General features: G+C 44.2%; 5 protein-coding genes and 2 pseudogenes across 5 annotated transcripts; 6 read left to right on the top strand and 1 right to left on the bottom strand.

Moving 5' to 3' along the window:
• Window positions 1-1,084: 1,084 nt before the first annotated feature.
• LOC132251689 (olfactory receptor 14A16-like) lies at window positions 1,085-1,546 on the top strand (the record flags this gene model as incomplete). Its single annotated transcript, XM_059731636.1, has 1 exon — window positions 1,085-1,546. A coding segment is annotated over one exon (462 nt), but the record flags the coding sequence as incomplete, so codon positions are not given.
• Window positions 1,547-8,116: 6,570 nt separating this feature from the next.
• LOC132251839 (olfactory receptor 14A16-like) lies at window positions 8,117-9,034 on the top strand (annotated as a pseudogene).
• Window positions 9,035-14,847: 5,813 nt separating this feature from the next.
• On the top strand, window positions 14,848-17,247 carry LOC132251841 (olfactory receptor 14A16-like; the record flags this gene model as incomplete). The annotated part of the gene is made up of 2 exons (XM_059731762.1): window positions 14,848-14,863; window positions 16,472-17,247. Coding segments are annotated over exons 1-2 (792 nt in total), but the record flags the coding sequence as incomplete, so codon positions are not given.
• Window positions 17,248-31,695: 14,448 nt separating this feature from the next.
• LOC132251842 (olfactory receptor 13G1-like) lies at window positions 31,696-32,696 on the top strand (annotated as a pseudogene).
• Window positions 32,697-38,006: 5,310 nt separating this feature from the next.
• LOC132251843 (olfactory receptor 6F1-like) lies at window positions 38,007-38,981 on the bottom strand. The gene has a single exon (XM_059731763.1). It carries the CDS (start codon window positions 38,979-38,981, stop codon window positions 38,007-38,009), a length of 975 nt encoding a protein of 324 aa, XP_059587746.1.
• Window positions 38,982-54,695: 15,714 nt separating this feature from the next.
• On the top strand, window positions 54,696-57,184 carry LOC132251690 (olfactory receptor 5A2-like). Its single transcript, XM_059731637.1, has one exon. The coding sequence runs from the start codon at window positions 54,713-54,715 to the stop codon at window positions 55,649-55,651; it is 939 nt and encodes a 312-aa protein (XP_059587620.1). The 5' UTR covers window positions 54,696-54,712; the 3' UTR covers window positions 55,652-57,184.
• Window positions 57,185-66,932: 9,748 nt separating this feature from the next.
• On the top strand, window positions 66,933-67,889 carry LOC106740366 (olfactory receptor 14A16-like). The gene has a single exon (XM_019478690.2). The coding sequence runs from the start codon at window positions 66,933-66,935 to the stop codon at window positions 67,887-67,889; it is 957 nt and encodes a 318-aa protein (XP_019334235.2).
• The last annotated feature ends 4,200 nt before the right edge of the window (window positions 67,890-72,089 follow it).

The following is a 72,089-nucleotide window of genomic DNA, read 5'->3' on the forward strand; positions in this document are numbered from 1 at the left end:
CAGAGGAGTTCTGAGAGATCAACTGGACAAGAGCAAGGATCTCTGCAGGGGAAGCCTGTTTATGACACAAGAGATAAGGAAACTTCCACAGAAACAATTTCAGTAAGTTTTCTGCATCAGTGAAGTGTCGTGTCTTAGGAAGATGCAGAGGACAATTAAAAACATGCAAGTTGGAAAACCTGGCTACAGAAATCATACCATTTTATGTATAATAGACTCAAAGGTACAAGAGTGAATGAAGAATATCCCCCTGTTTTTGCTATTAATTTAGATAAAGTTATATAGCTTGTTGGGAGTAGGGTGGAGGGTGGGGTGGGAATAGGACCTCTAAGGAAGTCAAATTTTATGTATCATTTATTTCACTTGTATTTGTTTCCAGTATACATTTTCTAGGTCAGATGGATAAATTACAGACTTTTTGATTAAAAAAAAAATAATCCTGAGTTGTGGCTGGGCTAACATTTTCTTCACTTTCTAAATGGAATATCAAAATATTTTATTTTATTTAGGATCTTGCCAGGGAAAAATAATTTACTAAAATCAAATTTTCCATGATTCAAAAAATGGAATATTTACATTCTTAGCATGAAATCTGTGGATGTTATTCATGGGAATATCACAGTCACTGAGTTGGTTACTCTCATACTTACCACTGCCCTTGTTCTACTATACCCAGGACTTGCACGGTGCCCTGGGAAGGAAGATGCCCAACTGCACCACTGTGACCGAGTTCCTCCTCCTGGGCTTCTCGGAGACTCGGGAGCTGCAGATCTTACACTTTGTCATCTTTCTGGCAGCGTACCTGGCAGCTCTGGTGGGGAACCTCCTTGTTATCACTGCTGTAACTACGGACCACCACCTCCACAGCCCCATGTACTACTTTTTGGCAAATTTGTCTGTCCTTGACCTTGGATCCATCTCTGTCATTGTCCCTAAATCCATGGCCAATTCTCTCTTAAACACCAGGACAATTTCCTATGCTGGGTGTGTGTCCCAGGTCTTTTACTTGTTTCTTTTTTGTACAGCTGGTTTTGCACTCCTAACTATCATGGCATATGACCGATACGTTGCCATCTGCAAGCCACTGCATTATGGGATAATAATTAACAGGAGAGCTTGCATCCAGATGGCTGCCAGTGCTTGGGCTGCTGGTGTCATTTATTCAGCACTGCACACTGGGAACACCTTTAGTCTCCCCTTCTGCCACTCAAATATCATCAACCAGTTCTTCTGTGAAGTGCCCCAGCTGCTCAAGCTCTCCTGCTCTGCCACATACCACAGAGAGCTGGCAGCCCTTGCCTTCAGTGTGTTTTTATTTCTAGGCTGTTTTGTTTTCATCGTTGTGTCATATGTTCAGATCTTCACCGCAGTGTGGATTATCCCCTCCGAGCAGGGCCGGCAGAAAGCCTTCTCTACCTGCGTTCCTCACCTTATCGTGGTCTCCCTGCTTCTTTCCACTGGCAGCATTGCCTACCTGAAGCCCATCCATGACTCCCCATCCCCTCTGGATCTCCTGGCAACTGTTCTGTATTGTGTGGTTCCTCCATTGATGAATCCGGTCATCTACAGCATGAGGAACAGGGAGATCCAAGCCACCCTGAGGAAGCTGCTCCACAGGCTGATCCTCTCCAAAAACAATAGGCCCATCTCTGTTTCATGACTTTCCTTTACTTAAGTTTCTTGTATAATTAACTCATGAAATCATTGTTTTTATACTATTTTGTGAAGCTTATTTACAAAAAATGAAGGTGGTGGGTTAATTCTGTAGCTTCATAAAGACAATGACACTTGACGTGAGTCATTTTGTGTTAAAAATTTTGAAGCGGGAAAGTAATGTTTCATGCATCAATTTTACGGTCTGTTCCACCTCAAAGAAATGTCACCAATTGCAAGATAAGGAATTGAAGATTTTGTCTACCATTTGGTTTAATTCATTATTTGGATATAGACAAATATTCAGGTTCTGGAAGGTGTGATGAACCGCAGACATTTTAGGGGAGAGGCACAGAATTCAGATGGATGTGGATAGACTGGGAAGCTGGGCTAGAAACAACAAGACGGAGTCCAAGGAAAGAAATGCAGTTGCTGCACCTAGGACAGAAAAATCAAAAGCACAGATACAAATTGGGTTATAAATGGCTGTGTGGTATGATTGTTGAAAAGGATCTGCAGGGTCTGGTGGATCACAGACTCCATATGAATCAGCAATTTGATGTAGCTACAGAAATATTAATGCAGTTTTGTGCTGCAACAACAGGAGTATTTGATGTTAAACATGGGAAGTGATAGGACCACTCGACATGGTGCTAGTTAGGCTTCACCTAAACTACTGTGTGAATTTCTGAGCTTTACATTTTAAAAGGAATATGAAGAAGTTAGAGAAGTTCAGAGATAGGTGACAAAAATGATAAATGGTTGGAAGACAAGCCATTTTAAGGAGAGATGGAGAGAAGTAGGCATATTAGCTTGTAGAAAAGGTAATTAAGAGGCAGATCACAGCAGTCTTGAAATACCTGAAAAACTGCTGTAAAGAATAGGGTGAACAATTGTTCTCCCTTGTTGAATAGGGAAGGACATCAAACTTCAGATGACAGTGAAGTAGATTTAGATTAAATTTCAGGGGGAAAAGCACCCTTGTTTCTAGAGCAGTGCGGATGTGGAATAGACTGCCCGGGGACGTTGTGGTTTCCTTCATTTCAGGTTTTCAAAAAGAGGATAGTCATTGCTCACGGATGACTTAGGAGTAACAGTCTTGTATTTGTGCAGGGGGTGGACCACATGATCCTTGAGGCACCTTCTAACCCTATGAGTTTATTATTATTATCATTGTAATTGCATCATGAATATACAGTGGATGAAAAAAGTCAACTGCAAGTGAATGGACACTGAGACAGTAGGGTTACTGTGAGTTTATTATGCAATCTCTTTTTATTTTCTTTTTCCTTTTGGAAGGTAGGCAGACAGATGGGTACTAGTCCTCCTAATAGTTCATGCATGTGTGAAGGGCTGGAACTCGAGTTGACATGACTACAGTTTTGTGAACTTGTCCGGTTATACTAACACAGCACTTTCCAAACAAGTTTTAAGGAAATTTCCTGATCAACTTTGCTACTGATCACAAAATACATTACTGGGTTTTGATCACAGTAAGGGAGGGATACCACATCATCAGGGAAAAAACTTTCAGGGCCATAGATATCTGTTCACCACTGCTCAAACAAGTTGTGGTTTTTAAGAAAATTCCCTAAAGAAAGTTAGGTGCTTACTTTAAAATTCTCAAACTCACTTGGCTGTTTCAAAATATTCATAAGATCCTAGGACTGGAAGGGAGAGTATTGCTTCCTCCAATGATATGTTCGGTCCTAATACAAGAACGCTGTTCTCTGGGTGCATCTATTCATGCAATTAGCACAGCCAAATGAACTCCAGCACAGTTCTTGCTGGAGTTTCTTGTTCCTGGGTTCAGAATTAGAGTAGATGGCATTAGATTAGCAATTTGCTCCCAGTCACCTTAGGCTGTGGGGGGGCCATGGAAGACAGGGGGTGAGATGGGAGACCTGTCCATGGCTCCTGTGTGGAGATCAGGATCTCAGTCCAGCTCAGTGGTGCTGGCCTAGGGTGATGCTTTGTGCCCGAGTGTGGGGAGCGCGGGGCGGGAGGGGCAGGCGGGTTGGGGTGGTAAGCACTGGTGGGACCGGGGAGAGGGGAGACATGAGGGGGAAGCAGAACCAGGCCTTTCCTGTAGCGTTTGTTAGAGAAGCCATCAGCATGCCTAGTTCGGAAATGAAGATCACATTTAATGAAGAGGATCGAAGGCCAGACCCATGGAGGGTGGGTCAGGGAGGGATCATGCCCTTGTCCTCCTAAATGAGGTCCCCCAACTGACTGGTGGGACTGAGCCTGGTTCCTCCTCTCCCCACTGCTGCACTGCTCAGTTTACAGGGGTATACATACACAGGGTGCCGCCCCAGCTTTTCCCAGCCCCGTTCAAGGTAAGGCTGATTTTGGTATCCCCCTGCAACAGGGATGTATGAGCTTCTGCTGCTTTCAGATCTGCTCAGAAGACAAGGGCTTTGCCCCAGCTCACAGTCCTCTAATTGTGTTTTCTGGCATGCAGTACAAGGTGCATATGTTTTCCATCTTCTTACCCACTTCCATGTTCTCCCTGCAGTCTCGGTGCTGCTTAACCCCAGTGTCAGGCACAGGGCATCACAAGGCCTGGGATCCCAAGATCCGTGCAACTGGGAGCTGTCCCCCACTTCAGGACAGTTCCCCCTGTCTCCAAAACTCAGGCCTGACCCTTTGGCCCCCTGCCAGCCCAGAGCTGGCACCGGGGAAGCCTGGAGCTCCCCCTGGCTGCTGCAGGGTAGGAACAGCCCTGCACTCAAGTGCTCCCACTGGGAGCAGATTTGTTCCTGATGCAGGTGCACATGTATACACATACACAGGTTCAGTTTAGCAGGTTGATAGTTTTTACCAGACAACACTGTTTTGCCACATTGTGCTGAGATGCTACTGCACAGGACTGTAACAGCTGCACAGCTTCCTGGGCTGCAAGCTCGGTGGGCGTGCCATGTTTGGTACTCTTTGCAGAAAAGCCAGAAAATGCTTGCACTGGGTCCTATGGCTTTTCCAAGCAGGAAAATACACTTTGCACCATGCATACTTTTCATTGGACCATTTGCAATGTAATCAGAGCCACTGCTGTGAGCTGAGGGCTCTAATTGTTGTGCTTGCACATTAAAGCATCCATAATGTGGGAAAGGAGGAGAGGAGGATCCAATTCCACCTTTGAGAGAAAGGGGAAGAGGCAAAGCCCCCAACGCCCTCACTGGAACGGGAACTGAGACTTGCTCTGGAAGCCAACATCAGGACAAGGAAGAGCATGTATAGCACCATCAGGAGCCAATCTCCTCACCAGGCGTGGAGCTGTGCAGCTTCTGGACACAGGTTGTCCCCAGGAGAAGAGGGAAAGGGAATGGCCAGCCTCAGCTGGTAGGCTGTTTGGGAGCTGCCAAGTCAGAACCCTGCAGGCATGGGTGACTGGTGCCACCTTAGTCGGGGGGGCACATGGCCCCTCAGCAACCAGTCTGTGACTGTGGGGGTGGAGGTCCCTTCATGGCCAGTTTCACCGATTGAGGTCGGTGGGCCCTACACAGCCAATCTTGTCGACTGGGAAGCAGCCACAGCACTCCTGGAAATGGTCGCAGCACTCCCAGAAGTGGGTTCAGAGCCTCATAAATAACAGGAGCTGTGTCCACAGCATCTAGTGGCAGATCCTAGCAATAAATGTGTTGCTATTTATTACAATGAGAGGAGAGGTTTAATTCTAAAAGGAAACTAGTTTTTTTTTTAATCAAAAAGATATGATCAGGTGAGTGTAATCAATGCAGGAGTCTGCAGTAAGGAAACAACCCCCTGTGTAAGAATTATTCACTTACAGTTACATTGCTAGATTGTATTCAAATGATTGGTTTTATTATTATCTATTAATAATATATATATGTATATATGCCTTCTTTTTCATTAATCTGTCTCTCTTCCTGTATATAGTTATATATATATAATAAACAAACCAATCCGTTCATTGAGTTTGGAGTAAATGCTTGGACCGTGAGGGTGAGGGCCACACCCCAGTCAGCAGATCTGCCTGAGGGAGGTCCCAGGGCTACTGGCACATAAAGGATCTGAAATCTGGCATATCGCCCGGCCTAGTGCACTGGCAAAGTTAACTGTAGTATTAGACTACTGCACAGTAGCATCACATAAAAGGTGTTTGCTGGTGCTACTGTGTAGTAACTCTGAGTACTGTGCATTTATTTAATGCGTAACTTATACACGCACTAAGTAGATATGCAGTAACCACAGTGCAGTAGTGTCTTGTGTAGATGCACCCACTGGGCCCTTTTTTTAATGCACAGTAACCTTGAGGTTAACCAAAACTTTCAAAAATAAAAAAAAAGGCCCTGCACTCACTGGTTGCTGCAGTGCCTGTTGCAGCCTCTGGAAGCTCATGGCAGAGCCCCCACACAGTGCAGCGTAGTGGTGGGCAGTGGGGATTTCCCCACTAGCTGGCAGGAGCCAGTGAGTGTGGGGTTTTTCCTTCTTTTTTATTTAAGGTGCCAGGATGCTGGGGCTGGGTTGGGAAGCCATTGATGGGGCTGGGACAGTGGGTGGGAGATTGTGTCTGTTCAGTTTGAAGATTCAGCCAATTTGGCAAAGGTCGAATCTCCAAATCAGATTTGGCTGAATTGATTTGGGACAGTGATTTGAATCACTGAATAGAATCACTGTCCCCAGAACTGGATGAATCCTAATCCAAAGTGAATACTAGCTGCTTCACACAGGCTTACTGCAGATGATACAAATCCTGGCCCAGAAATAGAAAACAATAGATAAAAGATGATTAAAATAAAGAATCAAAACATAACTTTTTTGCTTTAAAAGACATGAATCCAGGAAGGCTTGTTTCTGATTCTGTGCTTCAGAGGTAAGCTGGGCTCTAGGGAATAAGTCCCAGGAGTCCTAACAAGAGAGATGTGGATAAATCATCTTCCCTCAGCATCAGTCCTTCCAAGCCAGTGAAGTTCACCGTCTTCTGCAGAGAGAAACTGGTTTGGATCTACTTCTGTCAGGTCAGTCTTGATGTGGAGAGAAAGCTCCTACTAAGATATTTTGACTTGTGAAGATATGGTAGTGGCAGGGAAAAGGGAAATTAGATAGATCAGTAGAGGGAAAATAAACAAAGACTCCTGGCACTGGAGGATCAGATCACAAGCTGAGAAAAACTTCTCATTGCTGTAAGTTTATTATTCAATTTAACTGTGGGTGGTTGTTAAGAAGAGGGATGTATGTAGAAATTAGATAGATCAGTAGAGGGAGAAATTAGATAGATCAGCTTCGACAACCTGAGATTTTTCAATCAAAAGCTCCTGAAGGCTGCACATTTACACCGTTTAAAAAAATACATGCATTGTGAACAAGTATATGTTTAGCAAAAGACATTTTTATAAGAAACATCTTTCTAGGCTTCAATTCTAAACCCCATGGCAGAGATGCAGTTTTGCCCAGCAACACCTGAATTACAATCCCACCTCAGTCATTGGATCCAGATATTGTCATTTTTCCAGAAAAAAATGCCTGGAGAAGGGAGAAATCAGTAAGCCCCACAGTTGATCCCCCTGGAAATGATTTTTACATATCCGAGTGCCTCTCAAATTAGGGTCAGGGGAACCAACAAAGTGTGATGATCAAATGCATAGTGAGAAGCATTCCTTGCCCAAAAGAGTTTAAAGTTCTTGTACCCAAATGACAAAGATCAAAGACACAATGTGGACATAACAGGAGAATGGTATTGGTCTATCATGGCATAGAGATGACTGTCCAGATGGGGATGGGGACTGTATAAATGTGCTAATAATCATGTTATAGATTCATTTCAGACCAGGTGACACTTAGGATGCTGTCTATGTTTATGCTGTATATACCAGGGAAGAAGGAAGGGGGGGATGTGCTAGCATTTAATTAACCAGCATCTGATTGTAGTCACAAGTGCTGTGTGCACTGTACCTCACCTTGAAGTTTGCTGAGCTTCTTGCTTTTCCTGTTGCTGCTCTTAAAAATCAGATACAATATACCACACTCTGGTCTGCCAACTTGATGAAGGGAGATGGTTTCATAGTGAGATCTGAAATGAGGAGAATGAGAGCATGAAATAATTAAAAGGCAAGCCCTCTGAAATATTGCATAACCAATATTCTTATTATAAACATTGTTTTCTTGTGAAATATTATCTTTTGGGTGATTTAAATACACACACACACACACACACACACACACATATATACACACACATATATACATACGCTACCGCTCCCCACCCCCACCACAAACAGATAAGGACTTACGTGGAATTTCTTTATACTCGAAAAACCATGTTTCCAGCAATAATACTTTCCACTAGCAGTTTTACAGCACTTCAAGATAGACAGTACTGACAGTTGGTTCATGAGCTGTATCTAATATGAGACTCTCTCCTGTTATAATTGTAACTCTGATCATGGCAACTATTCTTGTCCTTCCTTCACAGGCCTTGCACAATGTGCTGAAGAGGGAAATGTCCAACCAAACCACCATGACTGAATTCCTGCTCTTGGGATTTTCCAATATTCGAGAGCTCCAGATCTTACACTTTGTTATCTTTCTAGCAGCATACTTGGCAGCCCTGATGGGAAATCTCCTCATCATCACAATTGTAACTCTTAACTGTGAACTTCATTCTCCCATGTTCTTTTTCTTGATTAATTTGTCCATTGTGGACCTTGGCTCCATCTCAGTGACGGTGCCCAAATCCATGTCTAATTCCCTATTAAACACCAGGTCGATCTCCTACTCTGGATGTGTTGTCCAAGTCTTTGGTCTGTTCTGCTTCTTGGCAGCAAATTTATCCCTTCTCACAATTATGACATATGACCGATATGTTGCCATTTGCCAGCCACTGCATTAAGAGATAATAATGAACAGGAGAGTTTGCATCCAGATGGCTGCCAGTGCTTGGGCTGTTGGTGTCATGTACTCTGCACTGCACACTGGGAACACCTTTAGTCTCCCCTTCTGCCACTCAGATACCATCAACCAGTTCTTCTGTGAAGTGCCCCAGCTGCTCAAGCTCTCCTGCTCTGACACATACCTCAGAGAGCTCTCAGCTCTTGCCTTCAGTGTGTTTTTAGCTTTAGGCTGCTTTGCTTTCATTGTTGTGTCGTATGTTCATATCTTCACCACGGTGTTGAAAATCCCTTCTCAGCAGGGCCATCAAAAAGCCTTCTCCACCTGCATTCCTCACCTTACTGTGGTCTCCCTGTTTCTTTCCACTGGAGGCATTGCCTACTTGAAGCCCGTCTCTGACTCCCCGTCCCCTCTGGATCTCCTGGCAGCTGTTTTGTATTCTGTGGTGCCTCCATTGATGAATCCGGTCATCTACAGCATGAGGAACAAGGAGATCCAAGCTTCTTTGTGGAAACTACTGCAGAAGTAATAGGTCCATCATTGTTTCATGACCTTCAATTTACTTATATATACATTTTTGTGATGAATCGTTTTCATACAACTGTGTGAAACCTGCTTATAAAAATGAAGGTGTTGGGCTATATTTTGTAACATTGTAAGGACAATGACACTTTACACAGATCATTTTGTATTAACAGTTTTGAAATGGAAAACTAGTATTCCATACATCAATTTTTTTTTGTCCCACCAAAAATAAACCCCACCAATTGCAAGGTCATAGAATGACAGAGAATCATAGGAATTAGCATTTGAAGGGATCTCTGGGGGGACCATGGTTTGCCGGTCTGTGGCTACTTCCAGTCCAGCAGCCAAACATGCTGCAGACCAGCAGCCACAGCCCAGTGATTGAGAACCCCGATCTAGTCCAAGTCCCAGAATTATGGAGAATTGTAGGATTGATTTTACTAATTGATATAATCAATTATTTGGATGACAGAATATATAGGTAAATATCCTGCTGAGGTGAAACTGGGATGAACTGCAAACACTTTGTAGGATAAGAATAGATATGGATAGATTGTAAAGATGGGCTAAAAACAACAGGGTGAATTGTAAAGAAAGAAATGCAAGGTGCTACATATAGCGAAGAATAATCAAAAGCCAAAATACAGGTTGGGTTATAAATGTCTGGGTGGCTGCAGTATTGAACAGGATCTGGGGAGTCTGGTGGATCACAGACTCATCATGAGGCAGCAATGTGATGTAGCTGCAGAAAACTGAATGCAGTTTGGAGCTGCCACAACAGAGGTATTAGATGAAAACATGGGAGGTTGCAGCGGCCACTCTCCATGGTGCTGGTTAGGCTTCACCTAAACTATTTTGTGACGTTCTGGGCTGTATGTTTTAAGAAGGAATATGGAGAAGTTAGAGAAGTTCAGAGATAGGTGATAAGAATGCTAAAGGGCTGGAAGGCAAGTCATGCAGGAAGAGGTTAAGAGAACTAGGCATATTTAGCTTGCAGAAAAGGCAATTAAGCAGCTATTCATAACAATCTTCAAATATCTGAAAAGCTACCAAGAAGAACAGGGTGAACAGCTGTTTTCCCTTGCTGCATAGGGAAGGATATAAAGCTTCGGATTACAGCAAAGTAGAAGTAGATTAAACTTTGTGGAAAAAAAGCACCCTTGTTTTTAGAATAGTGAGGAAGTGGAATAGACTTCCTGGGGAAGTTGTGGAGTCTCCGTCATTGGAGTTTTTCAAAAAGAAGCTGGATAGGCACTCATCAGGGATGGTTTAGGAGTAACATTCCTGCATTTTTACAGGGGCTTAGACCACATACCCCTTGAGGCCCCTTCTAACCCTTTGACTTTATTGTTCTAATATAATAAAAGGCTTAGTCTGTCTGTCTGTCTGCCTATCCATAAAGCTTTTGCCTTACTGTGCATGTGCCAATTGGCTGGGTATCCAGGGGCTGGGCCAGCTGAGTTAAAACAGGAGCCCCTTTCCTGTGCCACCTTCTCCTGCAGCCTCTGGTGCAGTGGCTCCCTCCACCCCAACTCCACAGAAGCAAAAAAATAATAAATTTACATGAACCCTTTAGAAATGGTGGGGCCAGCTGAGGAGAGTGTGGAGAGCGAGGCTAGGGGCGCGGGGCGCGGGGCTGGATGGGGAGCTCCATTCCCACTGGCCCCCCTTCCCCGTCATTCTTGATGGGCAATTTGCTAGTAATTATTTAAAATGAGTCACTAATATGTAGTGGATCAAAACAGTGGACTGCAAACACAAAGGCACTCAATGACATAAAACAAGCTTTTTGGTCCACCAGATGGTGCTGTGACTTCTCTGTAGTTCACCCCTTTGAATTGCTGCGTTTTTTTGTTTGTTTGTTTGTTTTGGTTTTTTCCATGTGCCAGACCCCTGCTCCCACAGCTACATGGTAGGGCATGGGCGTCTCTCTCTCCTACGGCACCGGCCAGGGACTGAGTTTAATTTTTTCAAAAACCCAGTGCGTGCAAACACTGATGTGATGCTCCAGTATGAATCACTTTAAAAATTATAAACCTATGTAATTCAATGAGGACAGAGAACTCTCTACACTATCTTTTAATCATTTTTTCTATCTGGCACTTCTGCACAGAATACGTGCTTTTTATTCCAGAGCAAAATGCTGATGACTAGAGATCTCCAGGTGTCAGGGATTGGGTTGAACCTAGATGGGCTGGAGGGGTCTTACATGCTGAGAGTTGCATTGGCAACGGGTGGGGCTACCCAACTGTATGGTGCTGTGAGCAAGGGGTAAGGCTATCACCGGGGAGGGGCTAAATGGGTATTGCAGGTGCAGGTGTGCGAGCTGGTTTGAATGGTGAGGGAAGGAGCTGGATAGGAATTGTTGGCCAAAGTAGGTGCTAATTTATAGCTGAGGCTATGCAAGGAATGATTAAATGCATCTAGTGTTTTTAACACAGAAATCCCTGGAGGAGACGGACCAGAATGGCCTTTCTAACCTTCTATCCAAAGACATGTGATACAAACTGTCTTCTAAACCAGAACTCATTTACCTCCCTGCCTTTCACTGAATGGTCAGTGGTGGCTTTCACGTTAGGAAATCAAAACTGTTTTTCCCTGGAAGGTTGCAAGGATGACTTATGGGATGTCTGTGTAATTCATGTGGCCAACATAATGTACAAGCCAATATGATAAAGCAGGGGGTCAGCAGGTTTTTCCACCCAGCTGCAGTACAGCACAGCACAGTACAAGTGAAGCCCCATGTTATCAAAAGCAGCCAAAGACCCTGCTCTACAGGCTGGAGCCAATGGCAAAAAATCTTGCGTGCACAAACCCCCTAGATTGCCAACTTCTGGGAGAAAGCCCAGACAAAACTGATCAAGTCAAAAAGATATATTTTTGAACTTCTGGTTTTGTGAACAAATTCCGAGGGTCTTGATTCTGGAATTGGGAAATGTTGATATCTTTAAATTTCTCCCTTCTAGCTGCTGGACTCCCACCACAGGCCCAATTGGGAGACCCCAGATGAGGACGTTAGCATGGATGCTGAATGAAAGAGACACATTTTGTCACATCAGGCTCTGGCACCTGTCAGGTTGGGCTCAAGAGAAATCAGGTCCATGAATGGGTCTCTTTTGCCATGATGCTCCCTGTGGAGCCTGCCTGCCATGGACGGTACATGGCATGAGGCTGCACTGGGAAGGATGCTTCCTGTGGCACCTGTGCCAGGCCAGCACTCTGTACTAGTTGGGGAGTTTGTCTGCATTGGGCATTGACCCACCCTACATGCAGGATCCAGTGTGCACAGTCAGTGTGGTGCAAATGCTGCATGCAGTATGCACCCCACACAGGCCCTGCATTCTGTGTGCAGCACATACGCCAGACTGGCCCCACTCAACTTATGCTGTGCACGGTGCTGGGGAGGGGTTTGTGCTCTGTGGGGCACGCAGAGATAGAGGTTTACAGGTGCTGCAAGAAGAAGACGTGGCCAGTCCACAACACAAGTTTCATGCAACGCCTTCACTAGACAACCCTTGAATACAATTCAAGGCATCTCTACAGGAGCTGGTCCAATTTATAGGCTGCAGAATGGGGTGAGCCACCCGGGCCATGGCCCAACCAACTTTTAGCATGTTAGTTTATATAACCCACAAATGCACAATTGTCCCACTGGTTAAAACTGTATAGCTTTTTTTTTTTAACTGCATAGCTGGTTAAATTAATGTGCTAAAATTTGGTCAGGCCATGGCTCAGGTGGCCCACCCCATTCCGTGGCCCATGGTCCAGTTTGTAAGAGGTCCATTTTCTGATCCTGGCCTCTATCAGAGACACAGGGCATTGAATTAAATATGACAGCAATGTTAACATACAGTTAAAAGATTCCCAAAGAAAGTTATCAAAATTGCATTATTGAGTTGAAAAGAGCTAGCTGAAGAGTTATAGGCAGCTTTGAGGAGTCCCAGCCATATTTATCTGTCCTCCCTAGTGCCTTTTTCCTCTGTCTGCTTGTTGCCATTTTTGCACAGGGCATTCATGGAGTCTAAAACAACACAGCACTGAAGATTTGCATTTCTCAGGCTTGTCTATCCTTTGCTAATCTCACAATTCATTCATCTGAAAGTCAAGAAGACCAGAGTTTGAGACAGAACAAGGTTGACACAGTGACATGTTTATTAAAACACCAATAAGTACATAGCATACAAGGCAAGAGGGAAGATGCCAAGCCATGTATACCAGAGGTGATGATGGGCCTAAAATACATATTCCTAAAAGTGTCTGCGTGCCTCTGAATTGTTAGGTGCCTAAATATCTTTGATAGTCTGGCCTCCCTATGATACAGATCTTGGCCCCAAAGCAGGACAAACAATTACATAGTAGTCTAAACAAAAGATTAAAATTAAAACTTTTTAAATATATCAATCTGGGAATGTTTCCCTCTCGTTCTCTGCTTCAAAGCTAAGCTGGATTCTAGGGAACGGTCCCACGTGGCCCAAGAGAGACGTGGTTAAATCCCCTTCCTGCAGCTTCAGGTCTTCTATTCTCTCTAGTGACAAACTGGTTTGGGTCTAGTTCTGTCAGCCATGGAGTGAAGGTAAGATATCTGAGCATTTAACACCGAGATAAGACTGTGTTAGGGAAAAGGGAAATTATATAGATTGATCGAAGGAAAGTGAATAAAGACTCCTGGGACTAGATGATCAGATCACAAACCAGGAAAAACCTGAGTAAGTAAACTGCAGCCAGTTTGTCGTTACAATGTAATGTATTTGGGTGGTTAAAAGATTTGTGTGTGTGTGTGTGTGTGTGTGTGTGTGTGTGTGTCCATCCCCATGTCATTTAGGGACTTGAAAATGAGATAAATCTGGAAATGTAGAGGACAATGTAAAAGTATTTAAAATGCCTTAGCTGGGCAGGGGGGGAAATAATCAAAATGAAGGAAAATAACCAGAAAAAACCTCCCCCCAGAAAATTTCATTTTTTCACCCAGAATCCATTTATTATTTCAGTTTTTGACAACTGGATATTTTCAAGCAAAACTGGCAGAAATAACATTTTAAATCAAATTTTCTTCTTTCCTTCTCTGAACCTTTTGAACGTTTGAACCTTTGAAACTTTTTATGTTTTAATATTAGTGTTTCTATGTAAGTGAATAGTTTTGAAGAACTAGAAATACTGTTACAAAGGCTAGGTTTAGAAAAATACTTCTTTTTATCAGAAAACTTTAATGGAAACAGACCTCCGGCTCTATATTCAAAGCCTGATTCGAGAGCCTCAGCAATGCTCAGAAATAGCCTAATTCCAACCCCCTCCACGCATTATCTCTTGTTCCCCAGAATAATGCTTGCAGGGAGAATGGAGGAGGAACCGGCACTGTTGATATCCAGCAAAATTTATTTTACATCTCATAGTGCCTCCAAAATCTGTCAGGGGGCACCTAAGAAGCACGCTGAGCAAACACATAGTAAGATGCACTCCCTTCCCAAAACAGTTTACCATCCTTGTACAGAAATGGCAAAGATGAATGAGACAGAGTCTAGGGGACCAGAGGGATGGTACTAGGCAGGGATGGCACACAGCTAGCACTCCGGTTGGGCTGGGATCACGTAAAGGGGTTAGAACCAGGTGGCAGGCGGTCTGCACATGGAGCTCAATATAAATCATTCTGGACAAGGTCCTTTGTAATACCTTTTATTAGACCAACTAAATAGTTGAAAAAATGTTTTTTTGCAAGCTTTTGGGCACAAAACCTTTCTTCAGGCGTAGGGTGTGTGTGATGGTGTTTTCTGTTCCCCTGGAAGGAATAGAAACCAGTGTGTAAAATGCGGGTCTGTGAAAATGCAACTGCTTGATGGTGAGGATCAGAGGTGATGGGTGAAAATAGGTGGCAAGGACAAGGTGACACTTAAATGCTACTTGTAGCTCTGCTGTATGCACCTGGGAAGAGGAAAGGAGGCTGAGTTAGCATTTTGTTGAGCACAGCACTACCAGCTAAACACAAATGCTTTAAAATACTGTGTTGAGAAAACACATATTAAGCAGCAGCTACTCCGACCCAAGAGAGGTTCGAGTAGGGCTGTGGCCCAAGGAGGAAAACAGCAAAGCATGCCAATTCTAGCAGGTCAATTGTAAAGCATAGTAAGGTAGGCCAAAAGGGAATTTGAAAAGTGTTTTGTGAAAGAATGAAGAATTGTTTAAAAGTATATCAGAAGCTGGGTAGTAAACTGGGCAGTAGAAAATACTGGGGAGATGCCCATGCTAGATCCACGCTATATAAATGCAGAGAGATTAAAATGAAGTGAAAAGGGAGGAGGTTTAAAAGCAAATCCATAAATTAAAACAGTAAGCAAGTGACTGGGACCTGATCATCTTTCCTGAGAGTTGTGTAGGAATTACATGTGAAACTGCGGGGCTGCTGTTCATAGCATGTCACCTAGCAAGGGCCTCCGTACCAGAAGATTTACAGGTTGACAACACAACACCCAACTTCAAAAAAGGGCTCCAGAAGTCATCTTGGGAACTACAGCCCAAGGTTTTTCACTTCTATCCCTGGAATTTGATAGAAAAGATAGTAGGAATAAAATGATAAGTCCCATGGGTATATCTGGTTAAATGTCATGAAACAAAGGGTTGGGCTAAATGGCCATTCTCAGTGTTCCCACAAGATACTCAGTATCCCAGTTGGTAAAATCCATGCTGATGGTGAGGAGCTGTGGAGACATCTCACAAAATTAACAGCCCTACTCAGTGTAATGAGAGACCGCTGTTCCTGGGCCACTAATTGTTGCTGTAGTTCTTGCTTTTGCTTGTTAGGGAAATATCAAATGCAGAATTATTTCCTGCTAAAAAGAGCATATGGATGGTTGTTTTGGAAATGCTGTTTCTGATGGTTCATAGATGAGTGTTTCAACACCTCAGGCCACTGCTCTTCTTTCCCAGCTGGTTCCCGGGTCTGGCTATATCCCATCAGTGTTCCAGTCTGTAGAGGGGAGATGGGTTTATTCATACTGAGGCCTTGGAGGAGAAGGGGAAATGAGGCAATGAAATAACATGCTCCATGAAGCATTACAGGATCAATTTAAAAAATTATAAAATGCTCTGTTTTTCCCTGAAATATTATTTTTAGATGCCTTGGTGTTTATAGAGGTACAGTAACAAGCAACAACTTCTACAGAAAGTCACAACAAGTGAAAACCAGAAAACCTGCTTTCCACTAAACTGTTCCCAGCAGTCCCACGTGGGCACCTTTGACATTTTGGTCAAGATGTTACTACTGATGTGAGCTTCCCTTGAACATTTGTTGCTCTGACCCTGATCACTACCTTTGTTCTCCCTTCACTGGCCTTGCACAAGGCACAGAGGAGAAAAATGTCCAACAAAACCACAGGGACAGGATTCCTCCTTCTGGGGTTTTCTGACACTCGGGAGCTGCAGATCTTACACTTCCTCCTCTTCCTACCAGTATACCTGGCAGCCCTGACAGCGAATCTCCTAACAATCACAGCTGTAGCCCTCAGCCACCACCTCCATTCCCCAATGCACTTCTTTTTGACAAATTTATTCATCCTAGACCTCGGCTGTATCTCAGTGACCATGCCCAAATCCATGTCTAACTCTTTATTGAACACCAGGTGGATTTCCTATGCTGGATGTGTTGCCCAAGTGTTTTGTCTCATCTGCTTCTTGGGAGCAAATGTATCCCTTCTCACAGTTATGGCATACGACCGGTACATTGCTATCTTCAAGCCACTGCATTATGAGATAATAATGAACAGGAGAACTTGCATCCAGATGGCTGCTTGTGCTTGGGCTGCTGGTGTCATGTACTCTGCACTGCACACTGGGAACACCTTTAGTCTCCCCTTCTGCCGCTCAAATATCATCAACCAGTTCTTCTGTGAAGTGCCCCAGCTGCTCAAGCTCTCTTGCTCTGACACATACCACAGAGAGCTGGCAGCTCTTGTCTTCAGTTTGTGTTTAGCTTTAGGCTGTTTTGCTTTCATCGTTGTGTCATATGTTCAGATCTTCACCGCAGTGTGGAGAATCCCCTCTAAGCAGGGCCGGCAGAAAGCCTTCTCCACCTGCATTCCTCACCTGATTGTGGTCTCCCTGTTTCTTTCCACTGGTGGCATTGCCTACTTGAAGCCAATCTCTGACTCCTCGTCCCCTCTGGATCTCCTGGCAGCTGTTCTGTATTGTGTGGTGCCTCCATTGATGAATCCGATCATCTACAGCATGAGGAACAAGGAGATCCAAGCTGCCCTGAGGAAACTGCACCACAGGCTGATCTGCTCCAAGAACAGTCTGTCTATCTTTCTTTCATGAGTTTGCTTTTCTTATATTTCTTTTATAATTAATTCATGAAATTATTGTTTTCATACTTTAGTGTGCAACTTATTTACAGAAAATGAAGGTGGTGGGTTATTCTCTAACTTCGTAGGTACAATGACACTTGACTTGTCATTTTGTGTAAATTCTTTTAAAGCAGGGAAGTAATGTTTCTTGCTTCAATTTTACCGTCTGCACCACCTAAAATATATGCCATCATTTGCAAGAAGATGAATGGAAGACTTTTGTTTACCAGTTGGTGTATTAGTATTATTATTTGCATCACTAATATGTAGGGGATTTAAACAATGGTCTACAAGTGAATAAACAGTGAGACAATAGGAGTATTGGATGTCTTATTACTCAACCTCCTTTTTTAATTTGAAAGCTCTTCCCATGAGACATCAGGGTGGTTGAAGTCACTCATGATGACCATGCAGTGAAAGCATGCAGCTGCTGCCAGTTCCCTAGCAAATTCATGGTCAAGCTCTTCCTCCTGGTTAGGAGGTCTGTAATAGCCTCCTACAGTTATAGCCCCTCCACCATGGTCTCCCCGTATTGTAACCCAGAGGGTCTCAAGTCACCCTCCATGGGTGCCAATCTCTGCTTGTAGGGAAGTGTCCTGCTCCTTCACATAGAGAGTTACACCCCTGCCCTTTCTTGCAACACTATCCCTCCCATACAAGGTATAGGCATCAAGACCTGTGGTCCAGTCATAGGTGGAGTCCCACCAGGTCTCCATTATCCCTATGAGATCGTATTCATTTTTGGTTACCAAAAGAGCCAGTTTCTTCTGTTTGGCCCCATGTTCCTGGCATTTGTGTACAGGAAGCTAAGCCTGCAATTGGGAGCTCTGGGATTCCCAGTGCTCTTAGAAGAGTCTCATTTTGGGGCTGGGGTTGGAGTGAGATCCTTTGTGTTACCTGACCTCCTGATTCTGTGGTTGCCCTGATTCTTCCAGGGCTTGCACTAGTGATTGTCCGCCCGTGCCCTGGCGATCTTAGTGTAAATATCACGGCATCCTTGGGTTAAAGAACGCCATCATCAGTATTTGTTTCCAATATTAAATGGCTGCAAAGAAGTTTGTGTAGCTTTCTGGATGGGCGCATCCCCAGGTAAAAGATTATATTAAGGCTGGTTGGACCCTACTGCATGTTTAGCCATCTGTTAATATGAACCCACAATCTTACATACGTGTCCCTTTTTCATGTTAAACCCAAGTGGCTAAATACATGCATGCTGTGTCAATTTTAGCATGATGGAAAGGGATTTTGGAAGAGGACTTGCAGTATTTCCTAACACAAACTATGACAATAATAATAGCACGTGTTGATCCTGTTGATGTTGTTGGGAGTAACCATTTTCTTTGAAGAGTTCTCATTTTGACCAAAGCATTTTCTCACTGAATGGTGAATTGAAGCACAAACTTTTAGTCATGATGGGATACATGTCCAAGAAGAGGGTGATATGGGTTAATCTTCCCGTGGCCAAGATGGTTCTGAAAGCAGATCTCTCAGTTTCCAAGGAACTGAGTATGAGGCTGATTAATGGGAAAGTGTTGTGAGTGCTAGGTTCCTGGAAAAGAGGTGGGTTCTTCCTCCTCCATTTTGCCTAGTTTTAGGACACCGGACATGCACCTAAGAGTCACAAACCCTTTCATTGCTGTGATGACATGTTTTGGAATCCCAAATCTCTTTCAGTTGGATGCAGATGGTAATGCACACATCTCTTGCAAAATGATGACCATACCCAGACCATACTTTTGTGAGGAAGGCAGCTACACTTAAGATGAGCCCAACTGAGCCCAGGTTGTTTGTGACAGCTGATTCTGGTCTTGTCAGAGCTAGGACATTGGGCTCTGGATGCTTTCTGACCCTGTCTATATGAGACTCTGACTGAGCACTAGTTAGTCCCCAGTCATTTACTACTTGTATAAGCAAGTACTAAATGACTGCACAGGAAATGGCATTACTGCTGAGTTCCACCAACTAACGGCTCTTTCTTGACACTGACTGCACAGTAGCCTGACACCACTCAGCAGTAGCGTCACGTCGCATTTTCTGCCATGCGACAGTACTGTGCAGTAGTCTCGGGCTACTGTGCAGTCAACATTTCATGTAGACATGGCCTCTGAGAGTGTCACACCAAGTCCCAGGCTCCCAGATCTGGGCGTCACTTGGAGTTGAAGGGGGCAGGCAGAGGGAGCAGATCGCAGGAAGGAGCCAGATGAGGAGCCAGGAGGTCAATCTGAAACCGGGTGTGTAGCAGGGCACTAAGGTGCCTGCTACTTTTGGAGCAGTGAGGAAGGAGCCCAGCTGTGGGTTACCATGGCAACCGGAGGGAGCCAGTGACCCACACCAGTTAGCGGTCAGCTGACCGGAAGGGGCAGGGCCTGGCTCCCATTTAAACCCCAGGGCAGAGGCCAGGGAGGTAGTTCCCTGCCAGCAACCAAGGGGGAAGGAGCTCTCCCAGAGCAAGTAGTGGGGAGAGGCCAGACTGCAGGTACAGCCCAAGCTTGGGGAAGGCCCCCCTGGTGTGGCTGGAATAATGTTGTAGCCGGGTGGCTAGGATTGATGTTATAACCCAGGGGCTTGTGTTTTGTTTGCTGTTTTCACCAGAGGTTTGGGTGAGGCTATTAGGGGTTGGAGGAGGCCTCACAGGGGACCCGCGGCAGTGGGGAGACCCCAGCCCCAGAGCGGGGGCAGCGACTGACCAGTGCCAGGGAGGCACAGTGCGGGACCGAAGAACGTCAGTGGGCAGAAGGGTAGGCCCCCCTGGAGGTTTCTGCACAGGCTTCCCCAGCCTGAACGGTCAGCTGGAGAGGCTGTAGGTTGGGATGAACAGGTTGAGATTCAGATTTGAGGCTGTGGCCTGACAAAAAACAAGGTAACAATAATTTAGTAGAGTTACAAATTTCTTGAAATGCTTGATTTTAGATGGAACGACGGACCCAAATCTAAATACACAATAAATGGTTATATTTCCTCCAGCCTCTGTTTTGACCCTACAGGGCCCAGAGTGGAATATTGTGCTCGGAGACATGTGAAGTGATCTATTTGCAGAGATGAGTGCAGCTTTTTATGAGTCCCAGCCATCCTGACCTGCCTTCACTAGCCCGTTTCCTGTCTGTTTGTTGCCATTTTAGGCTCTGATTTTCTGGAGACTATAAGGACATGTCTACATGTCACCCTACAGTGATGTAGCAATGCATTACGTCACCATACGGTGTTCTACAGTGACATAACAATCATGTGGGTCTACATGAGATCGGCAGCTACATCGCTGTAGTGGCGCGCTCTCCTGGTATAGTGTATCATTACGGCGACATCGCAGGAAAATCAACCTGTGCAACAGGTGCATGGTGCTGCAGGGCCAGCTGCTGCACTGTGCTTTAGTGCTTCCAAAAGGAAGAGCTAAAGCATGGCACTGGAGCAACACCGCTGTACGATGACGTATAGATGCACCCTAAGGAACAGAGCACTGAAGACCTCATTCCTCAGTCTCTTCTACTGCTTTGCCAGTCCCAGGATTTATTGTTCTGCAATTAAAGAGAACCAAACAACAGGAAAATAATGGGATGGATCTAGTAACACGTATACCTGAGCATGGAGAATTACAGGGCATAGAAGATAAGAGAAAAGATACTGGGTCACCTATATCAGAGGCACTGTTATGTGTAAAATGCAGGCAGATCTTAAAGGTACTCACAACACCACCTAAGCTACAAACTGAGCCAGCACACCTGTGTAACTCATTTCCTAAATGTGACTACATAGCTCACCATTTTTTGAGATGCCTGAATATTTTAACTTGGCTATCAGATGGTATGTATCCTGGCCCAGAAGCAGGATACAATAAATAAAAGGCGATGAAACTAAACAATCAAAATAAAACTTTCTGGCTTGAAAATACATGAATCCAGGATGGCTTATTTCTGATTGTGTGCTTCAGAGGTAAGCTGGGCTCTAGGGACCAAGTCCCAGAAGCCCTAAGAAGAGAGATGTGGATAAATCACCTTCCTGCAGCATCAGTCCTTCCAAACCAATGAAGTTTATTGTGATCTGCAGAGAGAAACTGGTTTGGATCTACTTCTGTCGGGTCAGTCTTGGAGTGAAGAGAAAGCTCCTACTAAGATATTTTGACTTGAAAGATTTAGCAGTGGCAGGGAAAAGGGAAATGAAAGAGATCAGTAGTGGGAAAAGAAGCGAGGCGTCCTGGCACTGGAGGATCTGTCTCAAGCTGAGAAAACGTCACAAAGAACATTGCTGAAAGTCTGTTATTGCAATTAGCTGTGGTTGGTTGGTAACAAGGGGGTGTGTGGTTTATTTAAGCACCTAAAAAAGACACACAGCTGGAAATCTATCAACATTTTAATAGCAAGGTATTCAAAATTTCATAGGTAGTCAAAGGAAAGAAAGAAAGAAAAGAAAACAGTTCCCTGTAGAAAATCTGAACTTGGTCCCAAGAACCCACATATTTCAGTGTCTTTGGAACTAGACATTTTCGGTCAAAAAGCCCCTGGAGACTGCAGGTTTAAACTAAATAATCCTCCCACCCAGATATTTTATATTTAGTTTTTCTACATAAACGTATGCTTTTGAAGAAATAGACACATTGCAAAACATTATGTCTTTAATAGAAGACATTTTTAAAAGAAATCTCTTTCCAGGCTTAAATTCTAAGCCCCGAGGCAGAGATTCAGTATTACACCAGAATGCCAATCCCACCTATTCATTGCATCCAGATTTTGCTGTTTTCCAGAAAAAAACACCTGGAGGAGGGATAACCCAGTAAACCCTGCTGTTGATACCCCGCAAAATGCATTTTACATATCTGAATGCCTCTTGACTTAGGGTCAGGGGACCCAACAAAGTGTGATAAGCAAATGCATAGTGAGATACATCCCTTGCCCAAAGAGCTTAAAGTTCTTGTGCCCAAATGACAAAGATCAATGACACAAAGTGAAGGTAACAGGACCATGGGATTGGCCTATCATAGCACAGAGATCACTGTCCACCTGGTGGGTGCAGACCATATAAATCAGTTTAGAGAATCCAAAATACCAGTGAAGTAGGTTCAGATTGGGAATCCGAGGAACTTCTTCACTGATGGACCAATGAGGTAGCGGACAAGACTGCTTAGGGAAGCTAAGAAATCTCCCATCATTGGAGTTGTTCAAGGGGATGGATAAGCGTTGGTCAGGGATGATCTAGGAATAGCTACCTCCATGTTCTTTTTTGGTTATTTCCCATTCCTCTGGTCTTTGCTGTTTGCTGCATGGGATCAGGAAAGATTTTCATTTCACTTCCTTTTGCTACAGGTGGGGGATTTTTCGGCCAGACTTAGAAGCCTTTGGGTGTTGGCTGCAGCCAAGGCTCTGGATTTTGACTGAGTGTGCAGAAGCTCCTGCTTGGACTAATATCCCAAGGTTGCTAGCTGTAGGGTCAGGATCAGACAGATCCCTATATTTGCGAGAGCCCGGCAGGAGAAATTATGCTGAGGGGAAACCAGCATGGGTTCGTGGCAGGCAAATCGTGCCTGACCAATCTAGTCTCTTTTTATGACCAGGTTACGAAACACCTGGATACAGGAGGAGGGGTGGATGTCATATACTTAGACTTCAGGAAGGCCTTCAATATGGTATCCCACCTCATACTGGTGAACAATTTAAGAGGCTGTGACTTGGATGACTACACAGTCCGGTGGGTGGCGAATTGGCTGGAGGGTCACACCCAGAGAGTCGTGGTGGATGGGTCAGCTTCAACCTGGAACGGTGTGGGCAGTGGGGTCCCGCAGGGCTCGGTCTTTGGACCGATACTCTTTAATGTCTTCATCAGCAACTTGGACGAAGGAGTGAAATGTACTCTGTCCAAGTTTGCAGATGACACAAAACTATAGGGAGAAGTGGACACGCCGGAGGGCAGGGAACAGCTGCAAGCAGACCTGGACAGGTTAGACAAGAGGGCAGAAAACAACAGGATGCAGTTCAACAGGGAGAAATGCAAAGTGCTGCACCTAGGGAGGAAAAATGTCCAGCACACCTACAGCCTAGGGAATGACCTGCTGGGTGGCACAGAGGTGGAAAGGGATCTTGGAGTCCTAGTGGACTCCAAGATGAACCTGAGTCGGCAGTGTGACGAAGCCATCAGAAAAGCCAATGGCACTTTATCGTGCATCAGCAGATGCATGATGACTAGATCCAAGAAGGTGATACTTCCGCTCTATAGGGCGCTGGTCAGACCGCAGTTGGAGTACTGCGTGCAATTCTGGGCGCCACACTTCAAGAAGGATACGGATAACCTGGAGAGGGTCCAGAGAAGGGCAACTCGTATGGTCAAGGGCCTGCAGACCAAGCCCTACGAGGAGAGACTAGAGAAACTGGACCTTTTCAGCCTCCGCAAGAGAAGGTTGAGAGGTGACCTTGTGGCTGCCTATAAGTTCATCACGGGGGCACAGAAGGGAATTGGTGAGGATTTATTCACCAAGGTGCCCCCGGGGGTTACAAGAAATAATGGCCACAAGCTAGCAGAGAGCAGATTTAGATTGGATATTAGGAAGAACTTCTTCACAGTTCGAGTGGCCAAAGTCTGGAACGGGCTCCCGAGGGTGGTGGTGCTCTCTCCTATCCTGGGGGTCTTCAAAAGGAGGTTAGATAAGCATCTAGCTGGGGTCATCTAGACCCAGCACTCTTTCCTGCCTATGCAGGGGGTCGGACTCGATGATCTATTGAGGTCCCTTCCGACCCTAACATCTATGAATCTATGAATCTAAGCATGTTTCCACCATTTTGCTAGCAGTCTAAGGCATGGAAGTTCTCCTAGTTCTGCTGCAGTGTGAGAACAATAATCCAGGATGTTGCAACGATTTACATCAAGCGTGGACTTCAGATAGAGACAATGGGTGCATTCAGAAGAGTGCATACTTGCACTTTGCGGCCCCTCTGACATGTTTTTGGCTCTGCAAACCACATGCTTTGAACATGCAACTGTTTGCCACGCTGCAAATTTGCAGTGCAAGGCCCAAATTTGATACTGGGATGTCTCGGTATCAAAGCAAACAAATGCTACAAAAAGCAGTGCAGCACATGCAGCAGCAGCATATGCCACCGGAAACAGAGCCTGGCCATCCAGAAGCATGCTCTGACTGCCAGCCAGGCTCTGTGCAAACAGATAGGTGCTGCTACTGTACTTGGAGGCCCCGAGGAGCCCAGGTAAGGCTGCTGGGGCCAGCACAGCTCCCCTACCCCACCCAGGACAATTTGAAGCACACCAGAGTACACATGCATGAGTGTGCCCTGGGGCACATAGCAGTGGCCCAAATGTGTGCTGTAAATTCTTGTGCCCCTGGAAGTGTGCACCTCTATACACGGGGTTATGCCCAATTAGATTAATAGATTGTAGAGTCAGAAGGGACCACAATGGATCATTGTGTCCGACCCCCTGCCTCTGGCAGGAAAGAGGACCGAGGTCAGATGACCCCAGCCAGGTGACTATCTAGCCTCCTCTTGATGACCTCCAAGCTAGGTGATAGCACCACCTCTCTTGGAAGCCCATTCCAGATCCTGGCCACCCTTACTGTGAAAAATATCTTCCTAATACCTAATCTAAATCCGCTCTCAACTAGTTTACACCCGTTATTCCTAGTCATTCCCTGGGGTGCCCTAGTAAACAGCGCATCCCCTATTCCCCATTGGCCTCCCCTAATAAATTTACAGGCAGCCACAAGATCTCCCCCTTCAGCTGTCTCTTGTGAAGGCTGAAGAGATTCAGCTCTCTCAACCTCCCCCCGGAGGGTCTATCACGAAGGCCACTAATCATGTGAGTGGCCCTCCTCTGGACCCTCTCCAGATTCCCCGTGTCCCTCTTGAGTGCGGCGCCCAAAACTGGACACAGTACTCCAACTGTGGCCTGACCAGTGCCGCATAGAGGGAGAGCATCACATCCTTTGATCTATTAGTCATGCACCTGCTAATGCACGACAAGGTGCGATTGGCCTTGTTGATGGCCTCATTACACTGCCGGCTCATGTTCGTCTTGGAGTCAATTATGACTCCAAGATCTCTTTCTGCCTCCGAGCTGCTGAGAAGGACACTCCCCAACCTATAGGTGTGCTGGGGGTTCTTCCTTCCCAGGTGGAGTACCTTACATTTATCTTTATTAAATTGCATCCTATTTCTCTCTGTCCATTGAGCCAACCTGTCCAGGTCAGCCTGAATCTGCTCCCTGCCCTCCAGTGTACTAACTTTGCCCCATAACTTGGTATCATCAGCAAACTTGGAGAGGGTGTTCTTCACGCCCTCATCCAAATTGCTGATGAAGATATTGAATAATATCAGTCCGAGGACTGAACCCTGCAGGACCCCACTGCCCACCACCTTTGTTCTGATGCAGCCATATAAGAGAATCAGGCAGCATGGATTCACTAAGGACAAGTCATTCCTGACCCATCTGATTACCTTCTATGGCTCTGTAGATATGTGGAGACCAGAGGATGTGGCATACCTTGACTTCAGCAAGGCTTTGATATGGTCTCGCACAGCAATCTCTCAGACAAGCTAAGGAAGTATGGATTGGATAAATGGACTGTAAGGTGGATAGAAAGCTGGCTGGAGCATCAGGCTCAGTGGGTAATAACGAAGGGCTCGATGTCTAGTTAGTAGCTGGCATCAAGTGGAGTGCCCCAGGGATCGGTCCTGCGGCCAGTTTTGTTCAATGTCTTCACCAGCAACCTGGAAGATGACATAGAGTGCATCCTCAGCAAGTCTGCAGATGGCACCAAGCTGTGAGGAGTATTAGTACACCTGGAGGGAAGGGTTAGGCTCCAGAGAGACCTGGACAAAGTGAAGGAATGACCAAAAGAAATCTAGTGAGGTTCAATAAGGAAATGTGCAAAATCCTGTGCTCAGGACGGAACAATTCCATGCACTGCTACAGGCTGGGGACTGACTGGCTGAGGACAGACTACTGCAGCTCTTCAAAAAAGGACCGGGGGGTTACAATAGACAATAAACTGAATATGAGCCAACAGTGTGCCCTTGTTGCCAAGAACACTAACAGCATCCTGGGCTACAGTAATAGGAGCATTGCAAGAAGATTAAAGGAAGTGATTATCACCCTCTATGTAGCATTGATGAGGCCACATCTGGAGCCTTTGTCCAGTTTTGGGTCCCCCACTACAGAAGGGATGTGGCAAACTGAAGAGAATCCAGTGGAGGCCAACAAAAATGCTTAGGGGGCTGGGACACATGCCTTGTGGGGAGAGGCTGAGGGAACTTATTTAGTCCAGAGAAGAAAAGACTGAGGGGAGATTTAATAGCAACCTTCATCTACCTAAAGGGCAATTTCAAAGAGGATGGTACTGGACTGTTCTCAGTTGTGTCAAATAAGAAAACAAGGAGCAATGGTCTCAGGTTACAGCAAAGGAAGTTGAGATTAGATATTAGGAAAAAAACTTCCTCACTAGGAGGGTAGTAAAGCGCTGCGAAAAATTACCCAGAAAGGTTGTGGGATCTCCATCCTAGGAGATTTTTAAGACGCAGCTAGACAAAGCCTTGGCTGGGATCATGTAGATGGGGGTGGTCCTGGTTTGAGCAGGGGTTTGGACTAGATGACCTCCTGAGGTCCCTTCCAGCCCTCATTTTTATGATTCTATGGTGGGTTTAAAGGGTGTCCTGGCCCAGTGGAACCAGAAAGTTCTGGTTGGATGGATCTGGTCATCTCGGAGCTTCTTTGTGGAAGCTGCTTTTTTCTGACCTCATTCCTAGGAAATGAATGGCTTATCATCACTTCAGCCATAAAGAGAAACCTTTATTCCACCAGGACACTAAGAAGAACTGACTCCTCTTTCAATTTTTGGAGTCTAATTGGACCTAGGAAATGAATATTGCTTCTCTTCCACTCTGCTTCAGGCCCTGAGTCCCACAACTCATCTGCACCACCTCACACCTCTGGCAGGCAGCAGAGTGCAGAGACACGAGGCGGTGGAGAACGACATTGCATGGAACATAGGGCCAGTGCAGGGGGCAGCAGGTAGGGATCTGCAGACCTCAGAAGCACTCTCTCAGAGATGCTGGAAATAACATGCACACACCAGACATTCATTCAGGCCATTACTGAGCTGTCTGCCTGCATCACGATGATGTAACTCTTGTGCTCTCCATACTAGCCACAGCGTATGTGTGGAAGGAGTCCGTGCAGTCATTGCCATGCTTGTCGCCTTTTCTAAGGAGGGCATTCTGCCAGCACTTTTCTAGTCCTCTGAAACTTTGTCTGTGTGAAGAAATTCCCCTCACTCTCTGCCCTGCCTTGGGACATCCCGCACACCCCTCTTTTTTCACCTGGGTAAAATTGTAATAATGTATTTGTTTGCCAGGTTTAGTTTGGTAGTATAGACAGATGGCATTAGTTCTCCCCCCAAAAAGAGTATCCCTAGGCACCAGTGGAGAAGGCAGCGGGGTTTTGTTTAAAAAATCTGCCAGCTCCCCATCCATTTCTAACAGAGCCCTCCACTCATGCTCCCAAATGGTCCTAACGGTAAACCCCTCTCTCTTGAGATAATTGGTCTTGTGCAATGCCTGATAATTCAGAAAACCTGCATGTGTGGCTGTACAACGTCTGACAAGGATTGCAATAATTTCTCATGCCAAACACCTTTTTCACATCCAAAATACCATAATAATGTTCACCATGAAGCAGAAGAAAACAGGTGTCGGGGTATCTGGGGGTGTCCTGTGTTTTAAATACACTTCACCCATTTTTTTCCTTATGCATCACTATGTGAATGTTAACCTGTTCAAGGTCTTCAAACAAAGGTACTGTACAGATTACTGAACCACTCTAAAAATAGCTTTGGGGTCATCTTGTTTAAATTAATAGCTCGACAGTATAAGCAGTTTGCCATGCTATCTGCCTGAATATGTAACTGGGCACAGTCATTGCCTGTGAATCTCTGGCGGAGTTCTGCTACAATTTCTTCCACCCCTCGGCGTATGGCTTCGAATGCCATGTGTAATGGCACACGCTCCAGATTCACAAAAGGGAACTCCTCAGTGTACCTCCTGCCTCCAAACCTAGCTACAGCCCACTCTTGCCTTCTCACCCGCACCATATGTATGTCTGGTAAAACTTCCTCTGCTGACTCGGGAGACCAGGGGGCGCTTGAGGGGTCCTCTAAACTGTCTTCCACACCAGACGTGTTATCCCAACCCTCTGACCCTTCAGGTCTTGGTGGTGGGGGAGGCTTGGGTGGCCTGGGAACATTTGAGGGGCCCTCTAAAGGGCTTCCTAAATCATAGCCACCATGTCCCCGCTCTGGCTCTGTGGGTCCTGGTGAAAGGTCAGGTCTGGGAGGCTGGGGTACATTGGAGGGACCCTTTAAGGGGCTTCCTAAACCATATTCTCCACCCCCTCTCCCTGGCTCTTGTGGTGAAGGGTCAGGACTGGAAGGAAGACAAGTGTTTGAGGGATCCCTAGGGCATCTCTTTTTTTTTTTTTTTTTCAACCGGTGTTTAGCCTTCCCCACGCTCCTCTTTAACCAGGCCCTTACTTTTTGCCCCACAATCCACTTGCTGGTTCGCCACCCATTCTTACCCCAAGGTTCCCCATCTTATGATACAGGCCACAACTGCTGTCCAAATTACACAGACTACCTCCTCTCTGAGTAAAATGTATCCTTTTGCTCTGGTAGTAATCAAGATCTTTCAAAGCACTCTGCACACTGTTTCTGAGATGTATATGTCTGCCAGTATCACCCCAAACCCCCCACTTTTTTCACAATAATCATGATCTTTCAAGACAAGGTGTTATACTCACCCTGAAAATCCACCCTCTTTTTACACAATAATCATGATCTTTCAAAAAAGGAGACAGACTCTCCTCTTTCTCTAAATTGTGTGAGCAGTCAGTCCTGGGTTTCTTATTCACGGGGTCCAGATCACCTCTATTGGGGGTGTGAATCCTTGTCTTTTTACATGTGGTTTTCTCAGAGGTATGTGGCTGTTTTCCTCTGAGGAATCCTATCCTTCTGTTCTGTCCCGGTGGTCTTCTGATCCTTGGGTGTTATCATCTGCAGGCTGAGCATTTCTGGGGTTTTTTGCTTGTGCTTTTAGAGGTCTCTGCTCAGGCCCCTGCTCTTCTTCGGGAGTGGTGCATGTGATCACTTAGGAAATATCATTTACATCTCAGCATTGAAAATTCACTTTCCTCACACACCCCAATTTTAAAATTTCCTTAACCCCTACATACAGCTTCTCCTCCCACGAGAAACACATAAAGTTTCTGAAGCTGATTTCAGAAAAAAATTACCTTTTACTACTGGATAAAAACACATGACCGTATGTGCTTGTTCTGCTTTTCTATTTTAGAAGAAGAGGTTCTGTTTGAAAACAACCAGTTACAAACAGTTGTTATAACTTAGTGTGATTATAGTAACACAGCCACAAATAACCCACCATTTAAAAATAATTTTTACCTTGCTGTGGTAATATTGCATGGGGCTTCCTCACCTGATCAGCTCTCTGTAATATAAATGAAATGATGCAATAAGTAAGTCCTCTGTATTAAAAAAAATCAATAATAGATTAAGGAAAATAGTGTACATATAAAGTAAAATATAACTGTTTTAAAATAGTCACCACTGAAAGACAACTCCACCCGTTTAGTCTTAAAACATGTGGAGATCTGGACACACCGGTCAGCTGCTTTTTTTTTTTTTTTTTAATCTGGTTTATCTTTATGATACATACCTACCACCCCCATACCATACACAATCTGAGAATATACATTTTTAAATTCAGTCTATTTCCATCAAAAACTTTTAAGTGTTTACTTATTTATTTTGTTAAACCTTCTTCTAAGAACTGTTTTTTTATCATTTCCTGTGACCATTATGCCTTGTTGGCCTTATCTTTATGGTAGGCCTTTTGGCAAAAGATAACTCCTTTAGTCTTAAAACAGAAAGAGCTCTGAACACAATGGTCATCTTTTTCTTTTTTTTTTTTTGTCATCTGGTTTCTCTTCATAACACCCCCCCCCCCACCACCCCCATACCGTACAAAAGCTGTGAGAATATATATTTTTTAAATTCAGTCTTTGTTTCTATCAAAAACGTTTACAATATTTACTAGTTTATTTTGTTACCCTTTCTCCTAAGAAGGGTTTTTTATCATTTCCAATGACCATTACGTCTCATTTGTTTTATCTTTACAAAAAACCCTATATGTATGTGATTAGAGATCCAAGACACTAAAGCAAATGCCAATCTACATTAGATGTAGAAAACTGTTGATGTGCTTTACAGCCTCACATCCCCCAGCCTCCCACCAAGATCAGCAAAAGATATAAGCCCCAACCCCATTTTAAACTGTTTTTGCTAAGCCCTTCTCTTGAGCAGGGTTTTATAATCTCTAGTACCAATTAAGCATTCAATATGGGGTATGAGTGTTTTATCTTCCTCAGCGATCAAATCATGAAGGGCAGCATTAGGATATTCTGCAGAATACACGGTGTTTAGAGGCTCTCTAACCTGAATTAAATGTGTCTCAGTAATTTGAAAATGTTCCTGGCAAAACCAAATGTCACTGGAAGTGCCTAAAATATCTCAACTTGAAAAAAAATTGGTTAAGGAAATGTAGGTTTGCTGAAATCATGTTTTTTTTCCCCCTTTGGGAATATTGATTTTTTTTTTCCAGAAAATATAATGTTTTCATTTCATTTTGGCAAAAAGTTTAATGGATGATTTGTTTGATGATATTTGCTACTGGATCAACTGTATTTATGGGTGACCTATTATATCTTAGAAAAGCTTCTGGGAATGAAATTCCTTTGCTCAGGTTACCCAAGGACATTTTGTGCCACAAGCTTGTCTTATATCTACAATCTCTCTCAGCTATGAAGTGGGTCCAATCATAAATATCATTAAACAAGTCATGTTTCTTGCAGCTCATGATCATCCAGGGAAAATGTAATAACAGTGTAATGCAAATACAACATTTTAGTGTTCTCTAAATTTAAATTAAATTTGGGGTGTTGAACTTTTTTGTGTCTGGGAGGGAGTTCTTTACCACTTAAAGTTTGGATCTTTTAATTCTGTCAAAAAGTTAAAGTTTAAAATTTTTGCCATGCATATTTGTGTGTGTGTGTGTGTGTGTGTGCATGTGCGCTCGTACATCTGTGGAGTTTCCTATAGAAACTCCATGTTCCACATAGCTCTGCATATACAGATGCAGAGCAAAACTGTACAAAACTGTACATATAAAACCCACAGGAAAGATTGAAAAATCTCAGCATGAGGTATTCTGTTGATGTCCCAAAGAAATTGTAACAATTCATACCTTTGCAAAGATTCCTGGAGTATGAAGCAATGAAGAACCAAAGCTCTTTGACTCTATTTATCATGCAGGGCCTCTCCATCCACCCATAAGTCCAGATCCTCTTCTTCCTCATCATCTATGTCACCTCTTTGCTTGGCAACCTTGCCATCATTGCCACAATCCTATTCAGCCCCAGACTGTACAAGCCTATGTACTTCTTTCTCTTCCACTTGGCTATAGTAGACATCATCTGCACCACCACCATCATGCCCAAGATGCTTGAGAATCTAATGACCATCACAAGTACTATCTCCTTCTTTGGGTGCATAGCATAACTCTACTCTTTCACATGGGGTCTGGGCGCTGAGATGGTGCTTTTCACTGTCATGGCTTATGACTGGTATGTGGCCATTTTCCACCCTTTGCATTACAGCACAATGATGAATAAAAAAGTGTGCTTGGGTTTATCCGCTGTGATAACAATAACTGCTGTGACCATTCTTGGGTGAACACTGGCTTGATTGTGCAGCTGACTTTTTGTAGACCCAACATTATTAACCATTTTTCTGTGAGATCCCACCACTGCTGGCCCTCTCCTGAACCTCAATGAGGATCAAAGAGTTCATAGTCTTCATTGCAGACAACTTCCTAGCCATGGGGGATTTCCTATTGACGTGTTTCTCTTGCTGCTTCATTCTCAAGGTCATCATGAAGATACAGACATGTGAAGGAAAGAAAAAAGCTCTCTACCTGCTCTTGTCACCCCATTGTGGTGTCTCTCTATTACTCCACTGTCATCTACACCTACATCAGGCCAACCTCCAGCTATTCTTTTGACAAGGACAAGATAGTAGCTGCTTTGTATACTCTTGTGACTCCAACTCTCAACCCCTTAGTTTATACCCTGAGGAATAAAGAAGTCAAGGTGGCCCTTAAGAAAGTGATTCCATATCTTGGGAGATGGGTTGCTACAGAGAGAACACTGAATGGGTTTCTATCAAACCTGAGTACCTGGTACATGTTTTCCTCCAGAAAAGTGATTTGGAATTAATTTGATAAGGTTTTGACAAAAAAATGTAACTCACAGCTTTGTAACCTGTCTTATTTTCTTACTTAGTTGAAACTGTAGAAACATGATGAAACCCTGTTGCTGAGGAAAAAAAGGAAGCAGCGAAAGAAGAAAGAAAGGAAGAGCCTTCATGAAAGTTATCATTTATTGTTAAAGGTCTTGTATGCATGATATGATGGCCATGAAATCAGAAATTATGTAAACTTGCTCTGTGGTTTTTGCTGTCACTTCCTCTGATATGGGGAAAACACTAGTTGTTTAGCAGTCTAACTCATGTATAATTTGAAAGCTGTAAAATTGAACAAAAAACTCCTTATCCCATCTGGCAGGGGTGTAGAAATCCTTGACGTAGAATATGCATGCCACCACCACCACCTCTTGTTGCTGTATTTTAAAGGGCATGCCCGTTGTCTGGACTCCTAGTTCTAGTTTTAACATCCACATGAAGAAAGAGGGTGCAGGGTCCCAGGTTCACAGGGAACAAACTAAGTCATGTAGCAAGGTGCCCAAGTCTGAGAAAAGAGAGGAGTTGAGATGCACTCATCTCTTTAGAACTGCATATTGGTTGGCTTAGGCATCTTTCCTCAATTAGTCCCCCAGTCACTTTACAATGGACTAACTGTCTCTGTAATCGGTATAAGGCAATTAGATACCAGACTCAGAACATTTAATTCAACTTTTAGACCTTGGTCCACAAAATTTAGATGCAGGAATGCTCAGAATTATCGAACTATTGAGTGTAATCAGAATGCATCGGAGCACGTGTAAAATGGTTCTATGTAGTCAGTGATGAGGAATAAAATGGTGCACCATGTTGATGTAATTTATCACAGTCTTTTGCAATAATCATATTAAAGAAAAACAGATGGCTGGGACAAAAATGGGTGCCTATAGATGTGCTCGTTAGCACTCTAATTGTTATGGGTCAGAGCAAACTCGATTAACTGAGTCTGGAGCAGGGGCGGGCAATTATTTTGGGTGGAGCGCTGCTTACTGAGTTTAGGCAAGCCATAGAGGGCTGCATGACAGGCAGCCAGGGGCAGCCAGATATTAATTTTCTACTTTTTTTTTTAGGGGCCCTGTGGGCTGGATAGATGGCCTGTTAGGCCACATCTGGCCCACGGGCTGCATTTTGCTCTCCCCTGGTCTGGAGTGTAATTACAACACTGCAGCATACTAAGTCCCCCACACTTTGAAATAGCCTTGGAGGCATCAAATGAGCTTTAGTTAAAAGCAATGGGGGCTTAACAGAGTGGCTGTACAGTAATTTTAATTAGAGTGGCTCTACAGTAACCTCTCTAATTAAACACACAGACCCCTCCCCATCTCTGAGCAAATGTATAGGCAATATAGGTTTTAACTGGTAACAGTGTAATGTGTTTATGCAAACTGTTATATAATTAACAAATATACTTACCTCACACATACCACATGTACTCCAATATAAGATGAGGTATCTCCCCTAGACAGCATGGTGGGGAAAAGCCCTGCATCTTATATTAGCATATGAACCAAAGGAGGGAGCCAGGTGACTGTTGTGGCTCTGACTCTGGCCCTGAGCCTGGGTTGGAGCAGGAGTGAGACCCACAGCAGCCTCTTGCCTCACCTCCACTTCTGCTCTGCGGCTTCTGCTTCTCACTCCCTCTCCCTGCCCGCTTCCCTTGCCACTACTGCCAGGTGCAGCTCAGTCCTGGCTCAGGCAGGCTTCACTCCTGGGCACAGAGCACGTGGAAACACCTTCTCCTGCCTGGCCATCAGCAGCGCTGACATGGGTGCATGGCCAGGCAATGGCCAAGCTTCCAGATGCTATGCTCCTGGATGGAGCGGCCTGAGCAGCATCTGACAGTAAGAAGGTGGGAGGAAGGTGGGTCAGAGACTGGGGAAGCATAGAAGGAAAAAGGCAGAGACTGGAGGTGGGTGGGAATTTGGGGGGAAGGGCCAGACACTGTTGGGAGCTGGGGTGCGGGAGATTCATATGGCAGAAGGGGCAGGAAGGCTGGATGGGAAAGAAATGGGGAGGACAGATGGCAAGGGTAGTAGTGGGGGTTGAGTTCAAGACAACCTGCCAATACTTAGCTTTTCTACCCAGAAAAGTATAATAAATATATTATTTTTCTATATCTAGATTCTAATTATTGGAGAATCATCTTATATTCAGGGCCATCTTATATTTGAGTGAATACAGTGTTATGTTTGATATGTTGTAAGATTTTATAAATTATCTATTCATATCACCTCATCACAATGTTCCTCAGTTTATTAATTCAACATGTCTACCTGCTCTGCAGAAAGTGGTGCAATTGTGTTTCAATGAGCTCGGTTACATGTGTTGGAATTCACCAGATGGGATAAGCGGACAAGGTTCCTTGGGTGAATTTGATGTCTAATAAAAGATATCAATTTTCACCCAAGGAACCTTGTCTGCCTATGTCCTTAGACCAACACAAAAAACTTCAGCCAGGCAGCAGAGGTTGTCTCCCAAGGGTCTTAGTGTTGCTGTGTTGAGTATGCAGCTGATTCCTGGAGCTGTCATGAGCTGAATCCAGTCTCTTTACAAGCCAGATCTGGCCCATGGGCCATATTTTGCCAAACCTTGTTCTATATAACATCTTGCTTGTTAGAGCACTTGCCCAGGATATAGGATAACAGAGTTATAGGCTCACCTTACCCGAAGGGTGTTCAAACTCACAACTTTCAGAAAAGTAATATAGTAATTAGGCTATAATTATGCTGTGATGGGGACCCTGTCCACCCACCTAGTTGAAGCTGGGCTACTGGACAGTCAAGAGAACAAGGTACATAGGGTTACAGAGACAGACAAGTAGTGGAAACATGTCTCTGTAGTTTGAGGAGTGGGACACCCAGCATATGCAAAATTGACCCTTCTGCACCCTGGGCTGTGGTGGAGTATGGAGTGGCAGCCAGGCTGCTGGATACACCAAAGAAAATAAAAGCACAGTATTGAACAGCCTGGCCATGGTTTTCAAAAAGTTGCATCAGCTTCTTATGTAGTGCAAATTATACTGATTTCGATAGAGCTGTGCCAATTTATATCAGAAGCCAAATTCTATTTGACCTTTTCTGCACAAATGCCATTGGCATTTTTTTTCAAAAATGCCTATTTTAGATTCTATTTCCAAACTAGATCTGTCCATAACCAGGAGGGGTGGGGAATGGAGGAAGAGGACCCTACCACATCTTATTTCAACAGCATAATGCTCCGGGCAAAAATCCTGGAAGTGAGACTAGGATTCTAGACTCCCCTTACCCAGAAGATTATAGATATGCATCTATCCCTTCCCAGTTAAGCACTTTAACTACCATGGCCATGGGTTAGCCATTACATAAAGGAAATCTCCTCTCTCCTCTTATACTTGGCCCACTGGTAAATGAAGAGAATAACAATGTGCTGGCCCAGGAAACAAGCAAATTTGAAGAAGAGTCATTCAGTGATGGGAACACTTCTCTGAAAGAAGAGGGAATCCTTGGTTCTGACCCAAAGCCCTCTCCTCGTTAGCTTTTAACACCTGGCATTTAAAATTAATTGGATCAAATGGATAGATAGTAGTGGGAAATCTTCATCTGATTGGGGTGGGGTGATGGGGAAGAGCTAAACTCACAGTAATCTTCCTTTCTAATCAGCATCCCTCTCACTGAGTCATGCTCCCTTTAGTTTACACTTCTCCTGACACTTAGAGATCTTTCTCCCTTGGCCACCCAGTGGGACAGCTTCAAAAAGAGGCATGGCATCTAGCTCATGGCCAGATTGTTTGACCATTTAGGCTCAAAGTTGGAGATACAATTTTAAATTCCCTTTAGATAAGGGCCCCCCTAGAATTTGGGTCTCCTACACCCTTGGCAAGTGCCCTAACCACTAGTCTTTTGAGGTAAAAGGTGGGAGGGCCCCAGCCTTTCTTTCTGGTGTATGCTACATAGACAGAAATAGGAGCTAAAATCTGTGACACTCAGGCACTTAAAGATTAAATCAGATTTGGCCCCAGCTGTCTAGTTTTCATAGTTTCATAGTTTCTAGGGTTGGAAGGGGCCTGAACAGATCATCAAGTCTGACCCCCCTATCAAATCTAGCCCTGTGCTGTCATGGGTAACTATGTCATACAACTCTTTGCATAAACAGATCAATCTCCATCCTGAAACAAGATCTATTTTTTTCAATACTCACCATCCTTATTGAGGGGCTCTCGTGGAACTTCCATGCTCTGTTGGTTAGGAACCTCCTAATTTCTTGATTCAATTTATTCAGGTCCAGTTTGTACCCACTTGTACTTGTGCCTATGTTGCGCTTAATATCCAATAGTTATAGCTGTCCCTTCCTGACGTACCTATAATCAGAAACCACGTTCCCACTTTTGAACACTGTGACTGGAGCTGCATATGGTATTCCAGATGCGGCCTTACCAGGCCCTTGACATCCATACTCTCTCTCTCTTTTTGGGACTATCTCACCTAATATATCCTAGGATTGCATTTTTGCATTTGTCTTTTTCATGGTGACATTATATTGATGGCTCAAAGTCATTATATGATCAGCTAATACCCCAGGTCCTCTTGTTCCTCACTCCCAGATGATGAGTTCCCTGAATAAAGCAGGAAATATTTTTTATTGGACCCAAGTACACGATTCACCTCTTGTTCTCAGTGGATGCATCTACACGTGCACCCGACGGCACAGTCTCAGCAGCACACAGGTCACTTCCGACTCTCCTGCGCAGTAGCAACAAGGTACTGCACAGTGGCTCATTGCAGCAGCATCACAAATCATGCCCGCTATCACTACGGCTATGTAGCGTCTTGCGCAGATTCACTCAATGTGAACAAGAGCAACAGGATGTTGAGGCAATTATGAGACAGAAAGGGTAGCAAATAGTCACTGAGCAGTGGTGATGTTCTGTTTAGGATTTTCAAAACAGCTGGAGGAGATTATATGCCCATTTCTCATAATAAGCATTCAAAATCCCAGTAGTCATCTCTAACCAACTGAAGCATACACAAATAATATTTTCAAAAGCTTCAAAGTGGTTTTGGAGCACAGGTCGAATAAAAATCAGTTAAACTTGTGGTAATAGTGGACAAATTTGTATTATATTGCTACTGCAAAAAAAAAAAAAATGAAACGTTTAAATACTTACTTCACATTGATATCAATTGGATTTATTTTCACAAGGAGCTTTTATGAAGCCGAGTAAGCCCCCACCTACATCATAAGTGCCTAAACACATATCAGATAACTTTGGCATTTAGTAACTATTGAAACTCCCACCCAAATTTTCCTTTCTATTTTACAACACCATCAGTATCGTGGTTGTTTTTCCATGTGATTGATCTCCTCCTCAGCAAAGTTTTCCTTATTGCTGTTTTCACATCGTTATTCCTTAGAGTATAGATCAAAGGGTTTAGTAGTGGGGTAATGACACAATAGAAGACAGACACCACTTTGCCCAAGTCAAAATTATATTTGGCCGGGGGTCTGACATAAGTGAATATAATTGTCCCATAATAGATGGTTACCACTGTGAGATGAGAGGCACAAGTGGAGAAAGTTTTTTTCCGAGCTTTTGCAGACGACAGCTTTATAATAGTGGCCACAATGTTAACATAGGATGACATAGTAAGCAGGAAAGAACTCAAGATGACCACAGAGCTGCAAGTATACCCGACAGCTTCCTGCACAAACGTGTCAGAACAGGACAACTTGAAGATTGGGTCCGAGTCACAAAAGAAATGGTTGATTTTCTGAGGGCCACAAAATGATAGCTGGGAGATTAGGATTGTGGGAAGGAGCGGGGAAAGGAAGCCACAAACCCAAGAGCTGGCAGAAAGATGGAGGCACAATTTGGGGCTCATGATGGTGGCATAACGCAGTGGGTTGCAGATGGCCAAGTAGCGGTCATAAGCCATGACAGCAAGGAGGAAGCATTCAGTTGCTCCTAGGGAGAAGAAGAAGTAATACTGAGTCACACAGCTGCTTACGGTGATGGTGATACTTCTGGACAAAAAGTTGCCCAGCAGCTTGGGCACAGTGACTGATGTGTACCAAATCTCCAGGAATGAGAGGTTCCCCAGGAGGATATACATGGGGGTCTGAAGGAGGGGATCCATCAGGACAATGCCAATAATGAGGAAATTCCCCAAGAGTGACAGCATGTAGATGGACAAGAAAAGCATGAAGAGAAGGATCTTGATTTTCTGGGGGCTGCCAAATCCCAGGAAGATGAATTCTGTCACTGAAGTATGGTTTGTTTTCTCCATGGATTCCTGGACGCTAATCTGAAAAGGGTGGAAGAAGTCAATGGAGTCAGATGCCAATAGCAAACACTGCCTAGTCCCTGGAGTGGTTTCTGTGGGCATATTTGAGATGAGCCTGCAGTGAAAGACCAGATCCAGACACCCCAAAGCTAAGTAGAAATATAGACTTAAAAATTTAATTTTCTGTCTGGCTTCCCTGTATGTACTGCTGAAAATCCCAAATAGGGTCATTTAAACATTGTGAATCCACTCAGAATCAGAAGAACTGAATTGTGGAAAACTTTATTCTATTTGGACAGCATATAAGGGGACCTAACAACTTCCATAAGTAAATAAATTCCAATTTCTGTGATTAGGATGCTCACCACATCAACCTTAAAAAAAAAGGTCATCTAATATCCACATTAGAGAGCATCAGCAGTTTGATAAACAGGTTTCTTTGGTCTGAATTCTGAGTATACTCCTCAGACCTCACCCACAGCCATTTTTATAAAGCCATTTTTACATACCTATGGATACAGATGGGCACCAAACATGTTTTATTTTCCCTCCCAAAAAATCACCTAGGCAGGTGAAGTGGCTAATATCCACTGAAAATTAAAGTGAACTAGTGCCTAGTGAATTTTAAGTGCAGTTTCAAATTTCACTAGCCACCTGAGTGCTCATATTCAGGCAGCTCTGCGTCTGAAAATACAACCCTCCCTTCTTTTACTGGGGGCAGGTTCTGCTGCTCGTACTCAGACAGAATAGCACATTGGTTTGTGAATGACCAAAATGAAAAGCTTCTGGACTGCATAGCTTAAAATAGAGCTACGGTAACCATCCTTAGAACTTTCTCAGACATCTGAATCATTCATTGAAATCCATGGGGTAAACTCTGCATTGCCTATTCAGACTTCTTTTTTCTTGTTGATATTTGTACTTTTGCTCCCTGAATTCCTTGCCATGTAAACATATTAAGGCCACAAAAAAACCCAAGAACGCCGCTTTTAATAATAGCAATGAGACAGTTCCATTATGGAACATGATACCACACAGTCATATGCACAGGACACCATGCACAGACAACAGACATGTCCAGAAACGCCAACACACCTACACACACACCATCAGCTACATGCAACCACCATTTTTTTTCTTTTGTAACACACACACAATCTTCATGCTCATATGTACAGGTCACCACACAGACAACAGACATGTACAGAGACATTAACACACAAACATACACTTATTCAAACACACACACAAACACACACCATCTGTTACATGCAACCATCATTTTTTTCCCTGTTGTAACACACACAATCTTCATGCTCACTTTTTCCTAATATGGTGCAGGTCCTGTGCTGTGCTGCACATCTGCTGGAATGAGCTTTCCGAGCTTACCTCCAACTTCAATCTATAAGAACCAGATTCTGATACCTTTTATATTGAATGTCATCTCACTGTATGAATAATTCACCCCACTGATATCAGTGGGATCACTCATGGAATAAGCACTGTTCTGTTCAAGAAATCTAGCGTAATTCATCTGCCCCTGATCACACCTCTCAGTAAAACTATATACATGCAGCAGTACTGGAAGGATTGGGTACTATGGTACTTGCAAACTGAAATCTCCTGGAGTGAATGCTTAGGGAATCAATTTCTTCTTGTTATTCTCCCATAGGAGGCAGACAAGTCCATTGCCACAAAAAAACTTCTCTTTTCTGCCATTGTCTTAACATAAATCAATCATAAATATATATATATATATATATATATATATATATATATATATATATATATTTAAAAACATTTGTTGTATAAATATAGACTGCTCATATAAGTCAAAATTTGCAGAATACATTCCAAGGATATTAGGCAGCAAGAGAGGATCTCAGTCCAGTAGGAGATGAATGGAAACAGCACTGATTCATTTCACACAAATCAGATTACACCCTTGGCTGTTGGGTCACTAAAAAAACTGGGTTAGTTGGCATTATAGATGGATTTGGACTTCAGGTGTAAGGTAGTTAGAATCAATAGATAATTGGTGGGGAGAAAAATGGAGAGAGGCAGAGAGAGAGATGATTTAGAGTATGATTAGTCTATTTGCTTCCCCCGTGCCCTCCTAATTCTTCATCTCTTTCTCCCTTAATGGTAAAATACAACAGAAGTACACATTGTTTGCTGGATCCCCAGCCGATGTAAATCAGCATAATTCTATTGAAGTAGATGGAAATGCATATATTTATAGCAGCTGAGGATTTGACCTTGACACACTATTCTAGTCTATTCTATATCCTATTCCACACCCATGACCATGGTATGTGTCTATCCTTATACGTCTTTGTAGAATGAGAATGGAAATCAGCGTTTGGTAGGATCCTACCTTTCTGTCCCTTAGATTGTACCTTTACATAGATCCTCGACAAGCAGCTTCTGCTTTCTGATTTCCAGGGACCAAAAGGGAGATGTGGCATTTATTCTCATTCGTTAGAGCAAGCTCTGGGGACATTATCTCTGTCTAAATATAGAAACTGAAGGATAGATGTAAACAGTGCCATATTGCATTAGGTGAAACAGCTTACTACATTTAGGTTAGCATCATTGTTACTTAAAAAAGACCTGCCAACTCAATCAATGGAAACCAATTCCTTGATTGAAAAATGCTAGAAACAAAATGAAAAAACAAAAACAAAAACAAAAAAAAACCCAAAAAAGGAAAGGTGGATCTGTGTGTCCAATACTGTACCAAGCAGCAGGAGAGCTGCGTTCAACTCCTGGATTAGCCATAGAATCCATGGCCATTCTTCCACAGGTCATACTTTTCAAATGATTCAAAAGCATTTCCCTTTCTTAGAACCATTTTAATTAAATCACTCCAGCCTCCCCCCTCCCTGGGCACATATATAAATGTCCATAATTACGTGGGTCTAGGTTGTAGCCATGTTGGTGTAACGACATATGCAGACAAGGTTATTTGGGTAAATCAGATATCTTCTATTAGACCAACTCAAATAGTTGGAAAAATTCTTCTTAGCAAGCTTTCAAGTATAAATACCCTTCGTCAGGCTGAGGAAGCACTGCCCCACTCCCACTTCCCAGCAAAGTACACTAAACACCAAGTTACAGTCATTAAATCAAATTCCTTTCGAGCCTTCCTGTTGAAGCAGCAAGTGGCACGATGCCCTGTTGATTAGATAAAAATATTTAGAAGAAGGGAAGTTTCTATCCCATTAAGATCAAGGACCCAGGCTTGACTCAATGGTTATGTTCCATCCAAAGCTGTGTCCACCTCACTTACCCACATATCCTTTGCCCTCTTGCTCCTGGCTATACATATCTGCCTCTCTTGACAGCCCAATGGGCCAGTTTCACAAGAAGGGATGGATCATCATCATCAGCAATCCCTTGATTCAAGGGTGATCTCTACCATAGCTCATTGATGGGTCTTGAGGTTGCTTCAGTGTCCAATCCCTAAGCCACAGATCTGCCCACAGAAGCTGCACATCTGACCTCAGGGGAGAGTAGGCTGTGGGCCAGAGTCCTCTCCTTTTGCTTCCTCTACTCTCTCTTCTCTGCTTTGAGGGCAAGACATTTTACCTCAAAGCAGGCTGTCATTTGGTTGAAACTGAGGCACCATTGGAGTTGCTTAGTAGCTAACTTCTTCCAGCTCTTGATGTTAGCATATATTTTCATGAGGTATGCCTTCGGTGTGTCCTTGTAGTGTTTTCTCTGGCGTCCACAAGATCGCAGGTCACAACTAGGGCTGGGTAATGCCTGAGTAATGAACTAGTGGCCAGAGTGCGGCCCAACTGGGCATGTTTAGTGAACATGTGCCTGCTAGTGCTTTGGCACTGAACCTGGAATAAAAATCCCAAAGTATATTTATATGCTAAAAATAACACTTATGCAGTTGGGTTGCCTGAATGCTGCAGTTTCCTTTAAAGAGAGTAGAAGGAAATAGGATTTAATTAAAAAAGAATACTCATAATAAAAGGGTAGGGCAGGAATGAAAACATATAAAGGAAAACCCGTCTACAATTTATCATATGCAAAATGGCAAAAATGTTTGTGGGTTATATCTTTTATTGGATCAATTGCATGGATGGGATAGTTTTAGACAAGTCTTCAAATGAAGACAAAGTGCCTTGCATTTGAAAGTTTTTTTCTAAAATTATTCCAGCCGTATAGTTGATCCAATAAAAGTTAGATTTCACCTATTAGAATCCTTTCTTCTTTCATAGTTCCTGGCCTACATCACTCCAACACTACCACTATATGCAGAATATAATTTCTGAAATAGTAGTTTGGTTCCAATGCCAAGAGTAAAATGTTAAGATCAGAAAAAAAGAGTTTACCCAAAACATGGATAAGATGTGACCTCCTGCTCACTGCTTGTTGTGATTATTCTTAAAATTAAGATGATGGCATGTTATCAAAGTAGGTGTTTTAATGTCCCCCACTGCCTGTCCCCTCCCAAGGGAAATGAGAGGGATGGAATAGGAACACTAAGTCCACTTAGATGTCAAAAGGTGAATTAGGTGGATCTTATAGTATGCAAAAAGTCAGAGAGGACTTTAAGACAGAGTAGAGATTAGGACCTCATATTTACAAGGAAAAGATGTGAGGGCAAGGATTTCTTACGATGGTATGTTTATTGTACCAATGATGTATTTGGAATAAAAAAGGTAGACAAGCTATTCAATGCAAGGCATAGCTGTTCCAATAAAAGATATCCCCCTAAGCAATGCTTACCTCTTGGATAATTTCTGGACCAACACAGCTACAACATCAGCCTCAAATTACCAAGGACAAGACTACAGGAATACACGGGGTCATTTAGTAACTCCAAAGGAAGAGTGCCCCTACTGGCCAACTATATTGCTTGCTGCAACATAATTTCAAATACCATATGAGCACCAAATTTGATGTATAAGAGAGCACAACACCTAATTACCATCCATCTTTGTCACTGATGTACACTGTCCTCCAGCATACCAGCACTCATCCACTGAACAAGCACTCATCAACTGAAGAGAGCATCCCATACTGAGTAGTATACAACGCCCCACACAACACAATATTGAGAGGGAAGGCTACCACTGACTGAGTTACACACTCTGCCCACTGCAACTGTTCTGATCTTTTAACAGCTCTCAAACTATCTCCCCTAAAGGTACTTTGATTAATGTGCAGACATGCAGATTGAAAATCCAGGTGGCATCACAAGAAATTAATGCAGAGTGTCTTCTGTGAGAAGGCTTTTCTCAGGGCCTTTTTCATTTCTCTGTTCCTGAGACTATAGACCATGGGGTGTATCAGAGATGATTAAACCTAGCTTTGCTTTAACAGAGTTGTGGCTGAGCTGTTAGGTAAAATAAATTAAAGAAATGTAATAGGGGTGGAATTTTAGCATCCTTTGTGCATAAATGGCTACAGCCACACAAGTAGCCTTGTTGGCCCGTACATGAAGTTTGCAAGTCTATTAGGTGCCATGTGGATGTGTAAGCATAAACACAAAGATGATACATATGTTGCAGGCGTACTCCCTCGTTGGGTAGCTACACACCTATGTATGCACTTGCACGGCCATACATTCTGGAAACCCCAGGAGGAAGATGAGGCAGCTTCAATAGCTGGGTGGTTGAGCCACATGACTTGGAAGTAGGGCACCCAGGCCCTATGTCTCCTCACCCAGAAGGTGTTTGAATCTGAATGTCTCCATCTTTCAGTTCCAGTAGTCTGACCGCTGTGTCAGATTCAGCCTTACTTAATCGCTTCTCTCATCCTCCTTTTGAAGTTGAAGCACTGTACTTTGGATTTAAGTCATTGGATAAAATGGAGGTTGAACATCAGCGAAGTTGCTTGCTGGTTGGCTCTATGGAGACATGTAAAATTAAATAGGATTTAGCTCTTGCTATGTTCTGGAGCTTATATGTCAATCATACTTCATCTGCGAACTGCTTTCATTTTTGGTCTCGCCCTACATTAAATTTTTCTCTCATTAATCTGGTGGCAATTTCCACAGTTGTAATACTTGGGAACCTGAGAAGGGTGGAACAGGATCACACCTACGCACCTAAGTATACTTAATGACTTAGTAAGTCAAACAGGATCAGGCCCAACACAATCAGGGCCCACCATAATGAGACACTGATTATGGTACGGACCTCAGGCATTATTCCAGTAGAAACTGTGCATGTGGAAGGAGAACCAACCAAGCCACTCTGTGAATAGGTTTCAGTGGGATCAGAAATTCATCCAGGGGCAAATGTAGGTGAGGGTAGAGAGTGCAGTCATACAGTTGCATCCCACTTTGATTCCTGGTCCACCCCAAGGTTGAAAACAACTGCCTGCCATTACCAGCAGCATTTCTCTTCAGGCAGCGATGAAGGAGTCACTTGACTTTATGGCTCATCATAATCTATGTAATTTCTTCTAAACTCTTCCTTCCACAGACGTTATCAACCTTTTCTCCTGTTTTAATAGCCTTCATGTTCCATGAATTAAGCTGATCTTCTGTAATTCTGCTGTCTGCTAGCTCCTCCTGGTAATGTAGCTCCTGTTTTACAAACCTGTTGACTGTTTTTAACTCTAATGAATACCTTTGACTCCGTTGTGGAAATAACTTCCTGTGAAGCTCAGGAAGGAGAGAGTTTATTTTTTAATCTAAGATTTTATGAATCTGAAAGAGATGTGCATTGACTTCTAAGGACTACAGAACTAAATAAGCAACACACTTGGATTATATTAGCCTAGTTTGTTGGGTTTTCTACACATAGTATTTGATATAGAAAATGAATGTGCAGTCCAATTGTATGTTTTTACTTTGATCTGAACCCAAATAACACATCCCTCAGCCCATCACATTTTAACAAACCTTCTAGTTTCTCTGTACCTGGAAAAAATGTGTTGTGTTAAATGCGCTGAAAAAACACACCATCTGCACCCCCCTTTTCAAAATCCTAGCTAAGCTTATTAATGTATCCATGGGTGAATAGAGGAAGGGAGAGAGAGGAAGAAGTATGGGTCTAAAATGCTTCTTGGTTACATGGGTTCAAATTAGCTAGGCCTCATTTGTACCAATAAAAGCAGGCATGAAAGCAGACCATGTTGCTTGTCACAGAGCACTGAGGTGCCCTACTTCTAGAGAGGGGAAACTGCCGGGGAAAAGAGCCCTAGCAGGGAATAAGAGCCCACCTGTGGGTTGCCAGGGCAACTGGAGGGAGCAAATGACCCACACCTGCCAGCGGTCAGTTGGCTGTAAGGGGCAAGGCTTGGCTCTTACAAAGCCCAGGAGCTGAGGCCAGGGCAGTTTGCGGCCAGCAGCCAGAGAGGCAGGAGCTCCCTCAGCCAGCATGCAGGAAGAAGCCTGATCACAAGTACAGCTCATGGCAGCTCTGGAGGCTTGAGCAATGAGGTAAAGTTATAGCCAGGTGGCTTATGTTTCAGTTGTAGCCAAGAGGCTCGAGTTTGTTTGGTTTTGATGTTACACCGGTGGTTTGGGTGAGGCTGTAAGGGGTTGGAGGAGGCCTCATAGGGGACCTACAGTGGTGTGGGGACCCTGGCATCAGTGAGGGCTCAGTATCCTCAAAGGGGCCTCACAGTGGAGTGTGAGGACCCCAGCGCCAGTAAGGGTGCAGCTTATGGGGTGCTTAGACTCCAGCCTCAGAGAGGGGGCATTTGAGAAGCCCCAGTGTGGGCATGGCGAGCCCCAGAAAGGGGGCAACATTATTGGAAAGCCCGAGTTGGGCACGGCGAGCCCTGGGGAGGGGAGCGCCTTATTGAGAACTCCAGTGCAGGCATGGCAAGCCCAGAGGGGGGAGAGCCTTATTGAGAAGCCCTAGTGTGGGTGTGGCAAGTCCCAGAGAGGGGGCTGTTATATTGAGAAGCCCCAGTGCGGGCGTGGCGAGCCCCAGGAGGGGGCAAGCATACAGAGAAGGCCCCGGAGAGAGGGCAGCACTGCAGAGAAGGCCCAGACTGGGCACAGAGCCCCAGGAGGGGGTAGGGATATCGAAGGCCTGAGAAAAGAGCAGCAGTACAGAAGAGACCCGAGAAACGGGCTTGAGTGCAGATAGAGAGACAGACCAATGTCCATTCCAACTGCGAGGCTTGGGGCGTGGTATAAGGGGTGGTTGGAGCCACACAGCCCATAAGGCCAGGGTGCCCAGGAAGCACCCATGGTAGAGCAGAACCCATAAGGGGTCCAGGAATTCACGGGGCCAGAAATAACCATGTCCAAGGAGACATAAGGCAGCCTCCCAATGAACTTAAACATCAAAGACGTGGCGGGCGCGTAACAGAGGGTGCTCTTGGGCCGACTTGGCATGGAGTAGTGGGCCTTAAGGCGATCATGGCCCTCCTGTAGGACCCCACCGTAACATTGCTGTTAAAAAAAACTGACCCTAGAAATTATTAAAGTAAGAGCACAGCCATTTTGATGATGACTGTAAGACAGTATGGTGACTAATACCTTCTGTCCCCAGTGAAAATAGAGACTCAATGTCTTTTTCTAGTCCTCATGGCTTGAGTGTTTTCCAGCAATTAGCTTGAAAGTGCACACAGGCCAATGTCAAGGGAAATTTTTTCTCTCAGTTTCAATATAAAACAGCTTGCGTTTTTCATGTGACAGACATTTTGCAGAAGTTCACTTGCAAGGGTCCATTGATGCAAGGAACATCTAATGGCCATCCTAAAACCAATGAGATGTTTCAACCATCATTCTGGAAATAATGGGCAACTATTGGTAAAGGAACATGATTTTTTCTACTAAAGAAGCAGAAAGAAAGGCATTAATATAGAATAGATCCATCTCCTATGCCCCATATCCTCACCCCAAAAAGAATTTGGATGTGAATACCTACAGACGTGTGGTTGTCATAAATTATTAGAAGAAAGGAGAGTATATGAGGCAAAGACTAAAACTTCTGCCTTTTTCACATGCATTTTGCAAGGCAGGCATTAAATTTCCATCTATGATCTGCATGAAGAATTTTGGGTGAGCTTCTTCCTTTTTATCTTTGTCTTGTTGATAACAAATACATACTAATGTGGCAGCTGACCCTTGAAATCTTAGGAATTCTAAGCAACTTAAAATCTCAAAGAAGTCTATAGTTTAATTGCATCCAGTCTTCTGATTTTCCATCAGAAAGTATTCCGTCCCTGTTCTTTTCACTGTTTCTTAAAAAAAGAAGTTTTCTGTGCTTTTGATTGTCCACAAGCCTTTTGCTAATTTCTCCACAAATACACAGGTATTGTATTAGTCTGTTTTGCAAGATGGGGAGGTCCAAGTGGAACACAATATGCCAATATGGCATCCTTGCCTGACTTTTGTGTGGTAGTATTGCAATATTACCACTTCATTCCCCATACTTTTCCATATTAAGGGAAACATTCAGCTGCTGCTGAAAACAGGCACTACAAGAACTTATTTTTTAAGCGCGCGCACACGCGTACACACATTTTTAGATGTTGCCCTTTCATCTTATATCTTAGCTCTCCAAATTTGTTTCTGACATAATGGTTACATAATGCTCCTTTTTTTTTTTTTTAGCATCTTTTGCTTTGATCTCAACCCCTACCTCCACCAATGTCCTAAAGGAGTGCTGTTTGGCTTGTGTGAAATGTTGAACCATTCAATTTACTCATAATACTCTACTCCTCATCTTCATGCTCCCACATATGTCGACAGAAATAAATATTTTATAAGCTTCTTTTATTCCTTGCTTCTGAGCTGATCATTGAAAATCTACATAGAGTTTAAAATGAGAATCTGAAAAATGAGTTTTGGATTAACACTCCACTCTATTGATATTTTTATGAAATTTGGATACCAGTCTTTCTTCTGATGCTTTGAAAAATCAAAAAATAATGATTCTCCCTAAAATTTGTGGATGGACAGATAACTAACTCAATTGTTTTTATTTTCTCCTACATTTTGGCTTCCTGTTTAAGTCGTTGCAGCCTCTGTGATTTTATAATTATTTTTTTTTCTCACAAGTTCAAATAATAACTATCAATGGAAAAAACAAACAAGAATGACTGAATTTATTCTCATGGACTTCATGATGACCCTATACTCCAGATTCTACTTTTCTTGGTATTTTTGCTTATTTATTTAATTACCCAATTAAGAAATATTGGGATCATGGTAGTGATAAGGGTTGACTCTCACCTTCATACCCCCAAGTACTTCCTTCTTTTTCATTTATCCTGTGTTGACACGTGTTATTCCTCAGTCACAGTGCCAAAAATATTGCTAGATGTCCAATCTGAGCAGAAGACCATTTCTGCAAATGGCTGCTTTGCACAAATCTTTTTCTTTGTTTTGTCAGGCTGTACTGAGATTGTTATACTTTCAGCAATGGCTTATGACCGATACGCTGCCATATGTCACCCTCCACTTTACTTGAGAATCATGAACAAGACATTCTGTATTCAGTTGGTAGTTGGAGCATGGACAACTGGTTGCGTAGATGCCCTGATGAACACTCTACTTCTATTAAATGTTTGTTTTTGGGGCCCCAATAAAATTAGTCACTTCACCTGTGAGATCCCCACACTATTATCTCTGTCCTGCACTAATACGTTCATCAATAAAATTATGCCTTTTGCTTCTGCAGTAATACTTGGGTTAAGCATCTTCCTCTGCATCATGGTTTCCTATATCAACATCATCTCTACCTATAGCTCCTATCTGATTGTGGTGGCTTTATTCTATGTGACAGCCCTTTCCCAGTATGTAAAATCCAAGTCAGATCTCCTCAGTGTTTCTGGATAAATTTGTCTCCATCCAGTTCAGCACCTTAACCCCATTGTTGAACCCCATCATCTACAGCCTGAGAAATGAAGTTGTGAAAAAGGCAATGAAGAAAATACTATGGACGTTGTAAGTTGTTAGACTAAAAATGTTTCTAAATTTGTTTTAGAATTATAGAAGCCAAAGCGAACTGTGAAGAAGGGGCTGTGTAGCTGTTAGGAAGCCATATAAATGAGTGGAGCCTCAGTTTTGTAACACCAAATGATTCAATCAAAGCCGCCACCTTTGTCAGGAGTCAAGGAAGTCGGCAGGGTAATTAACCCTCAGCAACCCTGGCTGCCAACAGGCAAATGACTTCTACTTGACATTGCCCACATGCTCTAGCTGGCTCTTGAAAAGCAAAATATCTTTCAATGCCACACATGCTGTTCAGCAAGGGAGATGCCTCTGTTTCTCTCTTTGGCTTCTATTTCCTGCTTCCTGACAACCAGTTCCTTGCCCCTAATCAGCAAAATTGTAAAGATGCATAACACCTACAATGATTAACCATGAGAAAAGCACGTAAAATAGTACAATAGATATAGGAGTTGTATCAAAGGTTCTAATTGATGCATTAACCTGCAAATTGTAATGTACAATGAAGTGTGAAGTGTGCTCGACGTAACTTCTCGTAATATGTAAAAAGGGTGAAACAGAAATTTGTCCTGGATTTGTTTTTAACCCTGCCCTGCTTTTGGCAAGTCTGATCACCTGGTTGATAGTATGAATAAAGACTACACTGAGTTCATACTCATTAAATAGTTGCTGTATGCTTATTCGAACCTTAGCGTGGTAGGACCTGATAGGCTTGTAGAAGCAAAATTTATAAGCATGCTTTGAAACCTGGTCCCTGCCTGTGGTCCTAATGGGATAGAAACTGTCCCATTGATGTTTACCTAGTTCATCCAAGGAACACTAATTCCAAGGTCCAGAAAATAATTGATGAATGGGCAATAGTCCAGTGTCTTCTCTTCCAGGGCAGTATCTTCCCTACTTTACTATACCCCTTTGCTTGTGTCTTCCTGTTCCTGCTTCTCAAGGTGATGCCATGCAGGGCATTTAGAACGTGTTAAATGCACCTAAAATGCAACTGTCCACATGTTCAAACAGTAAAGCATATGCTAAGTACGCTCGTCCTGTAGCAAACTTACTACTTTGCATGCAAGGAGTATTTCCAAAATAGTATTACATAACACATGTTCAGCAACCATTGAACTGTTTCATAAAGGTAATATGAGCAATTCATGGTCCTCCAGCATCCCAGTATGCACCATTCCCAACTCTTCCCAGTCCTGCTCCAAGAACCAGTTAATCTCTCCATCCAAACTCTACTGCCCCCAAAGTGACACCCCACCCATCATGGACCATGTGGCATTACGCAGTGCACCTAATGAAAGCCTCAAGGGTCACTGAAGCCTGCCACATTTGCTCAAGCATGCTGTTTGCACCCAAGATCACCTAGCTTCATGAACTGAACCAAACCAGAGAATATCCTCCTCAGACCCTTGAAGGAGGGCTGTAAATTGGTATTGTGGTGAGGTGGTAGGCCTCATTGCAATCTGAGATGAAGAGAACACCACTGCCACCACTGCTAAGGGTGGGAAGGGCAGCCAACTAACCCAGAGGGCCTACAAGTGTACTGCAGCCCAGGCAGTAGCTTGGGAGCACCAGTGGAATTGGCAGGAGATGTGTACTAAAATCAGGTGCTTGAAATCTTAGTGTATCCAGGGCAGGAACACCAACAAGGTCTTGGGCATTTCAAGGGCCATGGTCCCTTCCCACAAGGAGTTGTTCAGGATCCTTGAGGAAGACCACATCATTGCTCCTCACCACACTGCAGGTCACAGACTGGATGCAGTGCAACTACGATGACAAAAAATGACAATGAAGTTCCCTCTCTGGCTTCCCCCCAAAAAAGACTACAGAGGAGCATGAGGGTGCTTGCTCAATGGACTTGTTCCCCACCCAGACCCTTATCCTGACACCAGACCTAGACCCAGGACATAGACTGGGGACAGCTCAGATAAGGTTATCATCAAGGATCACCTACAAACCACTCCTTTGGGTCTGGCTCACCCACAAAGTTGAGCTTAGTCCTTCCCCTTTCTCTCCTGGCCATCAGAAATTCACCCCTGCCAGAGCTCCTGACTCCAGGATGTCCCCTATCCATCTGCCTAGCCCAACCCTGGACAGATGTGTGGCTCCTATTCTGTGCCTATATCCTTAAAGGTACTTTGACCCCTTTCTATGTAATATGAGGAGGGGTCTTCTACCACACTGCCACTTGGATGTAGTGGCATTGACAGACTACCTCTCCTGTGAGGAGGAGGAGGAGGAGGTAGAAAAGATGCTTCCATGTCTTCTTCAACTGCTCCTGGCTGTGACTATTCCTTGCCAGCCTGAATGCCCTCTTTAGTGTGCTGGACTTGTGTGAGATAATGTACTTATTTGTGTGTTGTGTACGAAAAAGCTGAGGTGCATGTGATTTGCCTGGCAGATTTGCTGCTGGACCATGCCAAAATGGTGCTTCTGAAGAGCCACAGAGACCAGCTAACAGGGACTATTTTTGACAACACCCACTACCTCTTTCAGTTCTTGGCCTGGACAAGTCTCTCCTTTTGTTTGAACACATCACCCTCCAACAAAGCACAGCCTGCTTGTGTCATGTTAGGCCATCGAGAAGTGATTTTGTATGATGAAAAGTGGTTGGCTCAACCTAAAAATTATGATCTCATGAATGATATTGTAGGGACATTTATCTTGGGACATTTTTGTTTTGAGACAAACTCAGGCACAACTGTGCTGGGACAAGTGTGATGTCTGTTCCTTGCATTAATGTCAGAAGGAAATGCTGAAGTTAACTTTCATTAGCCACCTGCTTGATACAGGCCGTGGTATTACACCCGATGATTCCTGCACCAAGCTTAGTATCTTGTAGGTGATACAAAGACCCACTTAACCTTCTCGTTTGGAAACTAAATAGAGTGTGTTACTTTATTTCACCTCATCCCATAAGGCGTGTTTTCTAGGCAGCTTCCATATTTTCTACTTACTCTCTTACAAACTTGATTGGCACCAAATGTTCCTTACCATAGACAAACCTTACACTGACTCGCTTGTTAAATTGGATAAGCATCAGGGATTCTGTCCCAAGTGGGATCAAGGGTTGCATCTATGTTCTCCTGGTGTAGGGTAGTCAACCTTTTAAAAAATAACCTAAGGTTCTTTCTTGATCTCATTATTTACCAGGTCTGTCTGCTAGACCCACCTAAACTGATACCTCTTTCTATTTACTATGCTTTGCCTCTTCGGAGTTGGCTTCACTTACTATCCTTTCCTAAGAGTGGCAGGTAGATGTATAGGTACGTGTCCAAAACCCTTTAAGATATGTTGAAAACCTCGAGTAAGATTCTGGTGAGTTTGAGCAATTTATTGATAATCGTTTCTTTCATATTTTACTGCATCTTCCATTTTCCTACTTTGTACTTTGCTTGTATCAGTTATGCTTGTGCAAAAGGTATGCAGACTGCGAGCAAAGCATTTCCATTCAGATTTGGTGGGACTTTATGCATGTTTTGTACTCACTTTTGGTTTTATTTTACCAGTGAGAATGATTAACCATATAAACAAACTCAATAGAGAAAGGGTAAATTCACCCTATCTGGCTGCCTTGTATAGAGTGATGGTTCATGCCAACAGAAGTCACTGGCTTCACTCTAGATGTTCAAGGGTGAAGTTATCTGGCCAGTTCTATAAAGGAGATTGGACTAGATAATCTCATCAACCTCTCTGACCTTAAAATCAATGAGTGAAATCCACGTGCCAGATTTCCCACTGGTATAAATCAATGCTGTCGATGGAGCTATGCTGAAAAAATATTCTTTAAAAAAAAACAAAACACCTTTGTTTTGTCAAATCTCTGGATTGTTTGACCTTTCACCAAATATTTTCTCAAGCCTTACTATGAAAAACAATAATCTACTCTATGAATAAATACATTATTTTATGCAGGTAGTCTGACAAAAGAAAAAACAATATGCATCATTCAGAAATAAGGTATTCAGTGGGCTTTGATAGAAAGCATGCCAGTCTCTGCTGAGATTTGTTTGCGGCATGGGAAGGTGAAGCAGGTTTTTTTATTTTTTTATTTTTTTGGGTGGGGGCGTTAAATTTCATAAAGAAGTAAAATCATGTACAAGAGTGCTCTTGGTCTTTTAGTGTTCCCAGTTGAATCCCCTTTCCTATGACTGACCTAGTGGCAGTGTGTTACAGCTGCAAAGATAAATAAGGAATACCTAGAAGATGGTATTTCATTGCCCTTTGGTCATCTAACTAACTTGGTTTCGTTTTCTTCTTCATTTAAGCACATTTCTGGCACTTAGGTATGCATGTACGTAGTTGTCAAGGATTTTGGAGTTTATGTTCAGGAATGTAATCTCAACCTCTAAGTCAAGTCCCAAAAAGAAGATGGGGAGGGAGGAGGGCTATCCTATGTTTTAGCCCCAATAGCTGAGTGGTTAGATCACTTGCCTGGGAAGGTGAAGACAGCTTTTAGGTTCCCCTTCACCCAGAAAAAAACTTGAAACCGTAGCCCTGTGGTTTTCTAGCACAGCACGCAGGTCAAGAATTGCTCATTAGCCTTTTGAGCACTCCTTCTGAAGCTGAGGTACTGTCCTTTGCATTTAATTGGCATTGGGGGTGGAAAACAAGGGTTGAGGACAGCACAGATGGAAAGCTTCAGATTCACTGAGAGGAAGGCATCAAGACTAGAGCCAAGACCTCCATTTTTTTTTTTTTTTTTTTTTTTTTTATAGATCAACGTCTAGTACATGGAGTTGCACCCTCTTCATACCCGTGCATGAACATTCAACTTAGGGTTTTGGGGTTTTTTTTTTAATTTTACCTTTTATATTTTCACAGGTCAATGCCAATTGAATTAATTTTAATGAAGAACAAAACCTCTGTCAACTACTTTGTTCTCTTGGGGATTTCCAATAATCCATACGCCCAGGTTTTCCTCTTCCTGGTCTTCTTAGTTATCTACCTGCAAACCCTACTAGGGAATGTGATGATCATGCTGGCAATAAGGAATGAGCCTCATCTTCAAACCCCCATGTACTTTTTCCTGTTCCACTTGTCCTTCCTGGACCTCTGCTATTCCTCAGTCACCGTACCAAACATGCTGCAAAACATCCTAACAGGAAAGAAAACGATTTCCCTCCCTGGCTGCATTACACAGATGAGCTTCATTCTTCTGATGGGCTGCACAGAAGCTTTCATGCTCTCAGCAATGGCTTATGACCGATACGTTGCCGTATGTACCCCGCTGCATTATGTGAGGATCATGGAAAAGCGATTGTGTGGACAATTGGTGGGTGGCACATGGTTAATTAGTGCATTATTTTCCTTTGTAAACACTGTTCCTGTGTTATTTCTACACTTTTGTGGGACCAACAAAATCAATGGTTTAAGCTGTGAGCTCCCATCCCTTTTAGCACTGTCCTGCATGGAGACCATGGTCAGCCAAATGGTGTTTCTCATATCATTTCTACTTCTAGCTTTTCTCTCATTCTCCATCACCTTGGTCTCGTATATCTACATTATCTGCACTATCTTGAAGATACAATCCACAGCTGGTAGACTTAAAGCTTTCTCCACCTGCAGCTCCCACATAACCGTGGTGGTTTTGTATTATGTAACTGGGTTGTTCCGTTATTTTAGACCCGGCTCAGTTTCTTTGGTGGCTCTAGACAGACTGTTCTCCATCCAGTATAGTGTCTTAACCCCCATGTTAAATCCCATCATCTACAGCCTGAAAAACAGAGAAGTGAAAAGAGCTCTGAGGAAAATACTGGGGAAAATGAAAGGCAAACACGTGCCGTAAGATTGACTTGTCAAGACAAGGTTTTAGATTAACCAGGCATAGACATTTAAGAGTGGCATCTTGATTTCAGTTAATAAATGGTCAGGTACTTTAACTCTAATACATTATGGGGGCTGTGGCTCCCAATGCAACCTTTTTAGAGGGAATAGATGCAAAGAGATGCGTGGGCAGACAGTAAATGAACTCCAAGTATCACTCAATTCATCTGTCAACAGCAGTTGTATCAAATAGTTACCAGTCAAATTGGAAAAAGCATTATAGCACTATACAGGTTCAACAGAAGAGAGGGAGAGCATGCCTACTGTTTCTTCAGGGCTTCCCAGGGTGCAGCTCTTGAGCACTGCCTGAAAACCTACCCCTGCCCTGCACGCACCAGTTCTGGAGATGGGATGTGGAACCTTTCCAGGGCTATTCCTACAACTCTCAGAGAGGGTTCATTGTCTTTTTCAGGTTTGACGTATCTAGACTGGAAGAAGGTAGGAAGGCATGCTTGATTGCAGCTATCCCTGTCATGAAGGGTGCAAAACAAACATCCTTTTTGTGCCACCATAAAATGCCTATGCCAGCACAAGCTGCAAATGAACAGATGTCCTTGCCCCTTGCTCTGCTTTCAAAAATTTGTTTGTGTAACCAAACTAGTCACAATTTGCAATACCTTATGATGAGGAAGAGTGTCTGATTGCTTATTGTGTGCTGTAGGAATCCCCCTGCAGAAGGTTCATGGGGTGCACATTTCACTTTGCTGTACCCTGACCTAGGACACATGTCTGCAAGTCAGGGAACCAACATGGGCATTGCCTCACAGCTGATGCAGTACACATCTATGTGTTGCCCTATGGGGTCAGGCCAACTCTCAGGATCTCAATATTGCACTGTTAGACAGGAAGGTGTGACACAATTGCACATATACAGACACACAAATCAATTAGGTGCATACACACACATGCTACCAGATCAGGCACATACATACCTATCACCAATTCAAGCACATACACTATACACCCCAAAAGTTAGACCCAGATCACTAATTTGTATATCATGCACACAATGACACACACACACACACACACACACTGGAGCAACACTGCTGTATGATGACGTGTGGACGCACCCTAAGGGAACAGAGCACTGAAGACCTCATTCCTCAATCTCTTCTACTGCTTTGCCAATCCCAGGATTTATTGTTCTGCAATTAAAGAGAATGAAAGCAACAGAAAAATAACAAGATGGAAATAGTGACACATATACCTAAGCATGGAGAATTACAGGGCATAAAATTTAAGCGCAAAGAACCTGGGTCACCTATATAAGAGGCACTGTTATGTGTAAAATGCAGGTAGATCTTAAAGGTACTCACAACACCACCTAAGCTACAAAACTGAGCCAGCACACCTGTGTAACTCATTTCCTAAATGTGACTACAGATCTCACTGATTTTTTAGATGCCTGAATATTTTAACTTGGCTCCCAGATGGTACGTATCCTGGCCCAGAAGCAGGATACAATAAATAAAAGGCGATGAAACTAAACAATCAAAATAAAACTCTCTGGCTTGAAAATACATGAATTCAGGATGGCTTATTTCTGATTGTGTGCTTCAAAGCTAAGCTGGGCTCTAGGGAACAAGTCCCAGAAGCCCTAAGAAGAGAGATGTGGATAAATCACCTTCCTGCAGCATCAGTCCTTCCAAATCTGTGAAGTTTATTGTGATCTGCAGAGAGTAACTGGTTTGGATCTACTTCTGCCAGTTCAGTCTTGGAGTGAAGAGAAAGCTCCTACTAAGGTATTTTGACTTGAAAGATTTGGCAGTGGCAGGGAAAAGGGAAATGAGATAGATCAGTAGTGGGAAAAGAAGCGAGGAGTCCTGGCACTGGAGGATCTGTCTCAAGCTGAGAAAAACATCCCAAAGAACATTGCTGTAAGTCTGTTATTGCAATTAGCTGTGGTTGGTTGGTAACAAGGGGTGTGTGGTTTATTTAAACACCTAAAAAAGACACACAGCTGGAAATCTATCAACATTTTAATAGCAAGGTATTCAAAATTCTTTAGCTCATCAAAGGAAAAATGAAAGAAAAGAAAACAGTTCCCTTTAGAAAATCTGACCTTGGCCCCAAGAACCCACATATTTCACTGTCTTTAGAACTAGACATTTTCGATGAAAAGCTCCTGGAGCCTGCAGGTTTAAACCAAATAATCCTCTCACCCATGCATTTTATTTTTAGTTCTACACATATATATGCTTTTGAAGAAATGTACATATTGCAAAACATTATGCCTTTAAGAGAAGACTTTTTTATAAAAAAAATATCTTTCCAGGCTTAACTTCTAAGCCCCACAGCAGAGCATCCATATTTCCCAACAACACCAGACTTACAATCCCACCATTGCACCCAGACTTTGTTGTTTTAAAGAAAAAACACCTGAAGGAAGGATAACTCAGTAAACCCCACTGTTGATACCCCCCAAAATGCATTTTACATATGTGAGTGCCGCTCAAATGAGACTCAGGGGACCCAATGAAATGTGATGAGCAAATGCATAGTGAGAAGCATCCCTTGCCCAAAGAGCTTAAAGATCTTGTACCCAACTGACAAAGACCAATGACACAAACTGAAGGTAACAGGAAGATGGGATTGGCCTATTGTGGCACAGAGATGACTGTTCATCTGAGGGAAGGGACCATATAAATCAGCTTATCATGGCAGGCTGAACTCGGTGTAGATTCCTTCCAGACAAAGTGACTCTTGGGATCCTGCCTATGTTTATGTCATAGATACCAGTCAAGAGGAAAGGAAGATAGACGAACACCAGCAGTACACCACAGGTAAGTAATAAGGGGCCCTTTGGGCATCAGAGCCGGGAGACAACAAAGGTGCCAGTCACAGGCTCAAGTGCCTATACACTAATGCTAGGAGCATGGGGAGCAAGCAGGATGAACTAGCACTCCTGCTTGCAGAAAACACCTACGACTTAGTAGGGTGATCTGAAACCTGGTGGGATTCTTCCCACGACTGGGTGGTACACATTGAGGTTTATAAGCTGTACAGAAAGGATAGAGTGGGAAAGAGAGGGGGAGGGGTTGTGCTCTATGTCAACGAGCAATATACATCAACCCTTATCAAAATGGAATCGGAGGAGGAGAAAGTAGAAGGATTGTGGGTTAAGTTACATGGAGGTCAAGGAGAAAGGGATTTGGTGGTAGAAGTCTCCTACAGACCCCCACACCAAGGGGAAGAACTAGATTTGGGGCTCCTGAGGCAGCTCTTGGAGACCATAAAAACTAGGGAGGCGGTAGTCATGGGAGACCTAAACTACCTAGACATCTGCTGGGAGACGCAGACAGCAAAGTCCCACCATTCACGCAGGTTCCTATCCTGTGTACAGGACCTCCATCTGATGCAGAAGGCGCATGGTCCCACTAGGGGGAATGCCTTACTAGACCTGGTATTGTCAACGGGGGATGACATGGTAGGAGACCTACAAATCAGTGGTCACCTGGGGGACAGTGATCACCAAATAATAGAATTCATCATAAGACGTCGAGTGGGTAAGGTAAGTAGTAGGGTGAAAGTGCTAGACTTTAGGAAAGCTGATTTCAATGAACTCAGGCGATTAGTTAAGGACGCACTGCAGAGTAAGAGTTTTGAAGAAATGGGAGCCCAGGAAGGGTGGCTGTGCCTTACGGAAGCGATCCTTCGGGCACAGAGGGAGATGATCCTGATGCGGGGAAAAAGGGGGAAAGGGGCCAAGAGGCTTCCTTGGCTGACCAGAGAAACCCAGAGCAGCCTACGGGCAAAAAGCAGGGCATATAAAAAGTGGAAACGGGGAGAGATTACTAAAGAGTAGTATACCCCCTCTTCTCACGCTTGTAGGGAGGCAGTTAGATAGGCCAAAGCTACCATGGAGCTAAGGATGGCATCCCAAGTAAAGGATAACAAAAAATTGTTTTTTAGATATATAGGGAGTAAAAGGAAGGCCCAGGGTGGAATAGGACCTCTACTAAATGGGCAGAAGCAATTGGTGACGGACAGGGGGGACAAGGCTGAACTCCTCAATGAGTTCTTTGCCTCAGTGTTCCTAAGAGAGGGGCAAGACAAGTCTCTCACTGGGATTGTAGAGAGGCAGCAGCAGGGTGCCAGACTACCATGCATAGACCCTGAGATGGTGCAGAGGCACTTGGAGGAACTGGATGCGTTTAAGTTGGCAGGCCCGGATGAGCTCCATCCAAGGGCAATGAAGGCACTAGCTGACGTCATTGCACAGCCACTGGTGGGAATATTTGAACCCTCGTGGTGCACGGGCCACGTCCTGGAGGACTGGAAAAGGGCCAATGTGGTCCCCATTTTCAAGAAGGGGAGGAAGGAGGACTCAGGCAACTATAGGCCAGTCAGTCTCACCTCCATCCTTGGTAAAGTCTTTGAAAAAATTATCAAGCCTCACATTTGTGAGAGCCCAGCAGGGCAAATTATGCTGAGGGGAAACCAGCATGGGTTCGTAGCAGGCAGATCATGCCTGACTAATCTGGTCTCTTTTTATGACCACGTTACAAAACACCTGGACGCAGGAGTAGGGGTTGACGTCATTTACTTAGACTTCAGGAAGGCCTTCGATATGGTATCCCACACCATACTGGTGAACAAGTTAAGAGGCTGTGACTTGGATGACTACACAGTCCAGTGGGTGGCGAATTGACTAGAGGGTTGCACCCAGAGAGTCGTAGTGGATGGGTCAGTATCGACCTGGAAGGGGGTGGGAAGTGGGGTCCCGCAGGGGTTGGTCCTCGGACTGATACTCTTCAATGTCTTCATCAGCGACTTGGACGAGGGAGTGAAGTGTACTCTGTTCAAGTTTGCAGATGACACAAAACTGTGGGGAGAAGTGGACACGCCGGAGGGCAGGGAACAGCTGCAAGCAGACCTGGGCAGGTTGGATATATGGGCGGAAAACAACAGAATACAATTCAACAAGGAGAAATGCAAAGTGCTGCACCTAGGGAGGAAAAATGTCCAGCATACTTACAGCCTAGGAAATGACCTGCTTGGTGGCACGGAAGCGGAAAGGGATCTTGGAATCCTAGTGGATTCGAAGATGAACACGAGTCGTCAGTGTGACGAAGCCATCAGAAAAGCTAATGGCACTTTATCGTGCATCAGCAGATGCATGATGAACAGATCCAAGGAGGTGATACTTCCCCTCTATCGGGCTCTGGTCAGACCGCAGTTGGAGTACTGCGTGCAATTTTGGGCGCTGCACTTCAAGAGGGATGTGGATAACCTGGAGAGGGTCCAGAGAAGGGCCACTTATATGCTTAAGGGCTTGCAGGCCAAGCCCTATGAGGAGAGACTGGGGCACCCGTACCTCTTCAGCCTCCACAAGGGAAGGTTAAGAGGTGACCTTGTGGCTACCTATAAGTTCATCATGGGGGCACAGAAGGGAATTGGTGAGGTTTTATTCACCAAGGCGCCCCCGGGAGTTACAAGAAATAATGGCCACAAGCTAGCAGAGAGCAGATTTAGACTAGACATTAGGAAGAACGTCTTCAGTTAGAGTGGCCAAAGTCTGGAATGGGCTCCCAAGGGAGGTGGTGCTCTCCCCTACCCTGGGGGTCTTCAAGAGGAGGTTGGATATGCATCTAGCTGGGGTCATCTAGACCCAGCACTCTTTCCTGCCTATGCAGGGGGTCGGACTCGATGATCTATTGAGGTCCCTTCCAACCCTAACATCTATGAACCTATGAACTTTGCTGGGGTTGTTTGACCCCAGTACTTTTTCCTGCCATGGCAGGGGGTTGGACTTGATGATCTGCTCAGGTCCCTTCCAACCCTACCAACTTTGAAATTATGAAACTATGAGGATACGTTAGCATTATTGACCAGCACTTGTTGCCATCACAAGTTCTGTCTTCAGTGAGCCTGAGGCCCTGCCTGTGAGCCCCCCAGGGTAGGCAGCCCCAGCCGCAGCCAGCCTACCAGCAGCGTGACGTAGATGGGCACATGCCACAACCCAAGGGTCCTCTCAGGGTCTTCGGCCCCCTCCACCCACCTACCCTAGCATCTCAGAGGCCGCCACCCAGACAGAGCCCATTTTTCCGGGCTCTACGCAGACAGACGGAGCCTCTGGCCTGTCACTTTTTCAGGCTCTGGGGCCCAGGAGCGGGGCCACCTCCCCTTGTAAGGTCTGCTCCCTACTGGGGTCTCTGGCAAGCCAGCTGGAGGAGCTTCCGGCCACAGTCCAGAGACTCCGTGCCATCAGGGACCGCAAGGAGGAGATTGACTCCTACTGCCAGGCCCTTCTCCCCCGGGAGATACAAGGTAGACCACGGTCGCCCTCCAGGACAAAGGAGGACTCAAGGACCTCCCTTACTGTCCAGCCAAGGGGATAGACCAAGGTGGTCAAGGGCCACAAGGCCTGTTGCACCAAGGCCCCTGCCTCGCTGGAGCCTTGCAACAGGTACAAACCTCTTGCAGCCCCAGCAGAGCCTGCTGAGTTGCCAGCTCCTCCAGCCAACACAGGCTGTACAGTAGCTACTGCCCCTGCTTCCCCAAAACAAAATTTAAAGTTTTTGTCATAGGAGACACCATCCTGAGGGGGACTGAGTGGGCAATCTGCCACCCTGACCCCTTAGCCTGGGAAGTTTGCTGCTTCCCGGGAGCCCAAATCCGAGACACTGTGGAGAAGATCCCCAAGCTCCTCTGGTCCACTGACCATTACCCTATGCTCCTTATCCATGTGGGCACAAATGACATGGCTCAGAGAGTTCCCAGCTGGGTCATGAAGCACTACAGGGATTTGGGAGCAGGGCTAAAGGGTCTTGGGGTGCAGGTGGCATTTTATTTGATCCTCCGAGTCTCAGGCTATGGGCTGAGAAGGGAGAGGAGGATCCAGGGAGTAAACCAAAGACTGCGGCACTGGTATCATTGGGAAGGCTTTGGCTTCTGTAACCACAGTCCGCTCTTTGGTGACAGAGGTAGTGAGCTGCTGGCAAGGAATGGCCTCCACTTCTCTCAGCTGGGGAGGAGGCTCTTCTCAGCCAGACTGGCTGACCTGCTCCATCGGGCTTTAAACTAAGCCCGCCCGGGAATGAGGGGATTACTGCCAATGCTGGCCTGCTGAGCAACCTTTGCAAAGCCAGCAGGCCAAGGCACTAAAGAGTACTGACCCCTGCCTCAGCCCTAGAATGAACTGTAGGCAAGGCTAGGGCCCCCAAGGGGACACTTGCATGCCTATACACAAATGCCAGGAGCTTGGGGAATAAACAGGAGGAACTTGTCCTCCTCCTCAATGCATATAACCATGATGTCACAAGGATAGGAGAGACCTGGTAGGACTCCACCCATGACTGGTCCAAAGGTATAGACGGCTATACCCTGTACAGGAGAGATCGAGTGGACAAAAGGGGCGGGGGTGTAGATCTCTATGTTAAGGAAAGCTACGCATCCCTGCAAGGTGACATTGGCACCCACGGTGGAAGACTTGATACCCTCTGGGTTAAAATCCATGGGGAACACGAACAGGGAACACTATGGTAGGAGTCTACTACAGACCCTTTACCCAGGGTCAAGAGTTTGACCAGGAGTTTCCCTGGGAATTGGCTGAAACCGTGCACTCCCAGTGTATGGTTGTCATGGGAGACTTTAACTACCCAGACATCTCCTGGGAGGAGCACTCAGCCAAAGCTGAGTGGTTGCAAAGCTTTCTCTCATGCATGGATGACCTCTATCTGACTCAGGAAGTCTATGGGCTGACAAGAGGTAAAGTGCTGCTCGACCTGGTACTGGCAACTGGAGATGACCCAATCAGTGACCTAATGATCGAAGGGAAGCTGGGTGACAGTGACCATGAGCTGATCACCTTCACCATCCACCATAAAGCTGGCAAGTCAGTCAGTAATACAGAAGTCCTTGACAAGCTCAGGAGGCTTGTCAGGGAGGCGCTAAAGGGCCACAACTCAAAGGGGAGGGGAGTTCAGGACAAGTGGTTGGTCCTCAAGGGAGCAATCCTGGATGCACAAGCAAAGTCTATCCTTTCTCAAAGGAAAGGCAGCAAAAGGGCACAGCAGCCCCCTTGGCTCTCCAGGGAACTAGTGGACCTCCTGCATCTTAAAAGAAAGACCTACAAAAGATGAAGGACTGGAACCACCACCAAGGAGGAATACTCTGCTCTGGTCTGGACCTGCAGAGAGTAAACCAGGGAAGCCAAGGTTGCGATGGAACTCCAGCTAGCTACAAATATCAAGGACAATAAAAAGTCATTTTTTAGATATGTGGGGAGCTAGAGGAAAAGCAGGGGCAACATTGGACTCCAGCTAAACCAGATGGGGCAACTGAAAACCGATGCCCATGAAAAAGCAATCTTGCTAAATGCATACTTTCTATCAGTTTTTCACCAGTCCCATGGGACACCCCAGCCCACTGTGGGTCAGGGATGCCCGGGTAGAGAAATTCCTTACCCTCCATCAAAGCTGACCTTGTGAAGGAACACCTTGACAGGATAGATACCTTCAAGTCAGCCAGCCCTGACAGTTTACAACCAACGGTGCTCAAGGAGCTGGCAGGCATCATAGCCCAGCCCCTGGCATGGATCTTCAAGAACTCTTGGCGCTCTGGTGAAGTGCCCAAGGACTGGAAGGAGACCAATGTGGTGCCTATCTTCAAGAAAGGGAGGAAAGTAGATCTGGCAAACTACAGGCCCAACAGCTTGACCTCTATCCTGGGGAAGGTCTTGGAAAAGATTATGAAACAGGCCATCCTATACAGGCTAGCTGACGGCAACATCCTGAGGGATACCCAGCATGGGTTTGTTGTGGGTAGGTCCTGCTTGAGCAATCTCATTTACTTTTATGACCAGGTGACCTATCACTTGGACAAGGGGGAAAGATTAATGTCGTATATCTTGACTTTAAAAAAGCCTTCAATCTGATATCCCATGATCACCTCTTGGCAAAACTGGCTAACTACGGCCTCAAACTCACCATGATCTGCTCGCTGGGAAATTGGCTCTGTGGCAGGACCCAGAGGGTGGTGGTTGATGAAAATCAATCTTCGTGGTGCGCCGTGACCAGCGGGGTCCCTCAAGGCTCTGTCCTAGAGCCTATACTGTTTAACATCTTCATCAACAATGTAGACACTGGTGTCAGAAGCCGGCTGGCCAAGTTCGCCGATGACACCATACTTTGGGGTAAAGCATACAAACCTGAGGACAGGAAGGGAATCCAGGCTGACCTTGACAGGCTCATGAAATGGGTGGATGAGAACCTGATGGTGTTCAACACTGAAAAATGTGAGGTTCTCCACCTTGGGAAGAAAAACCTGCAGCATGCTTATAGGCTTGGCAGTGCTACACTGGTTAGCACTATGGATGAAAGGGACTTTGGGGGTCATGATTGACTACTGTCTCAGCTGCCTGTGGAGGGTTCAGGGATTGAGAGTGTGGTCAGGGGTAGAAAGGTAAGAAAAGTTTATTGACTTAATAAAAACACAACTACGCGTAGTAACAAAACAAAAAATGACAGACAAAAGCAATTCACATCGGCAACTTATTGGCAGTCCCCTCTGATGCCTGATACACAGCAAGCTTTTCTTTCTACAAAGTTCAGTGAAGTCAGGCGTCCTCGAACAGTGCTGTCTGAAGGGTACCGGGAAGGACTCTGGAATACAATTCTTGGGCTCCTTGAGGTCTATGCAGTTGGGTGCAGTAGGAGGGAGAGGAAGCTGACTGGGCACACGTGTGGGCTCTCAGCACATGTGTGGCCCCTGCAATGTTCCTGAGGCGGCAGAGGCTGTGAAGCAACAGCAGAGGCAGCAGCAGCTGATCCCCCCAAAGGTAAGTGGGGCAGGAGCCGGCGCAGCTGCAGAGGATCCAGAGGATCCAATGCCTCCACTAGAGCACCCCTGTGGGCTGGATGTGGCATATGTGGTCCATCTGTGTTTGACACCCCTGGGTTCAAGGGAAGCTGATGGTGGAAGAAATGCGGGGGAGCTGGGACCTTGGATGTATACGACTCAAGGGAAAGTGGTCTGAGGGGCTGTCATATTCATGACAGTAGACACAGAACTAGGACCCTACTAATGATTGCTGAGATAATATTTTGTCAATGTGATGCCTTGCAATGGAGCTTGTTGGTCTGAGTTATGGAATATATGAATTACATTTAAAATGATTGGTTTTTTGCACCTTACAACCTGATTTTTTTCTTCATGTTATTTTCTCATGCAAAACTACATAGGAACTAACCCAATTGCAACTTGGTGCCTCCCTGCATGCGAAGGTGCCCAGGCTGGCTAACTGGGACAACAGAGCCAGATAGAGAAACTCAGGGCCTTCTCAGAGATCCCCTGACTTGTGTTGTGAGGGAGATTAAACCAGAGCACAGCTATGTTGTTCTGCTAACATCGATACAGCTCAGACTGTTTACATCTGGGCTTTTCCTTCTGAGCTGTGCAGGACTCCAGGGAACGAGTCCCATGAGCCTTTGGAAGAAAACAGGTGAAAAATTGCATCTTGCTTCACTCCTTTTCTACAAGGCAGGGTTGAGGTCAGCTGCACACTCAGAAACCTGGTTGGATTTACTGCAGTCATTCAGTGAAAGAGGGAGCAGAGAAAGACCTCTAAGTTAGCTGTGCTTTTGTGGATCTCGACTAGTGGTCGGTGCAGAGGAGATCTGAGAGATCAACTGGACAAGAGCAAAGGATCTCTGCAGGGGATGCCTGGATATGACACAAGATCAAGACATTTCCACAAAAACAATTTCAGTAAGTTTTCTGCATCACTGAAGTGTCCTGTCTTAGTAAGATGCAAAGGAGATTTAAGAGCATTAAAGTTGGAAAACCTGGCTACACAAATCATTCTGCATTTTATGTATAAAAGATTCAAAGCTACAAGAATGAATTAAGATATTTTCAATGTTTTTGCTATTAATTCAGATAAATTTGGTATTAATTCAGATTATTGGGTGTGAGATGGGAGGGAGCAAGGGGTTGGAATGGGGCCTTTAAGGAATTTATCTTTTTATATAATATATTTTATTTCACATATATTTGTTTCCAGCATACATTTTCTAGATGATATCAATTGAAAACCATAGACTTTCAGATTTAAAGCAAAAAAAAAAAAAAGAAAAAAGATTATCCATAGGGCAAAAAATGGCAGATCTACATTCTTACCATGAAATTTGGAGACATTATTAATGGGAATATCAAAGCCACTGTATTTGTAACTCTCCTCCTTACCACTGCCCTTGTTCTACTATACCCAGGACTTGCACGGTGCCCTGGGAAAGAAGATGCCCAACTGCACCACTGTAACCGAGTTCCTCCTCCTTGGCTTCTCTGACACTCGGGAGCTGCAGATCTTACACTTTGTCATCTTTCTAGTGACATACGTGGCAGCTCTGGTGGGGAACCTCCTTGTTATCACTGTTATAACTACGGACCACCACCTCCACAGCCCCATGTACTACTTTTTGGCAAATTTGTCTGTCCTTGACCTTGGATCCATCTCTGTCATTGTCCCTAAATCCATGGCCAATTCTCTCTTAAACACCAGGACAATTTCCTATGCTGGGTGTGTGTCCCAGGTCTTTTACTTGTTTCTTTTTTGTACAGCTGGTTTTGCACTCCTAACTATCATGGCATATGACCGATACATTGCCATCTGCAAGCCACTGCATTATGAGATAATTATGAACAGGAGAGCTTGCGCCCAGATGGTTGCTAGTGCTTGGGCTGTTGGTGTCATCTACTCTGCCCTGCACACTGGGAACACCTTCAGTCTACCCTTCTGCCACTCAAATATCATCAACCAGTTCTTCTGTGAAATACCCCAGCTGCTCAAGCTCTCTTGCTCTGACACATACTGCAGAGAGCTGGCAGCTCTTGTCTTCAGTTTGTGTTTAGCTTTAGGCTGTTTTGCTTTCATCGTTGTGTCGTATGTTCAGATCTTCACCGCAGTGTGGAGAATCCCCTCGGAGCAGGGCCGGCAGAAAGCCTTCTCCACCTGCATTCCTCACCTGATTGTGGTCTCCCTGCTTCTTTCCACTGGTGGCATTGCCTACACAAAGCCCATCTCTGATGCCCCTCCCGCTTTGGATCTCCTGGGAACTGTTTTGTATTCTGTGGTGCCTCCATTGATGAATCCGGTCATCTACAGCATGAGGAACAAGGAGATCCAAGCCGCCCTGAAGAAACTGCTCTACAGGCTGATCCAGTCCAAGAACAATATGTCCATCTTTCTTGCATGACTTTGGTTTACTTATGTTTCTTTTATAATTAAGTCATGAAATTCTTGTTTTCATACTATCGTGTGCAACCTATTTACCAAAAATGAAAGTGGTGGGTTAATTCTGTAGCTTTGTACGTACAATGACACTTGATTTGGGTCATTTTGTGTTAACACTTTTGAAGCAGGAAAGCAATGCTTCATGCATCAATTTTACCATCTGTGCCACCTAAAATAAATGCCATCAATTGCAAGATGATGAATGGAAGACTTTTATTTACTGTTTGGTGTAATCAATTATTTGAATGACAGAATATACAGGCAAGTATCTAGATGATGTGAAACTGGAATTCAGTGCAAACACTTTAGAGGATAGAAACATAATTTAGATGAATCTGCATAGATTGGGGAGCTGGGCTCGGAAGAACAGGATGAAGTTCAAGGAAATAAATGCAAATTGCTGCATCTAGGGGAGAATAATCAAAAGCACAGATACAGATTGGGTTATAAATGGCTGGGGGGTATGACTGCTGAAAAGGATCGGGGGGGGGGGGGGGGCTTGGTAGATCACAGGCACTGGGTCCCGGTCTCTGATCAGATTGCTCTTTATAGTATTATTCTGTGACTTAATGCAACATGCTTGTGCTGCCATAAAAATCATACAAAGCATAGAAAATTGGGGTTGGAAGGATCCTCAGGGGGTCATCCAGTCCAACCCCCTCCTCAAAGCAGGACAAGCCCCAACTATGTTGTCCCAGTGAAGGCTTTGTCTAGCAGGATCTTAAAAATCTTGTGTCCTAGGAGAAGAAACCAGAACTCTAGATGCACCTTGTCCCAGCTAAGTGACTGCTGTATCATGATAAGATTTGATTTAATTTTTGCTTTTGTGGATTGTGTCCCCAGTGGGTGAGTCCAGACGAGTGTGCAAATGCACCTTGCAGCACCTCAAAGCAACATGCGGGGGCAAAATTAGACTCCTGGATATCAAGGGGTTAAAAAAACCTGCAGTGAAAAGAAGTGGTCGCTGCCCCACCCGGCCCCAGAATCCCAGCGATTCAAAAAAAAAGCCAACTCTGTCCCCTCCCCACAGTCACCAGCAGTAGCAACTGCTGTTGGGGTCAATGCCCCTTTCCCCCCACCGCACAGCGTGGGGCAGGGTGACAGTTGTAGCAGCCCTGTGCTGCATGTGGGAGGGGGGGTCTGCCATTAAGACCCAGAGCCCCCGCAGCCCCTGCTACTGCTGGTGAGTAGCAACTTTTTAAAAGTATTTATTTGTTTTTAAGTGCTAGAGGCTGGCGGGAGGGCAGCCATCAGGGGGCTGGGGGAGCAAGCAGGGGCTGGGGCCAGGCAGGGCAGCAATCTGGGGGCATGGGGGAGCAAGCGGGGGGGGTAGCCCTTTCAGAAGCCATTTGGCCTTTGTTGGGGGGAGGGCGCTATAACCCATGTGGGGATGCAACAAAACATATAGGTATTTAGAGTTCACTTTATTCTTATGATAGAGACACTAGTTGGTTTCCAAATTGCCTTAACACTGTAGATGTATCAGTAAAACATTGCCCAACTGATCGCTGTCTCTCTCTCTCTCTCTAGTGGTCTTTTGTTTTAATTGTGGGGGAACATGGATTTCATATTTTACAGAATGACTTCTGGGATTTTTGTATCAGGGATTTTGTGTCGGGGCAGTGCCAGGGGGTTGGGAGTGGGAGGGGGTGGGTGGGAGGCTAAGTCATAAGTGAGGGACACCATCATGGCAGAAAGGGCAGGGTACTGTGGCTTGGCAGTGAGGGGCAACACAATAGGCAGGGGCAGGGCACTGGCATGTCACGGCCACCCCCGTCATATTCCACCCCTGCCTCTGCCCTGCGTGAAGGTGTCCTCTTTTTTGGACCTGGAGATGTGGTAACCCATATCTACACAGAAGGGGAACAGGAAAAAATGGTGAATTGATGACAGAAATCCCACATCCTCTGCTCTGAGCACCAAGAACTGACCTCAGATTTGGGCTGCCAGAGTGTTCGCACAGCTAGCGTGGGCTTCCTTTTTGGCTGGTGCCTGGGGAACAGGAGACCTGGCTTCAATCCCAGCTCTGCTATGAGATGGTTTTGTGACCTCGGTCAAGTCATTTAATCTCTTTGTACCTCAGTTTCCCCCTCTTTTAAACGAGGATAATGTTATTTGCCTCTCTTGTGAAGCACTTTTACGTTTGTGAATAAAAAGTTGGGTAGAAGAGCTAGTTATCTGCATTGTCCTTTTGCTCTTTCTGTCATGTAGTATCATTGCACCCCACTCCCAAACCGCATTGCTTCTCCTCTTTTTATTCTGAATTGTCACTGCTCTTGTCACTTTCCTCTAACATCGAGGCCCAGATTGTAGTCCACCTATTTGTTAAGTAGAGTTAGATTAGGTGATTTATTTATTTTGCCTTTTTAAATTTTCTTCCAGGTCTGCAATTATTTTGTTCAAAATTTGTTCTAGTGATTTATATATCAATGAGTTCATACTAGCAGGACTGTGGTTGCTTTCTTTCTTAAATATGAATACTAGAGATGCTGGTCTTTAATTCTATGATACCACCTCAGACTTGAACGCTTGATTAAGTAACATGGGACCTTTTACTTCATGTACCAATACTTCCAAAATGCTAAGTTGTTCATATACACTTTCTCCTATTAGGGTTGCCAAATCAGTCTTTTTACAGGTCAAATATTGTCAATTGACTGGTCAATGGACAACACAGTTTTTGACGGGTCAAAGAGTATAGGCAATTTTATGGGGAGTAATTTTTTTTTGAGGTTTTCTTGACATAAATATATATTTTTTTGGTTTTTGACACATTTCTTAATGGCAAATGTGTGCTTTGTCTGTGTATTATTTGACTGCATTTGCAATTTTCTACAATTTTTGACCAATAGTTGACTGGTCAATTGACCAAACATCATTTAATCAATCAAATACCCAACCCTATTTCCTACATAAACACATTTTACTTCTCCTTCAAGGAGGTTTTTGCCATTTCTGTATCCTTATTTCCATCCTGCCTTTGTTCGCCATCGTCTGCCTTAACAAAATCTGAGGCAAAGTATTTCTTTAGTTTTAATTCCATAACTAGATTGTCTTTAATCCCTACCACAATCGTACTCCATACCATCCCTATTTATTCTTTCTTGATTATGCCTTTCATTTACATGGTTGAACGACCTTGCACAATTTGTTTGAAGGTTGCACTGGATACTCTAACTCAGTATTTTCACTTTATCCCTACAATTTCTGAACTTCAATATATAGATTTTCTGGATGATCACAACTTTTATTCTTTCCTTGCAGGCTCTCTGCTTATTTCTAATATCCTCTTTCAGGTGCTCATGCATCTGCATAGGTTCAGGACATCTACAGGATTTTTTTTGCCTTAGCTTTGGTCATCGTTTTTGCATTTGGCCTTCAAAAGGTCTAAGCCAGTTCCACATTTAGTTACTTAAGCTCCTTTCTTTAAAATCATGTTTCTAATGTATTTATTTTAAAACTGAAAATTACTTATTTTGGTCATTTCAAAACTAACCATCCACCCATGGAAAATTTCATGAAAGTTTTTTTTTAATTCATGAGACAAATGGTTCAATCAATGTCGTCCTTCTAATTATATACATTAGACACACACACACACACACACACACAGACCCAGCAAATTCTCTCTAAACTTATTTCTATATCAGAACATAAGGACTGCCATTTACTGGGTCAGACCTGAAGTCCATCTTACTCAGTATCCTGTGTCACACAGCGGCAGGGGGTACATGCTGCAAGGGAGAGTGAACAGGGTGTGACCAGGGTTTTTCCCATTGTTTCTCTCACTTGCAGCCTCCAGCATTTAAGGTCTAGGAAGTTCTGGTTCAGAGGCCATACCTCTAACTCTGAATACTCAATAGCTACCAACCCACCTTTCCGCCAAGCATTTTTCCAATTCCATTTTTGACTCTGATTGAACTGTCAGCTTCCACAACACTTAGTGGCAATAAGCTTTACACCTTAGTTACACGTTTTATGAAAAAAAATTACTTCCTCGTGTTTGCTTTAAACTTACTATGTACTAGTTTCACTTTAGTTCTTAATTTCTCGTTACCATTTAGGCAGACAAGGTTCTTTGGGTAAATCCGATATCTTTTATTAGACCAAGTCAAATACTTGGAAAAATTCTTCTTTGCAAGCTTTTGGGCACAAACACCCT

Source organism: Alligator mississippiensis, chromosome 7 (genome assembly GCF_030867095.1).
Source record: "Alligator mississippiensis isolate rAllMis1 chromosome 7, rAllMis1, whole genome shotgun sequence".
Lineage (NCBI taxonomy): Eukaryota > Metazoa > Chordata > Crocodylia > Alligatoridae > Alligator > Alligator mississippiensis.

Bases quoted from the DNA above. Each gene is read 5' to 3' on its own strand.
- LOC132251843 (XM_059731763.1), bottom strand. From the start codon at position 38,981: ATGGAGAAAACAAACCATACTTCAGTGACAGAATTCATCTTCCTGGGA.
- LOC132251690 (XM_059731637.1), top strand. From the start codon at position 54,713: ATGAAGAACAAAACCTCTGTCAACTACTTTGTTCTCTTGGGGATTTCC.
- LOC106740366 (XM_019478690.2), top strand. From the start codon at position 66,933: ATGCCCAACTGCACCACTGTAACCGAGTTCCTCCTCCTTGGCTTCTCT.